Here is a 60,948-nt window from a genome sequence, read left to right on the forward strand (position 1 = left end):
GACCAGGTTTTGACTCCCAGGATCAGGAACTCTACCTCATATAATTGCGCAGTTGAGCTGTTGCACTCCACCTAAGGCTCCAGATCAGGCTTCTCTCAGCCATCCTTGAGTCAACTTAAGATGCAGACACCTTTTTCTAATTGGCATTGTCAGTGGAGGGCACTTTTTTCAAATCTGTCCCTTTGGGGAAAGCTATTTCTCTCATATGCATCAAAGCACTGTATATGCCTGTTGGCCCTACCTATATGCATCTCAGGAGTAAATTAATAAATAAATAAAAGCTAGTGCCTTGTTTTTCCAGGAATAGTTCTGTAGTTTTTGCAAAACAAGAAGTCTGCATTCAAAGTAACATCCAGTTCCATTGTTACTGCCCTGTTCAAGCTTGTGGTATAATTTCTCCTTCATTCATTCAATCTCACAAAAGGGATAATGAAATCAACTTTCATCCAACTTCAGGCAATCACAAAACTCCGAGATTTGCAGCTACCACTGCAAAGTCAGTGAGTGTTGTAAGAGCCTTGAATTAGAATGAGGAGTAAAGAATTCACGTACGAACAGGAAGCTCTGAGGTTGTATATACTAAGACCTTAGTGTTACATAAGACTCACCTCACAGCTTGTGGAAAATGCCGATTCGTGGTCCTACCATAGATAGTCTGATTTGGATCTGAGGAGGGCCAGCTTCATCTTGAGAATTCTATGTAGGGTAGGGCTTAGGGGAGGCCATCTGGTTGGAAGACGAAGCTGGGAGGTTTGCCATGAGGCTATGTTTGTAAAGAAAGCACACTCTTTTTAACTTAATGTGTATGTTACAGATCAATATCAATATAAAAGTTTCCTAAACTTTTATTCACACTTTATGTAAAAGTGATTACATTAGCCATATTAAAAGTAAGATTTTTATTTGGGAACGAAGGGAGCTGATGGAGACTGGGTTGGCTACTGCCCTTGGCACCACCACTGAGTACAACCCAGACGTCTGCCTTTTTAAACATCACCATAGAAAAGCCTAGTTTATTTATTCATCCACACAACAAAATATTTATTGAGATACCAGTATGTGCTGGACATTGTTAGAGGTATGTTCTTGGAACACAGTAATAAAAATAATGAATAATAATAACAACAAGCACTGGGTACAGTGGCTCATGCCTGTAATCCCAGCATTTTGGAAGGCTGAGGCGAGTGGATCGCTGGAGCTCAGTAGTTCCAGAACAGCCTGGGCAACATAGCAAAACTCTGTCTCTATAAAAAAAAAAAAAAAAAAATACAAAGATTAGCTGGAGTGGTGGCATGCACCTGTAATTCCAGCTACTCGTGAGGTGGAGGTGGAAGGATCGCTGGAGCCTGGGAGACAGTAGTTGCAGTGAACTGAGATAACTCCACTGCACTCCTGCCTAGGTGATAGAGCAAGACCCTGTCTCAAAAAATAAATAATAATAGTAATAGGCAATAAATTCTTCCCTGTGGATTATACTCTAGTTAGGGGAAGCAGGCAATTAAAAAAAACCATAATATATAAGAAATTATAAAGTATGTTAAAAGTTGTTCTTCATCTTTGAGAAACATGATCTTGAGAAACAACACATTGCTTAATGAGACGCCTCCCTGATACATATTTAGATTGTTACTAGGGCATTTCCCTAGGAGGCCAACTTACTAGAGCTAGAGATAAACTAGATGTGCCTTTCTAGACTTAAAAATGACAAATGCCAAGCTTGTGTGGGTTTGGAGAGGGAAATGTGTATGTATGCATATAGGTTTAAGTTTAAACACCTTATGGACTACTATCAAATCTCACATACATGTCTTAAGCTCTAAATCCTATATCCTTAGCACCATACAATGCTGCCTTTCCAAGGAATTAAGCAAGCTTGTTGGAATCTATGAAGGGACAATTGTGAATTGAAGCAGTGATATGACTAAATGTTTAGAAAGTCAACAAACACATATGCAAGTCAATATAAACATAGAAATAGGTCAGTAATTCCTTTTTACTACTTAGGAAGATGTACTATTCATTTAGAAAGCCAAGGAGAGATGAAATGTCTTTATACTAATTCCCTTAATTTAATCACACCAAATGTCAGGACAGTGTCATTTAAAATCCTTTAATGATTTTAAAACAAATGGTCCCTGTAGCAGAAAAATAGTTGAACTAACATTGCTAACATTAATTTAATTTCTTTGGAATTGAAATATTAAATGAACCCATTTTATCCCATTTACTTTTCAAATAGTGTTAGGAAATACCTGAGGACCTCTCAGCAAAAATCTAATAGGATCCTTCAATTTGTTCATCAGTTCAGGAGAACTATAATAGTGTGTGAATTTAGTCTTCAGTAAATTCTATTTAATACATAAAAGAGAGTCTATTATTGCTATGTATGTTTCTCTACAACCTTTCTTTGTGAAGATTCCAGGCCCAATTTATCAACATCAGAAACTTACTTAGCATGGTTGCGTATTCTATATATATTTTTTCCAACGTTAATGTGAGTCATCATAGCATATCTCCTTAACCATATGTGCTAGAGCTAAGGACAGACAGTTATTTTAATATTCCTGGCCTAGAATCCTTCCCACAACAAACACATTTGATGCTCATACATGGTCCCTTTCTTGCCGACACTCACGCCTGTCAAAATGGCATGGTGCCTACTCAACATATGGACTGCTAGCTTTTCTCACTGGGGCACAGTTGCCAAAGAAAGATGGGTTAAGCTGGGCACCCTGCGTAGCAAAGCAGGTGACAGCTCTCCCGTCCTCCATCATGTGGCTGTAAATCCTCTAGCCACATGCCACTTTCTACCCTATCTTTTACAGGAAAAGGAAAAGAAGAGGGATCTTTAACAGTATTCCTTTGACTTTCAGACTGTTTCTACTTAGTGCCTTTGCTCTCACTACCTTTTATTCATGGAAAGGAAATCTATCCTCTGCCAAAAACACATTGAAATTTAAAAATCATTTGGAAGCACACAGTTGTAAGAAAAGTTGATAGCCAGCAAAGGCATTAAGTATATGTGTGTGCATGCATGCAAATGCACACACATGCACATACACACACACACAGGAAATATGTGTTGTTTCCACCCTTGTTTTTCATTTTCCACCGAGAATAGACTAGAGCTGGGCGGCCACAGCAGCATTAAGTGTTGAAGATAGAACTTAATGATTGTTTAAGTCTTGTACAAATAGAGCTGTTTGATTACGTTAATCCAATGAATCATTTCCTCCCTAACCAGGCTACATCCTGTTTGGTTTGCAATTTTTATTTTAAAATTTCCAAATAAATTTTTATTTGTCCAAATGAGTTTGTTTTGGCAATAACAGAAAAGTATCAAGTTTCCCCAAACAAAGACTTTTCTTCATGTCTTTGTGTCTTCGTCACTCTACAGGAAACCCAAATAAGGTGTCAGTCTGAGTCTGACTTCTGAGTCCAGACACTACAGGGATTCCTCCTTCAGTCTTACCAAACAAACCCATCTGAATTAAAAGAGATTAAACTCAAATTGTGGTCTGGGGTTGAGGCCATGGATCAACTAATTAATTATTACCCGTGTCTGCTCTGTGCCAGGGACTTTTAGAGCAATTCTTTCATTTTATCATGACGTGTCTGCAATGTAGGAGTCGGCATTACTTCCATTTTAGAGATGGTATACAAATCTGATCGATAATCTCTGCATGATAGCTAGTTAGCACTGTTCTTTAATAATAAAAATAGCTAACATTTATTGAAATTTTACTGTGCACTGTTCTAAAAATCTTATGCATCTCAGCTCATTTACAAAGTCATGAGGGAATCCCTGTCAGTATCTATAATGTATAGCTGAGGAAAAGGAGGCACTGAGAAGTTAACTGATTTATCTAAGGTCACGACTAGTAAGTGGGGATACCAGAATTCATACCTGTATAGTCTGACTCTCAAGCTGTTGTTCTTAACCACTGCTTTAATTATTCTAGGTGATCCTTATACATATTCTCCAATAATTCTTTTTTTTCTTTTTTCTTTTTTTTTGAGACAGAGTCTTGCTCTGTCTCCCAGGCTGGAGGGCAGTGGCATAATCTCAGTTCACTCACTCCACCTCCTGGATTCAAGCAATTCTCCTGCCTCAGCCTCCCGAGTAGCTAGGATTACAAGCGTGTGTCACCATGCCTGGCTAATTTTTTTTGTATTTTTAATAAAGACGGGGTTTCACCATGTTGGTCCGGCTGGTCTCTAACCCCTGACCTCCAGTGATCCACCCGCCTCCACCTCCCAAAGTGCTGGGATTACAGGCCTGAGCCACTGTGCCTGACCTCCAACAATTCTTTAGTCTTGTTCCTTGTTTGTATCTTAAGGACCAAGAATCATGCTACTTTAAAGCACTGCTTTCATCATGCTGCGGCTCTGCTGGGAATCCTCTCCAGCTCTCCATTTCCAAACAAACAAACAAAAAATTAGATTGCCATCTTGGCATTGAAGACACCAAATATATTCTGGTTTATATCAATCTTTCAACCTGACTCTTCCAATTTGGTCTTGTATGTTCTACCCTTGACCATCTTTACACATTTACTTGTGTGTGGTTTTTTTGTTCCTAGTCCATGGTGTCCTTGCTGTTTCTCCTTATCCATGCAAAGCCTATTCTTCAAAAACATCTCAGGTTCTATATCCACTATGAGTATCCCCACTATCCACTTTATCTCACAGCAATTTCCCCAACCACTAAATGTCTGGAGCACATGCCAAGGTATCACTTGCTCAGAACGCTCAACAATACTGTCATTGCAATGCTATTCAGAATGTTGAGCATATACCATGCACCCTTCTCAGATGTGTAATCTCCCCATTAGCATGGTATATATAATCTCCCCAATCTCTTTGAAACAATAAATCATGCCTGTAGTTTTGTGGTATGTCATAATACCTACTATATTTCTTGAACGACCCATGTCTTGAACAGTCTCCAATAATTTTTGTCTACCATTATATTCATAGATTTGTACTCCTTGAGAGTGATTCTTCTTGAGAGTTTTGAGTTTCATAAGGCCCCAATTACAAACTTAGATGTAATCACTTTACAAAAGGTTACCTTCTAACCAGTACCAACAATTTGCATCACTCTGAAAGATCAGTATCAATATGAGGAAAAAAGAATTCTATTTCAATAATAGACCTCTCAAAGATGAATTCCTTCCAAACATCATGTTTTATAAAAGAGTGAAGGTTTTAATTTCTTAATAGTTTTAGTTACATATGCCAGGAAATGGAAGGCCACTATTATATTTATTTCATTTTTTAAACATCATACTATCTATCATTTGCATGAATAAATACATCACCCAAAATGAAAACTTTTATTAGTCTGAGAAAATAAGGTCTGTGCATTTGCTGCTTAAATTTTAAGTCAATTGTTATTTAGAATTAATTTAAAAGTTCATTTAGCAATATCTATGAACAAATATTAGTAGTATTCCTGGAAAACCTTTTCTGCAGTCCTGCCAAGCATCCAGAAAATTGTCTTGTTGACTTCTCAAGGCTGTTTCAACTCTTTGATTCTAGGAATCCAGGATTCTTTGCCTGTCTACCCCCTCTGGTTAAAGGCAACCACTTTGGTCTCATTCTCTCTCACGCATTTTGGAAGGTCTCCAAGTGTAAAATGGTACAACATATGTAGCCTGCAAGCAGGGCAGGCATAAGAAACACCATAAGGATACACTAAAGCAAACTTCAAGCTGTGGAACGCTGGGAAACAATCACAGGCAACACACCAACTTGGCATAAAACAATCAGAGAATGAGGTGGCTTTTTCCAAGCAAAAGCATCATACTGGCTGAGGCAGAGGACCACAAAGATAGAAATATTGTACCCAGCAGTTAATGCTGCTAGCCAAGAGTGATCTTCAGAGGTACAGTGCAGAAAGGGCTGACGGTCACACGTTCTTCCCATTTATATTCACATGCCTGAAAACACTGCCCCAGAAGCAGTCTCTTTCACTGTAACTGCATATCCATGCAAGCTAAATGAAACCTGTTCTCTCTTTCCAACCCTTCTTTCCCTAGTGAATTCCTACTCATTCTTAAGGATGCATTTCAAAGGTCAACCTCTCTGCAAAATCTTCCCTGACTACTCCAGGAAGAGTTAACAGCTCCCTCTTCTGCAGTCTCTCAGTATTTTATGGCATTTATATCATGTTATATTTATTTACTTATGGGCCTGTGTCCTGGATACACTGTAAGCTCCTTCAGAGAAGAGACTAGGTCCTTTTTATTCACTATCATATCTCAAGTGACCACTATGGTGATCTATACTCAGAAGGCACTGTTTGTTGGGTGAATAAATGAAAGTACTTATTTCCATTTTTCATTTATTTGTTTGCTAAGTATTTATCAAATGCCTGTTTATGTGCATTATTCCAGACACTTGAGAAACAGCAGCAAACCACAGACATACACTCTTCCATCATAGAATTATGTTATATTGGGGGGAGACAGAAAACAAACATGAAAAATAAAAAAGACATTGTTTTTGTTGCATCATGATAAATGATGAGAGAAATTACAATGTAAAGAAAGGGGACAGGGAATCTTAGAGGAAGGCTGTAACCTCAAATAGGGTGGTTACCTCACAGAGAACATATCATTTAGGTAAACACCTGAGGAGAATAGAGAGAGGGCCTCATAAATATCATAGAAAAGCAGAGTACAGAGAAAAGCGCAAGCACAGTCCTTGGGCAGGAAAGGATTTGAAAGCATTCAGTGTCTACAAATTGTTCCCAGAATGTGGCAGAATAATGTACAATGAATTGATCTAGGAGACTCAATAAAATAAGTAAAGCATTAAAGTAATTTACAATAGAGGTGCAAGGAATTTAGACATTGACTTTAGGTATTTAAGATAATGTAATTCCAAAGCATTCTCTATCAATTTAGTAAAATTCAAATTCAATATTGCCCTGTAAAGTCCACAATTCCTGTCAGGACTGATATTTTTAAGTGAGGAAAATTCCTTTCGGCTCAGTCAGACCAAGGAGGAAGGTTTTCCTTCTCAAACTGACCTACCCTTAGATCAATCTTTCACATGGTTTGGCAAATAAGTCTCTTTATAGTTCATGGGCTATTCCTAATTCTTGATTCATAAAGAATTTTCCTTCCTCTCTCTCAATTGTGCTAACTCTTTGACCTCCACTCTCACATGCTTTGTTTCTGACCCCCAGCTCCCAAACCTCGTGGACCATCTATTTCTTTATCACCATTGCAAATACTCTTGACAGACCACTAGAGATGTCTGAGCCTTAGAGTCCAGCTTTTATCCACCTGATTCTGAAATCAACCTCATGGTTTTGGAAATTCTCTCATCACTCTCACCGACATAACCATCCACAAAGATTGAAATAGTCAGCCGGGCGTGGTGACTCACACCTGTAATTCCAACACTTTAGGAGGCCGAGGTGGGTGGATCACCTGAGGTCAGGAGTTCAAGACCAGCCTGGCCAACATGGTGAAACCCCGCCTCTATTAAAAAAATACAAAAATTAGCCGGGTGTGGTGGCAGACTCCTGTAATCCCAGCTACTCAGGAGGCTGAGGCAGGAGAATTGCTTGAACCCAGGAAGCAGAGGTTGCAGTGAGCCGAGATTGTGCTACTACACTCCAGCCTGGGTGACAAGAGTGAGAGAGTGAGACTCCATTTCAAAAAAAAAAAAAATTGTCAGTCATAATAGGGGAAGACTGTCTGTTATTTAACTCCACTCCTCACTGTTTCCTTATTTGGCTGTTTTAAACTGCTACCTCTGAAGCACATCTACAATTCCATATATAAAGTTCACAGGAAAATAGTAAGTTTTACTTAGGCTTTAACCTAGTGTCATTTTGTAAATATGTGCATTTTCACAGGGAGAAAGTCCATGGATTTCAACAAATTCTCAAGAGAATCAACTATATTTGTAAAATAAGATGGTAAAAACCAAAAAACTATTTTTTAGGAACATGAATTAACAAGATAAATAGCCTTTTGCAAGAATATTTGGAAGGCAATGTATACCTGCTCAAGATATAGGTAATACTAAAAAAGTTTTAATACTATCAGTCAACATTAACTTACCAGATTGATTAAAATTCTGTGCCAATTAAGAAGTCTGAAAACTCCAACTAGAAAAACAAGTCTGTATTCTCATTATTAACTATATATTTTTTAACGAAAGATTATCCAAAAGAGAACAATTCTGGGCATATGAGAATTATATAGATGGCTACAACTAATGACTTTAACAGTGACATTATCATACTATTAAAAAATCACTTTACACATGCACAAGAAAAAAGTGTATCCTTTCATTGTAAAAATTACAAATTCTAAAGTATCAAGGTACCACCAAGGTGATTGTTTCAGAACACAGGCTGGGGGACCTATTTTCTGTTCCTGCTTTGGTCTTCGCCTCTCTCCATGCACCTTAAGGAGATGTGTTAGTCTTTATATCTTGTTTTATTCCCCAAAAAGTCACAGAACCACTTGTTTATTATTTACTTTTTAGTGTATTCAGAGAAAATTTTAAATCTCAGGCCAGTTTTTCATAACTACTCAAGATATTATGTTCACTACCATGCAAATATCCCTTCAGGAGATGCAAATTACTTTTATTATTATATTATCTTAAGAACTACTAAGTGAAGCCAAAGAATAATTCAGTGAGTTACATAATATGTGTTCTAAAGATGGATATAAAATAATTTTAAATTATATTTGTGTTGTGATAATAATTCCATTTATGGTCTCTGCTAGAATATGACAGCATTTGGCAAAGGTGATGCATGAACCCCAGGGTATTGTGCAAGACAGCCAATTAGGTTTGGAAAGAAAATAATTAGCCTTGTACTTATATTTACATTGGCTTTATTATATCATACTCTTTGTTTCCCATCTTGTGTATGTGTTACAAAGTAAATAAATGATAGTATTTTATAATATGTTAGATACTAGGTTTCTCTAGTCTACATAAACATACTAGTTTTGATATACTTTATTGTTTTTACTACTACTGTGCTATTACTAAATTGTTAATATACTATATAATTATAAAAGAAATACATAGTGTAGTCCTGTATGCATATAATCTAGTAAACAAATATTCACAGTTTGTAAGGCAAACACATGCTGAAAAGATTTACTGGCAATGGAGTTTATGATTAAAATCAGTTTGGAGACCACTGGTGCTGTACTGTGATGCTTAAGGATTCACTCGACAACACACGAGTAAAATATAAATGTAGAGAACACATTGAGTAAGAATAATGGTGTTGCCTTCACTATTGACACCTAAGAAATGGAATTTTAACATGGCATGTTGGAGGGTGGTCAACAGAGACAATTTTGCTGATTAATACGGATGGAGGATGTTACTTTAAGAAGGGTATGGAACACCTGAAAGTGTCTAGTTGAGAAAGAAGAAAGAGCAATGGTGTGTGCATGCCTCCCAAGTACCTCGTTGGCCTGTCTTTCTCAAGAAGTGTACAGTTAAGACATACAAGTTTCCAGTCATCAGTGTAAGCAGGATTTTGATTTGGTTTGGGAAATAAGCATAAAGAAATTATACATATCAAAAAGAGTACATAGGTCACAGTGTCTGTAGTTCTTACGGAAGACAGAAGTACAAAAAGCCCGCATTAGCACATCAGTGTGAACTCCATTTGCCATACACCTACTATGAAAATCAAGAACTGAAAGCCCTTGCACCTTGCCTCCTTTTCAGGTCTGTTCAGAAAATAAACCAGAAACATACTTTTTAAAAAAATGATGAAACTACAAATATGATATTAAATTATTCTTGAGTTGAAGCAGAATGAAAGTTTCAGCTTCTGCCTTAGTGGATGGGAAATGAGGTTAGTTCAGACAAGTCTTAGTTGCAGAAAGTAATCTTCTTGTAGGCATCTAAGATAATTAGGAAACAACCCAACAACTGTTTTGAGAGTCTTCCTAGTCTTGGGAGAGCATAGCAGAGGAAGAAAGCATTTGCAAAAGCCTTGGCGTTCCCTGGAAGACAGGCACTGCTTGAGTCCTTGTACTACATGACCATATTCGTTTTATCTTCGTAATGCTCAAAAATTATGATATTCCAAAGATGGAGGGGATAATAATGCCCATGAACTATCTGGAATAAAACAATGGATCAATTTTCAGAAAATATCAGATGTGGGATTTAAGAGTTCTTTCGCTTTCTTCAAATTCCTGGGATTTTTAAAACTGTATTGTTGCTGAGTGAGTCAGTCCACACACACTCCTTGTCACCTCCCCACCCCCACATTCCCGTGGATGCTTTGTGGAGCTGCTGATGCACACTGATGCCCCGGTAGAGGTTTCCTGCTCGCCTTCGTGTTTTTCCTCTCTCCTTCAGCTGTCATTTCTTCTCAGTTTATCATCATCATCGATAAAGCCTAGGGGTAGCTTGTCTGCCATAAATGCTTATCTGATAAAGAAGGGAAAAAGCCTTTTGGAACATGACTAGGTGGCCTGTCTTGTCCTATATTTGCCTGGGGAAATGTGAGAATTTGTAATCCCTATTGCTAGGGATTTCTGGTCATTTTGAAGCACCATTAAAATGATTATCAAAGCTTTAAATTCAGCAATGAAACACATGATTCTCCTAATGACAAGGTCAACTTAATTGGGTGTCTGTCCTAAGTGAAATATTGCTCATAACTGGCATCCTCTGATGTAGTTTAACATAAAATAATATAAGTTGGAATTTTTTTTAAAAAGCAGTGTATAGAAACTGAATAGTATAACTTCAGATCTGAGATTTCTAGCAGAGGTTACAAGAAAACATAACTAATCAACAATCTTTATCAATTAAACATATTTTAATTAGTCCTGTGCTAGTAGGCAAGTCTAATCTGTTCCAGTCCCATCTTTTAAGAAAGACTTGTTTAAAATGTTAACCTGAGCTCTCATTTATTTTCATTATTAGTCAGGTGTTATGACCTTCCACTTCATTTGCTTGATCCCTATGTCCTTGCCTCAGAAGAATCACGGATAAATTGTCTTGTGATTATGTTTACTGATTAAAAATATTAATATGTTACCAACTTCTCAGTCTAATGTACTTAACACTAATTTTCAGATTTGTAATACATTTCCACCTAGTCCTAAGTATTTTTTTCAATATTCACTGAGATAGAAATATTTAAAACTGTCTGAGGTAGACATTTTCACCTACTCTTTTTCCAAAAATTGTAAATACATGGCACAGCAGAAGTCCTCCCTCCTTGACCTCAGGGAAACTGAATTAAATAACACTTGGCACCAGGCTTTCAACCTGTATAATCATTATGGTAGGCCCTGTGCCAATCCCGTTTATGCACAACCCTCAGCATGCAGTATTAAGGAACAACAAGGATGGCAAGCATCCCATTGAAGAATTAATTAGCAGACCGCCTGGACTCATCAGAATGGTAAATAATTATCCTCTGACAAACTTAGTCAGATGTTAGAAGAAATTGCCATTGGAATTGATGTCAATGGCTGCAATTCATTATTTAAAAGCTACCAGTGGCTACATTTTGCATAGAACTTGAAAGATGCCCCAGTCAGGTGATGAGCCATCAGTATCGCATTTTCCTGCCTGTGGGAATATCCAGCTGTCCTCCCTGCATCCCACACTCAGACCCAGACTTCCAGGTCAGCTTTTTCTTTCCTTCATACTGAATCCTCATACTATACTCAGATGTGCCCAAGTGATGGATTGATTCAACATACTACCCTGCCTTGTTCAGCATGATTTTAATCCTGTCTATGGCATCAAAACACAAGGACAACTTCTTATCAGTTATCCCAATTCTTGGCAAGAGGAGAGATTTCTTAGGTGTTGGTTGTCCTCTTCCTTTGACACTATTACCTTTGGTCGTGTTAAAAATACTTGTGAACCAAGTGACTGATAATTGGTTAATCTACCTAAGTTAGCAATGGGTAAGAAACATTACCTGGAAATGCATTCTCCTCCATATTTTAAAATGGACAAGGAATGTAATTCAATACCTTCCTACATAGTAGGCATCCTTAAGTTATGCCAACCATGAAATGGGTCACTTTAAGTAATTTGAGGAAGAAAGAAAACAGGTAAGTAGAATCATGATGCAGACTTTCATTTTAAGAGAAGCATTAAAAGTTCAACTAGGTCAGATGCTTTCTAGCTCAGAGTTCCACTGGAGTCTCATAAAGCTTAAATATGTAGGTTTAGGTGGTACAGTCTTCAGAATTACTCTCTCACCCTTTTATCAAAATGCCTCATATGATCATGAGGAGTACAGTACACTTTCCCATAAAAATATATCATGATATCCATCAAACGTATTGTACAGCATGATAGATATTCCCTTCTCAATTTTGACAGGACAATGAGCATGGTAGACTTGGCAAAGTCACATGAATTGTTTTTACCTCAGAAATGTGTGCCAAGTAGTCCTGAGCAACAAGGCATGAAGGCATCCCTCCCATTGCCATGTAGCCCTAAGGAGTTTATGCACTGCAGGCATTGCTAACCAAGATAGACGCAGATCACATCAAAGTTTCCTCTCATAACTCCACCATAAATCACCCCATTGTCATAGATGCTTCAGTCCTAGTCCCAGAGTACACAGGAGAGCTCTTACTGTTAAATTCTTATCTTTGAGAGAAATGATACTCAAGATAGTGGCAGTCATACCAAGGTAACTTCATCCTTAGGTCAGGCAATATGGCTGTGTGTTCTCCTCTTCCATTTTTAGATTATCAAGTATTCCATGGTACTACGCAGAAACCACATGAGTAGACACAATTTTAATATACTGTGTAGTAAAACCTGACTCAACTTCCCACCCTTGGGAACAGAATAATCAGTTCCTTAGTAGAGGCGGTCTTTAACAAAAGGTCAAATAAAATTGTTCTGGAGACCTTGGGAAGCTTTAAGTAGTTGCTTTCAACAGGGAGCTGCTTAAAGAAGGTGAGACCGTTGTGAAGGTGTCGCCTTGCTGCCTCCATGGAAATTGGATAACCCCATATCCATCCCCTCTGCCTTCTGCTTCACTTCCCTTCAACCCACATCCCCATTCATACACAAAGGCAAGAAGTTATAAATGTTGTGAAAACTTTAGTTTCAGAATATACAATAATGATTCTACTTGAATGGAAAAAAAGACTATGCTTCATATAGACAGCATTCATTCTTGTGCACTATCACTGAGAGACACCAGGCAAAAGACTGGTCAGGTGCAATAAGAAACTTCTAAGGGGTCTGAGGTTGAAATTTCAAGTTAGATGAAAGCACAGATAGTTATTTGTGGGTAAAAACTCTGAATTGTTTCATAACAGTAGCTAGTTTCCTGAAAGCTTCTTAAAAAATGTTGGGATACGGTATCTCCAGAAACCCTATAAGGCAGGTAAATAATGATTCTTTTTTCAAATATAATTTGCTCCTAGCTTACATTTTGAAAGGCAAGATATAGTAAAACTGTAAGATATTTGATCCTCATGGAATGTTTTTAAGTCAATACAGTCTGAAAACAAGTTAGCAAATTAAAAACATAAATAAATAAGCTCTCCACTAGTTTTAATGACAGAGGCTTTGGCAAAAAGAAAGAAAAAAAAAGCCAGCACAGAAAGGCCCCTATTGATGGAACAACAGTTGGATGATCAAGAGATGGTATACAAAGAATGCCTTCTTTGGCTAAGAGGTTGAGTGAAAGATACATACAGACTCTTCAACTCCCAAAACTTAAGATTCCATGAAATCTCAATAGGGCACAAGCCAAGCAGTCTTTTTAGAATAAAGAGCAAAAGAATAAAACAACAGCATACGTGCAAAAGGAAATAAGTAATCTTAGGAATAAAGCACAGCATTTCAAATATATTTTTAGAGGACTCTCTTTACCTTCTCCTCACATTTGGACCCAACTGCATTAACAGAATTTGCTGTGACTAGCATTTCACAAGCTCCAGTTTTGGTGTCATAATAAATATGATAATATGTCAGAGATTATACAGATGTTGGTTACTTGGAGGAATTTTCCTCAGTTATGGATAGAAATAATACTGACAGCCACAACCCAGCCTAAAAACATATCAAATTGTCCCTATAGATTAAAAAAATTCTCTTCATTGTCACCTTCATATTAACATTTCTACTCAACAGTGTAGTGGGAGGGTTTTTTGGAAATGGTAAGCACTTTGAACTCTAACGATTCTTCTAAAATTCAAGTCTTTTGTCAACCATTTTAAAGACATTACTTTCTCCATGGATATACAGAGTGCAAAAGCACCATCTTGTGGCATAAACAAGAAAGTACTTCGGCGCAAGCTCTTCTGAGGCACATTTTTTTCACACATACTTTTTATGAAATGTTTGTCAAGATTAATTCTAAGCACTTGGTATATTTCTCTAAAACAGATGGCCAAGTGACTTAATACAATTTAGGGTTGAATATATATTTTAATACATTTGTATACAGATCTGATTCCAAACAAAAATCCCAGTACATAATAACTATATGAGATTCCTTAATCAAAGTTGAAATAAAAATAGAATTTAGTTTTAATAAACAGAAAATTTAGTCTTTGTGTTTTATTAGTGAAACATTGCCTGCTGATCATTTTAAATTGAAATGTCAGTTATTTGTCCAGTAAGAAGTAGCAGTTTTTCTCATAGAATTAATACAAATAAAGTTTTTAAGAAATTACTATTTGTATACGAGGTAAGAATTATTTAAGTATCAACAGATAGGCTTACAGAATTTGAAAAAAAAAGAAATATGTTATATATAACCATAGGATTTCTTTCTCAGTTTGACAGTACTGAATATCATCCATCTTCTTAAATATCACAACTTCATTACTATCGTATTATTGCTTCCACTTTAGAGATGGGATAACTAAAGTACAAAAAGGTCAGGTAACTTGCCCCAGTTCACAGAGCCAGGAAAAAGCAGAGCAGAATTTGAAGAAAAACTCTGGGTCCTCCTCTATTTTTCTAGTGGTTTCCAAATCCCAGTCCACAGGCATAGCTGTACTGACTGCACTGGGATTGCAAGGAATGCATTTCAAATGCCAAGAGATTCTGATTTAGTAGATATGTTATGACATCCAATAATTGGTATGTTTTTTAAAAAACTCCCTGTGATTCTAGTGAAGAAAACTAGCCTATGTAAGCTAAAGAAAATGGGCACAATAATTAAACAAAGATGTACAAAATTGAACATCAATAAACTATCTTCATTTTAGCTTTCAGCCTTAGATTATCTCAATTTACAACCCAACTTCAAAACCTATTACAAAACACACCTACTCTAAAACTTTTCTTCATAAATCAAACTCTACTCTTTAATTACTCCTGCACTACACACAAATACTTAAAAGTCACATTAACAATAACCATTCATGTAGCAGAAATTGTGTTGGATGCCCTAGGTGTTTTATCATGTTGAAACAGTGACAAATACGCAGGACCCTTTCTATAGCCAACTGATTTTCACAGAATGCTTTCACTGAATTTCATCCATGACTTGTATCTATAGCCAACCCATGGTCACAACTGAGAAGCAAGTATAATTTTAACACAAATGGAAGTTCACGTTTGCTTAAGGTTAATGAGTAAAGTGAAAGTGAAAAAAAAAGAAGACATATGGTGGGCTTCTTTCATTAATCAATGAATGAGTGATTATTTTGCTGAATCACATCATTATTTTCAAATAGAAAAATATTTTCTCAATTTTTGTGTTACAATGTAAGTTACAAACACATTAAACTTTTAGGTTTAATCTGCAATACTAATGTTCATCATCACATTCTTAAATATAAAAATCAACAATAGTATAAATTAAGCCCAATTTATACTGTTTGCCAATTGGTATGCAATACATTATTATTAATTATTTTCAACCTTTAGATATCACTGATGTAAATAATCTCAAAAGCATAGGTAGTAGTAGAATCTAGCAAAACAATTAGGAAGTGAGTTTTGAGCATATATTTCCTTTGGTTTTAACATAATTTACTTACTCAAAAGTTTATATAATTTAATTTTTAATAATTAGTTTTTAATAATTGGATTCCCAAATTCCTTAAAATTTAACAATTTGCTGTTGTAAGCCAGTGGGAGTAGGCTCCAACACACCTCTGATCATTCATATTATACAGCTAAGGAAGCTGAATAATCCAAGTAGTTGATTTTCCGTAAGTATTATAGAAAATTAAAAGCAGATCATGATTCAAATCCAGTTCTCTTCAATTCCAGTTGATACTCATGCCCAATTGCTATACTACCTGCTCCCCAGTTCGCTTCTGATATATTAATGTGTTCTTACTTACCTCTTGAGTTAAAATATTTGTGAACATATTTATGTGTGAAGCTTCATTCTTCTCTGGTAACCTGAATTTTGGGTCCTCTTTCCTCTAAAATCTCTCATAATATCTGACTTATTTTTAAGAATAAGTAAATTCTCAAAATTTTGTTACATAACAAAAAGAAATTAAAAAGTTAAAGGACTTCTCTTGGCACTGGAGGCTTAGTGTTGACAACTCAGAGAGTTAAAAATCCTAGAGAACCAAGTCATAGAAGGCTCCTACACTTCTGTAAATTTTACCTCCAGGAGCCCTACCAGGTCCTTACAGTAAATATTTAAGAAAAGTCCCCTGATGCTTCCCACAGGGAAAGGAGAAAACAAACCATTTTGAGATAAACAAGAATATTCTGTTCTTGACAAGGCCTGACATCAGAAGAAACTATTCTACCAGAGTCTAACTACAGGGGGTTTATTAGAGCCTAACCTACCTGGAGGAAGGGAAATAGCCAACTCCAAGTAACTCTAGCCATTCTGTTACATCAAAGGGGGGGTGGCGGGGTGGGAGGGGTGGGAGGGGTGGGAGGGGTGGGGCTGGATCCAAGAGCAGGGTCTAAGAAGCACTGGTGAAGTTTACAGTTCAGGGGCATAGGCTTACCAGAAGACAGAGACCTAACTATAGGACTACAGAATGCTTCCCTCTGCCTATACCTTACAGTACATTACTAAAGACCTATTTATCAATTTGTATTACTTAGTATATCAAATCCACCTTAAAATGAAATTTAACAAGAAATACTAAAAGGTTAAAAACACAATTTGAAGAGACTGAATAAACATCAGAATCAGTCAGCTATAGCAGGAATGTTGAAATTAGCAAACTAGGAATTTAAAAATATACATATATATGATTAATATGCTATGGGTTTTAAGGCAAAAAGTAGACAACATGCAAAAATAGATCATGTAAACAGAGATATGGAATTCTAAGAACTAATTTAAAAGAAGTGTTAGAGATAAAAAACATAATAGAAATAAAGAATGCTTTTGATAGGCTCATTAATAGACTGCACACAGCTAAGGAAAGAATCTCTGAGCTTGAGGATATGGCAATAGGAACTTTCTAAACTGAAAAGCAAAGAAAAAAAGACTGAAAGAAAAAATGAACAGAATATTCACAAACTGTGGGACAACTATGAAAGGTGTAACATATACATAATGGGAATACAAGAAGGAGAAGAAAGAGAGAAAGAAACAGAAGCAATATTTGAAGTAATAATGACAGAGAATTCCTACCAAAGTAATGGCACACATCAAATCATAGATCTGGAAAACTCACAGAACACTAAGAAAGATAAATGAAAAAACAAAAACAAAAACAAAAGCAAAACAAAATGACACACGTATTATATTCCAATCTTGGAAATTAAAGATGAAAAAAACACACCTAAGCACATTTAAAAGAATATAAATCATATTATGTCTGCTCTCAAACCACAATGGAATTAAACTAAAAATCAATATCAGATATATAGCTGGAAAATTCTAAAATAATCAGAGATTAAACAACACGCTTCTAAATAACACATGGATCAAAGAAGAAACCTCAATAGAAATTTTAAACATTTAGGAATAAATGCAAATGAAAATACATTTTCTTGGCTGAGTGCTGTGGCTCATGCTTATAATCCCAGTGCTTTGGAAGGCCAAAATGGGAGGACTGCTTAAAGCCAAGAGTTTGAGACCAGACTAGGCAACACAGCAAGACACCATCTCCACAAAAAAAAGAAAAGAAAAAATTAGCCAAGGATGATATTGTGTGCCTGTAGTCTCAGCTACTAAGGAGGCTGAGACAGGAGGATCACTTGAACTTGGGAGGTCGAGGATGCAGTAAGCTATGATCATACCACTGCACTCCAGTCTGGGTGACAGAGGGAGACTGTCTATAAACAGAAAGGAAGAACAGAGGAAGGAAGGAGGGAAAGAAGGTAGGGAGTAGGAAAGGAAAGAAATACAATTTATCAAAACTTCTGGGAAGCAGAGAAATCAGTGCTTAGAGGGAAATTTATAGCATCGAATACATACATTACAAAAGAAGAAAAATCTAAAAACAATCACATAAGCTTTAAAGAGAAAAGAAAATTAAAATTCAGCAAAAGTAAAGAAACAAAAATAAATAAATAAATAAAATTGAAACTAGGAAATCAGTTGAGAAAATCAACAAAACCTAAAGCAGTTTCTCTGAAAAGGTTAATAAAATTGATGAGCCTCTAGCTAGGCTAACTAAGAAAAACTTTCAAATTACTAATATCAGAATGAAAGAGGGTGCATCACTACAAATCTTAAGGACATTAAAAGGATAATAAATGTACAGACAACTATACAACTATATGTACACAGATTTGATAACCTAGATGAAATGGACCAATCCTTGAAATACACATTTTACCATAACACACAAAATAAAAGCTAGACTCTCTGAATAGGCCTATTTCTATTCAAGAAATTAAATCAATAATAAATAATCTTCCAACACAGAAAACACCAGGCCCAGATGAGTTCACTTGTGAATTATATTAAATATTCAAGGATGTAAGTATGTCCATTCTCTACAATCTCCTCCAGAAGATAGAAACAGGTAGGAATACTTCCTACTTCATTCTATGAGTCTAGTATTACCTAATATCAAGTCCAGACAAAGACATTACAAGAAAAGAAAACTGCACACAAATATCTCTCATGAATATAGATACAAAAATCCTCAAAAATATTAGCAATTGGATTTAACAATGTATAAAAAGAATTATACATCACAACCAAGTAGGAATTTGCTATACAAGGCTGGTTCAACATTTAAATCAAGTAATATAATCAATTACATCAATAGGCTAAATAAGAAAAAGCGCATGACCATATCAATAGATGCACAAAAATCATTTAATAAAATCCAATACCCATTCATGATAAAATCTCTCAGCAAATTAGAAATAGAAGGGAACTTTCTCAATTTGATAAAGAACACTTACAAAAATTAAAAAAAACTACAGATAACAACATACTTAGTAGTGAGAAACTCAAAGCTTTTCTTCTAAAATCAGTAAACAGGTAAAGATATCTCTCCTCATTGCAGTTTTCCAACATCATATTGGAGGTCCTTGCTAATGCAATAGAATAAAAAACTAATAAGAGATATAGAGACTTTAAGAAAAAAACTGTTTTTGACATAATCATCTATGCAGAAAATCTGAAATGATTCTAAAAATTTCTGGAACTAGCATGCAATTAAAGCAAAGCTGTGGGACACAAATTTAAACATATAAAAGTCAATTATTTCTCTACGTATCAGCAATAAAAAATGGAATTTGAAATTAAAAACATATTACCATTTATATAAGCACTCAAAAAACTAAAATACTGAGGTATAAATCTCACAAAATAGTACAAAATTTATATGAGGAAAATGATAAAACTCTAATGAAAGAAATAAATGTGGAGGCATTCCATGTTCATAGATAGGAAAACTCAATATTGTAAAGTGGTCAATTCTTCCTAACTTGATCTATAGATTCAACATAATCCCAATCAAATCCCTAGCAAGTGATTTTATGGATATTGGCAAACTGATTCTAAACTTTATATGCGGAGGTAAAAGACCCAGAATAGCCAACTCAGTATTAAAGGAAAATATTAAAATTGGAAGACTGACACTACTTGACTTCAAGATTTACTATAAAGCTATAGTAATCAAGACAGTGTGGCATTGGTGAAATTAATTCAAATATGGATCATCATAGGCCTAAATGTAAAATGCAAAACTATAAAACTCCTAGAAGATAACATAGGAGAAAACTTAGATGACTTTGGCTATGGCAATGACTTTTTAGATACACCACCAAAGGCACAATTTATGAAAGAAATAATGGATAAACTAGATTTCATAAAAATTAAATACTTCTGCTTTGTGAAAGACAATGTCAAGAGAATGAGAAGCCAAGTCACAAACCAAGAGAAACTATTTACAAAAGACACATCTGACAAAGGGCTGTTATTCAAAATATACGAACTCTTAAAATTCAACGAGGAAAGAAACAACCCAATTAACAAATGGACAAAAGACCTGAACAGACACGTTACGAAAGGAGAGACATACAGACGGCAAATAAGCATCTGAAATGTTGTCCATCATCACATGTTGTCTGAGTCCATTTTGTGATGCTATAACAATACCTCAAGCTGGGTAATTTATAAACAACAGAAATGTATTTTCCCACAGTTGTGAAGGCTAGAAGTCCAAGAAGAAGGCACTAGTATTTGGTGTCTGGTGAAGGCCTCTTACTGGATCTTCACATAGCAGAGGTAGAAGGTCAAGATAGCAACCTATCCAAATGCCCTGTGAAGTCTGTTTTATACAGGCCTTAATCTCCTGAATCCCATTAGAAAGGAAGAAACCCTCACAGCCTAATCATCTCTTAAAGGTCACATTTCTTAGTATTATCACATTGGCAACACCTGAATTTTGAAGGGGACACAATCAAACCATAGCACACGTGATTAGAAAATTGCACATTAAAACAAGATACAAATATACACCTATTAGAATGGCCAAAACTCAAAATACTGACACTAACAAATACTGGCATGGATGTGAAGTAACAGGAGTTCTCATTCATTGCTGATGGGAATGCAAAATGGTGCAACCACTTTGGAAGACTGTTTGGAAGTTTCCTCAAAACTAAACATACTCTTACCATACAATCCAACAATCATACTCCTTGGTATTTACCCAAGTGAATTGAAATGTATTTCTACCTAAAAGTCTACACATGGATATTTATAGCAGCTTGATTCATAATTGCCAAAACATGGAAGCATCCAAGATATCCTAAGTGAATGGGTAAATAAATTGTGATACATATAGACAATAGGATATTATTTATTACTAAAAATAGTTATGAAGCCATGAAAAGACATTGAGGAAATTTAAGTGCATATTACTAAGAGAAAGAAGCCAATCTTTTTTTTTTTTTTTTTTTTTTTTTGAGACGGAGTCTCGCTCTGCCGCCCAGGCTGGAGTGAGAAGCCAATCTTAAAAGGTTACATAGTATATGACTACAACTATATGACTTTCTGGAAAGAGCAAGATTATGGAGACAGTTAATGATCAATGATTTCCAGGGTTTTGGAGGAAGGCAGGCATAAATAGGTATGGCACAGAGGATTTTTAGGACAGTAAAACTATTCTGTATCATACTGAAATGGTGGATACATGTCAATATACAGTTGTTCAAAACCATAGAATGTACCACACCAAAAGTGAACGGTAATTTAAACTGTGGACTTTGGGTGATACTGATGTGTCAATGTAGGTTCATCAATTGTAACAAATGTACCCTTCTGGTGTGGGATGGTGATAGTGGGGGATGCTGTGGGTGTGTGGTGACAGGGGCATAAGGAAACTCTGTATTTTCAGTTAATTTTGCTGTGCACCTAACACCGCTCTAAAAATAAAGTTTACTGATTTTCTTTAAAAGATACATACAAAAAAAGAAATGAGAAAAATCTCTCTCTTCATCAATAATTTGGTTATCCTGAGATAGAATTCACACAACAAAGTCAAGATAAACAAGATAAACAGGTTTTCTTTCCTGTTACTCAAAAATTGTCAGAATAATGAGATGTTCTGTTGTGTCCCTCAAAAGTTAACTGATCTTATTTAAATATTAATATAAAGATAAGGGTAGTAATATAGAAAAAATCCATGCCCTTCCTTTGTAAACCAGGCACATAAAAATTTTAAAACTCATTATTTTGTATTATTACATTTTTGGAATAGTTTGTCCTGAGTATGCAAAGTACCTGATGGAAGGATACAGCAGGAATTGAACATTGCCATAATACCTATATTCAAAATGCTGGTAGCACTAGTTGGTCAGCTAACCTTGAGATTGTATCTTAACCTCTCTTCATTTTACTTTCTCTATCTGTTAAATGGGCCTAATAATACTTTTTTATGAATAGTAGACATCATAGATCTCAAACATTTGGTGGTTGGCCAAAAAATATATATTGCCAAAGGAGACTTTAATTTATGATACAAAACCATGGTACAATCTATTTCATTTTCCCTGCCTCTGGGAGTAAAATTTTTGAAACAGCCAAAAGAGGGAAATGTCTATCAAATGTTTACAGGTAAACGTTTAGGTAACTACAAGTTAAGTAGCTCTTAATTGGTAGGAAATACTCTATTTTTATAGGCCAAATCTCAGACACTTTTGTTTTAAAGACAAGTAAATAATCAGAGACTATAGATAAATGTTTTTCAGTGTTGGCATTATTGGCATTTGGGGATCAATACTTCCTTTTTGTGGGGGACTGTCCTGTACATTATACGATGTTTTGCAGCATCTCTGGCCTCTCTATAGACTATATATTGGTAGCAAATCTCCCAGCCACACAGTTGTGACAACAAAAATTGTTCTCCAGACACTGTCAAATGTCCCTGGGATGGAGAGAGTGGGCAAAATCACTTCCAGCTGTAGAACAATGGTGACCTTCAAAAGGAAAGGGTGAAAGCACCTCAACCTTCATTTTTAAGAATAATTGTTCTCAATACTTCTTTTTCTGACAGGATTTTTTGACCAGAACTGACTTTGTGGCCCTTCTTTGAAACTTTTCCTGGTTTTCAATTATCTGGAAATGCAAGTGACAAAAAACTAGGTTTAAGTTATTTTGAAACATTATATTCACATCTAGTTTTCCATTCTTCTACTACTGGTGATTCATTACAGTGATAATGACACTATGTAGAATAAATATGCTCTAATTTGATTGTTTCACTAAACATGAATATAATCATGAAAATTGGTGCAAGGATATTTCAAATAATCATTTTAAATAGCAAATTATAAAGCGTTCATGTTGTGTTTTGACAAATTTTCAAGGAATAGTTTGAGGATCACAAAATTGATCAGTTCCCCTTAATTTCTCCATCAGTTCTACATAAATTGCAGAGTTCTCAAAGAACCTTTGAGGAGCCCTAAGAATAAACTCTCCTTTTGATCTAGCCTCTCCTCCAAGACCCCATGAAGGTCACTGCCTACTGTCACCCCGTGTGCCAAAGTGACAAGCTTGGTCTAAATCAAAACTTGTTTTGATTAAACTTGCAGCAAGCTGTTCACCAGAATTTCTAACAAATAAGTCCTTCTGTTCACTTGCTAGAGTCGTGATCAACGAGGAGCCAAAATAAAAATGTTGTTAGTCCATGAGATTCTTTAGTCAGTGAAGAGAAAGATTGGGTCACTGCTCTGGCAATGTGCTTACCAATAGCTTAAGGTGCGCATAGGACAGAAAAAAAAAAACAAAACAGTTTTTCTCTAAAAACCAACTTTTCATACCATGTTTTAGTATGTGGTTATACATTTTAATGTCCATGTCAAATATATATATTATATATATATGCTGTTATTCAGGACTTTATCATAACAAATTATCATGTTCTCCCAGAAATGACTGTAAGTAAAAAGGAAGAACAAGTTTAGTACTAACTTCTAGTATAATTTTTTTTTTTTTTTTTTTGAGACGGAGTCTCGCTCTCTCTCCCGAGCTGGAGTGCAGTGGCTGGATCTCAGCTCACTGCAAGCTCTGCCTCCCGGGTTCACGCCATTCTCCTGCCTCAGCCTCCCGAGTAGCTGGGACTACAGGCACCCGCCACCTTGCCCGGCTAGTTTTTTGTATTTTTTTTTTTTAGTAGAGACGGGGTTTCACCATATTCGCCAGGATGGTCTCGATCTCCTGACCTCGTGATCCGCCCGTCTCGGCCTCCCAAAGTGCTGGGATTACAGGCTTGAGCCACCGCGCCCGGCCAACTTCTAGTATAATTTTCTAAAGACTGGAGATAAGATCGGAGAGGGGAGGAAGAAGATGCCAGGTTACTTCTCCTGTCTGTCTCTCTCACTCATGGAGAATATCCACCAGAGGCTTCAGCTCTTCCTTGGCTCCGCTGCTATTAGAATGACGCTCCATCCTTGCTCCCAGGTTCTAGGTTTTCACAACACACTCTCTCCTGCTGTCTCTCCAATCCTCGGGGCAATAGCAGCTTCTTAATGTTGCTAACCTCTAGGTCACCTCTTTAGCTTCTTAGCTTTAATATCACTTGCATACCAATTTTCTGAATTAAATCCTATGTGTTGAAAGATTTTGTGTGATTTTGTTTCCCTGACTGCACCCCAACTGATAAAAATAACTGCTGTGTCTTCTAAGTTCTACAAGAGTAGAAGCACCTGGTATGTCCCGGCTGCTTAGTGGGCATGCAATAAGTGTTTCTGTTGGATGAATGAAAAGAGCCTTATAATTTACTGACAAAATGGAGGCTCCCTGCTTGCCAAAAATAATTCTCTCTTCATATTTAATCTTCTACCTTAGCCAGTAATTTTTTAAAAATCATTGTCCTTCTCTTCTACACTATTTTTTCAACCTTCTTGCTGTAAAATAAAACATAGACATACCAACTCAAACAAAGCAAGTGAATTATTACAGGCAAATTCCCTTGAACCACCACCCAGGACAAGAAATAGAATTTTTCCAGCCACTCCAAAAACCCTTCCATGTGTCCTACCTCAATCATAGCCACCTCTCTGCTTTCATAGGTAACAAGTATTCTGATTTTTATAGTGCTTGCTTTGTTTCTTTTTTTATGGTTTTATTCATGAATGTATGTACACTACCATTTCATCTTGCCTAGTAAAAAATAAGAAAAATGTCTTTCCGGTCTCTTCTTTTTTTCTTTTCCTTTTTTTTTTTTTTTTTTTTTTGAGACAGAGTCTCGCTCTGTCGCCCAGGCTGGAGTGCAGTGGCGCGATCTCCGCTCACTGCAAGCTCCGCCTCCCGGGTTCACGCCATTCTCCTGCCTCAGCCTCCTGAGCAACTGGGACTACAGGTGCCCGCCACCACGCCCGGCTAGTTTTTTTGTATTTTTAATAGAGACGAGGTTTCACTGTGTTAGCCAGGAAGTCTCGATTTTCCGACCTCGTGATCCACCCGCCTCGGCCTGCCATAGTGCTGGGAATACAGGCCTGAGCAACCACACCCGGCCTCCAGTCTCTTCTCATCTACAGGTTACTCCTCCATCACTTTCTTTTCCTTATAACATAACTTTTGAATAACCTGGGTCATTGAGAGGTTTCCACAGTTTGGACCTTGATGATACTATACTAACGATGTAGTTTAACACATTCTTTTGCACTCTGAATTTCCTTCAAATTAACTCCTTGGATCCAGAGGTTCCATCAGACTCAAGCTATGTCTTTGGCAAGGCCATATGTGGCGGTGTGTTCTTTAATCAAGAAGTATATCATGCCTGGTCTTTGCTCTTTCTGTAATGTTAGCAGCTGTTAATGCTCAATGCCCAGATCCATTAATTCACTCTGGTTACAACATGTAGATATTCTAATTTCATCACAGAGTTTTCATTGAGTAGCTGGAATAATTTTGTACAGACATTTTCCCATTCATCTACCGTTTGGCTATCTTGTGTTGCAATTCTTACAGGGAAGGCAAAATAAAGGTGACTGTTAGCAAAAAATCTGATAAAAATCACATTTTCCTTCCCTTAAAAAATATATGCATTTTTGGTCCAAATACCAAAAATATTGATTTTTTTCTTTCTTTTTTTTTAGAGTCCAGTAGTTTTACTAGAATTGTTGTTGGCCATTTGAGGTTGATATTTTCCACTACATGCTGTGCTTTCCAGTGAATAATGACTGACTCTTTGGATCTCCTTTCTCAAATCCATCAGACTCCCAGTTATTGCTGCCTTTCTCCTGCACATTCAATAGCCTGATGAATTTATGGCCCTTGATGGTCTGTGCTTACCCTCACGTATGTTTTGATACTTTGTCAGCTAGTTTTGTGGTAAATACTGTTCATGGGTTTGGAGTTTTGATATTTAGTTGCTCTGTTAATTTAAATGCAGATTCAGAAAGATTCAAAACCTTAGACTGCCACTGTTGGCTTTATGTTCCCCGAATTCTCTGCATTTCTATTTTTATAAACAAATACATTTTTCGTTAAGCACACATCAATGTAAGTACAATTTAAATACAATAAAATTCACCCTTTTTAGTGTATAGTTTTATGATTAATGTATGCATTCATATAATCAACATAACAATCAGCATATGGAACATTTCTATTTACTCACAAAAGTTTCCCAGTGGTTCTTTGCAGTTAATCCTCTCTTACCACCATCTGTCCCTGGCAACCCCTTTCTGGAATGTCATACACATGGAATCATATAATACATATTATTTAGTGTCTTGTTTATTTCACTGAATATAATGCTTTTAGATTTATTTATGGTTTTGCATGTGTCAACAATTTGTTGATTTTGTTGCTGAATCGTATTCCTTTGTGTGGTTGTACTACGTTTGTTAATCTGTTCATCAATTGATGAACATTGGTATATTTCCAGGTTTTAGCTATTACAGATGAAATTGCTAGGTTCGCATACATATATTTGCAGAGATATATGTTCTTATTTCTCTTAGTTCTTAATTTTATTTTTCTAGGCACAGGATTTCTGGTTTATATGACAGATATATATTTAACTTTACGAGACACTACCAAACTGTTTTTCAAAATGGCCATACCGTTTTGCATTAGCTCTGGACTCCCATTAGTTCTACAATCTTGCCAATACTTATTTTCATGTTAATTTCAGCCAAGTTAATAGGTACATAGCTGTATCTTACTGTGGTTTTAATTTGCATTTTCACAATGAATAATAATGTTCAGTCCCTTTTCATGAGCTTATTTGACAGTTGTATATTTTCTTTGATGAAATATCAAGTCTTTTTGCTTTTTTATGGGATGTTTGTCTCATTATTGAGTTGTAAGATTGTATTATGTATTCTGGATACAAGTCTTTCAAAAGATGTGTTTTGCAAATATTTTTCCCAATCTATAGCATGAATTTTCACTGTTTAAATAGTGTCATTCAAAAAACAAATGTTTTCATTATGTAAAGTCCAACTTATTAATTTTCCTTTTGTAATTTACGGTTTTTTGTGTGTGTGTGTGTGTGTCTGTGTGTGTCTGTGTGTGGGTGTGTCCTATCTAGGAAATCTCTGATGAACTTAAGGCAGAAAAGATTTTCTCTTATGTTTTCTTATGTAGAGTTTTTTTTAAGTTTTAGAATTTTCATTAAGGCTTATAATCTATTTCAATCTCATTTTCTTAATATGGTGTGAGATAGGTGTTGAATTTCGTTATGTAACATCTAGATTCCAGTTATTTCAATCCTACGTGTTTAAAAAAAACTACTCATTTTCCAATAAATTACTTTGGCACCTTTATAAAGAATCAGTTAACCATATATGTGTGGATCTACTTCTGGCTTCAATTCTATTCCATTGCTCAATACCTTTATCCTTAAATAAATACTACCCTGTTTCGTTTAGGTTAACTTTACAGCAAGTTTTGAAATCAGATAGTGTGCGACCTCTAAATTTTTGTATATTTAAAATTATTTGGGGTAATCTAGGTCCTTTAATTTTCATATTAATTTTGGAATCATCTTGTCAATTTCTACCAAGAAAATGCCCAATTGAAATTTGATGGATTAGGAGATAATTGGGATTATATCAATATTGAATCTTCTGATCCATAAAAACAATATTTCTCTCCAGTGATTTATGTCTTTATTTTGCTGCATAATGTTTTGTGATTTTTAATATAATACCCTTGCATTTATCTCTTTCTATATATACATACATATGTGTGTATATATATATACACACACATATATGTATATGAATATATCTATAATTTTACTCTTAATTATGTGATGGGTTTTTATGTTATTTTGAATGGCATTTTTCTTATTTCAATTTTCAATTGTTAGTTGCTATTATATAGAAATATAGCTAATTTTTATAGATTGACTTTGTATCCTTTTCTACATCCATTAATATAATACTATCTCTATTTCCACCAGCATAATGTTATTACTATTTTTAGTTTTTTAATATAGTAAATTATACCATCTGCTATTTAAAAGTTCAACCAACCTTGCATTCTTGGGATACACCTAGATTGATAATTATGTACTACTCTTTTTTATATCACAAGATTTGACTAATACTTTATTAAGCATTTTTTTCTATATTTATGAGAGATATTGTTCTGTGGTCTTCTTATCCTATAATGTCTTTGTATAATTTTTGTATCAGGATATCAGATGGTATTAACTTGATAAAATGAATTGGGAAGTTTATTTGCTCTTGTTTTTCTGGAAGAGTTTGCATAAATTTTGTGTTATTTCTTCCTTAAATGTTTAGTAGAATTTACCTGTCAAGTCGTGTGGGCCCAGAACTTTGTTGAAAGGTTTTTTAAGTTCTATGTCTTTTATAGACATAGAAGTATTAAGGTTATCTATTTCTTCTTGAGTGATATTTGGAAGCTTCTAACTTTTAAGAACTTTTTTCTCTTTTATCTAACATTGAATTTATGACCATAAGGTTTATATATCCTCTTTACCTTTTTAATGTCCATAGGTTCTGTAGTAATGTAACCTCTTTTATTTCTGATATTGGCCATTTCTATCTTTTCTCTTTTTTACTTAGTCTGTCTAAAAGCTTACCAATTTTAATAATCTTTTCAGACAAGCAGCTTGTAGTTTTATTATTTTTTCCTATTGGTTTTCTTCCTTCTGTTTGTTTAGTTTTAATTTACCCTTGTTTTTGCAAAGTCTTAAATGGAGGTTAGATTATTAGTTTTAGCCCTTTTAAAATATTTTCTAATATAAGCATTTGATTCTACACATTTGCAATTAAACAGCTCTTTGGTTATGTTACCCCAAATTTAATATGCTTTATTTTCATTCCATTCAAAATATTTTTTAATTTTTCTGTGATTTTTTTGACCTATGCAATGTTTAATATTTTGTTTAATTTCCAAATATTTAGGGATTTTCCAGGTATCTTTCTGATATCAAATTCTAGTTTGATTTTATTTTGGTCTGAATATGTATTTTGTATGATTTTAATTTTGTGCTGCTGTTGTTGAGACAGAGTCTCACTCTGTTGCCCAGGCTGGAGTGCAGTGGCCGGATCTGGGCTCACAGCAACTTCCGCCTCCCAGGTTCAAGCGATTCTCCTGCCTCAGCCTCCCAAGTAGCTGAGACTACAGGTGCTCACCACCACGCCTGAGTAACTTTTGTATTTTTAGTAGAGATGGGGTTTCATCATGTTGGCCAGGCTGGTTTTGAATGCCCGACCTCATGATCTGCCTGCCTTAGCCTCCCAAAGTGCTGGGATTACAGGCATGAGCCACTGCACTTGGCGATTTCAATTTTTAACATTTGAAGCATTATTAATGGCACAGAAAATACTCTATCTTAATGTTAACTACACTAAGTAGTTCCGTGTAAACTTTAAAGAATTTTTCCTCTTGTCTGTTGGAAAATAGTCTATGGAAAATATTCTAATATTTTACCAATGAAGTAAATGAAGTAAAAATGGTTGACAGTACATTCTAAGTCTTCTAACTGATTTTTTGTCTGCATGTATTGTTTATAAAAACAGGAATTTTGAGTTCTCCAACTATAATTGTGGATTTGTCCCTTTATCTTGTCAGTTCTTTTTTTTTTTTTTTTTTTTTGAGACGGAGTCTTGCTCTGCCGCCCAGGCTGGAGTGCAATGGCCGGATCTCAGCTCACTGCAAGCTCCGCCTCCCGGGTTCCCGCCATTCTCCTGCCTCAGCCTCCCAAGTAGCTGGGACTACAGGCACCCGCCAGCACGCCCGGCTATTTTTTTGTATTTTTTAGTAGAGACGGGGTTTCACCGTTTTAACCAGGATGGTCTCGATCTCCTGACCTCGTGATCCACCCGTCTCGGCCTCCCAAAGTGCTGGGATTACAGGCTTGAGCCACCGCGCCCGGCCTATCTTGTCAGTTCTATCAGTTATTTATATATTTTGGAACTCTAACATTAGAAGAATATACATATAGAATTGCTATTTTTCCTAGATTAAATTATCCCTTTATTACTATGTAATATCCCTTTATGTCTCTTGTAATCTTTCCTGTTCTCAAGTCTACTTTATGTAATGCTAATATACCTACTTCAGCTTCTTTTAACAAGTGTTTACATGGTATACCTTTCTCCATCCTTTAATTTTGAATGTATCTATAGCCATATATTTAAAGTGAGATTCTTGTAGATAGAATATACTTGTCTTGCTCTTGTTAATTCAATTTGGCAATACCTAGCTCTTAACTGACAAATTTACACAATTTACATTTAATATAGTTACCAACATGATTGGCTTTAAATTTACCAATTTGTTTTTATAAATGTGTGCTATATATTCTTCTTATTTTAAAATACATTTAATAAAAATAACCCATAGTTTTATATATTTTACATGTGTAGAATATTTACAAATCCACTTCTACAGCATTTACTCAATGTTTACTATTTTTCCATTATTTGCCTTTTTGACTATTTCCTTCAGTAGTAAAATGTCCTGTGTTCTCTTTAAAAAATTAGTTTCTTGGGCAATCCTGCCTGTTCCAAGGCCTCTGTTCTTTTCCTTTTTGATGCCAAAGCCGGATTTGATTGCTCCTTTAAGGTTTCCACTGGACAGTTGGGTCTTGGCAGCTGACATCCAGGTATTGGCCCTGGCCGATTACTGAAATACTTCATTTTCAGTGCCTGCGTGGCCGTAATTCGAGCACATGGATCAAATAAGAATAAGCCTTGTATGAGATCTAGTAAGTCGTCTCCTGCTGCACTGAAGATGTGATGCAATGGGATTCCAGGGAAACTCTTAAATGTCACATAATCTGGAAGACTACACATGTCCGGCCACTGTTCCTCAGTTGGTGTACCCAAATATTCTTGTTAGCTGATCAAGTTCTGAATCTCCTGACAAAAAAAGGAACCCTTAGAAGTAACTCTGCTAATATACAGCCAACAGCCCACATGTCCACACTCACACCATACATCCTAGCTCCAAATAGTAACTCAGGGGCCCGATACCACATGGTTACAACCTGATGTGTATAAGCTCTACTGGGGCTCCCATATGATTTGGCCAGGCCAAAATGTGCCAGTTTTAGAACTCCATTTTCATCTAGCAACAAGTTGTTTGGTTTTAGATCCCTATGTAGGATCCAATGTTGATGTAAATATTCTAATCCTTGAAGAGTCATCAACATACAGGCTTTGATGTGTGATGGTGTCAGCACAAGACGATTATCCTTTATTATAACCTCTAGATCAGTTTCCATAAAACCAAAGACAAGGCTAACATTAGATTTATGTCCAAAAGCATCAAGGAGACCAATTATATTTGGATGACTTAGCTCCTGTAATAATTGTATGTCTCTTAAGGCTGTTCTGCTTATATCATCTTTAGCTTCTGATCTATGTCCAAGTCTGATTTTATTAATGGTGACAATTTGGTTGGTATTCTTATCTCTGGCCTTGTAAACTGTGGCAAACTTAAAGCCTCCAACAGCCACTTCCATCCACCAGGCTCCATCGCATTAGTATCTATATATTCTTTTTCTCTTCCTTTTTCTACTGTCCTTTTGTGTTAAGTGAGCATTTTAATTATTCAATTCTATCATCACTATTGGCCTATAAGACAGAGCTTTCTGAATTGTTTTTACTATTTTTTCTAGGATTTACCATATACATGTTTAAGTTCTTACAGTCTAAATTTTAGGAATATATCATTTCAATATGTTTTAACAGCCACACATCACTTCCTTCCACTAATTCTTTGTGCTATTATTTTGTTATGTTTTACTCCTAATTATGTTACAGTCTCCCCACTGTACTGTTACTATTTTTCTTCACTCAATTATCTTTCAGAAGTATTTTTAAATGAATTTTTATATTCTCACATCTTTACTATTTAGAACATTTTATCAATATTTTGTATAGATCCAGATATTTATCATGTATCACAATCCTTCTACCTGTAAAACTTTATCATTTCTTATAGTACAAAACTTCACTGCCAATGAATTTTCTCATCTTTTGTTTACTTAAAAAGTATTCTATTTTATTTTCATTGTTAAAAGATAGTTTTGTAGGGTATAAAATTTCGAGCGAGTTAACAGGTTTTTTTCTTGTACTTTAAAGATATTGATTTATTGCTTTCTGCCTTATTTAGTCTCTTACAAGAAGATTGCTGACATTCTTATCTTTGGTTTTCTATATGTAATCGTGTTTTATTTTTTCCTTTGGATGCTTTTAAGATTTTATCTTCATATTTGGTTTTCAGAAGTTTAGCTTTGATGTGCCCAAGTATTTTTTTTTATTATTTCTTCTGCTTTAAACCCTGGCTTTTTAAATCTGCTGTTTGCTCTCTTTCATTCATTTTGGAATATTATTTGCTATTATCTTTTTGAATATATTCTGTGCCATAGTATCTTTCTTCTCCTCATAAAACTTCAATTATATATATATTAGATTATTTGATATTATTCTATGGCTACTGAATATTCTATTCTCTTGCTATTATTGTTTCTTCATTTTTTTTTCTTTTTTAGTATGGATAATTTGCATTGGTCTAACTTAAAGTTCAACAATCCTTTCACTGCTATATCCAGACTGTTGATAAGTCATTCAGCAGAAAATTTATCAAATAAATTCTTCTTCTCTGTTTAGCATGTTTTTAAAAAATTTCTAGCATTCTCACTTGATTTCTTTTTGAATTTCTATATACCTCCTGAAATTTCTCATTTGTTCATACATGTGTTAACCTTTTTAACATATTAACACTCTTTAACATATTTAACATAGTTGTTTTGAAATACTTCATCTAAAGTACCATGATCTCATCACATCTTGGTTTGATTCTGTTGACTCCTTTATCTCTTGATCATGGGTAATTTGTCATAGTCATTGTTATTGTTTGTGTGTATCGTATAATAACACATTGAATGTAGACATCGTGGCTAAAGAAAAATTGAGAATGAGGTAAATTTACAACAGGAAATGGGCACACTTCTTATAGCAGTTCGTTAATATGGAGGTTAGATCAGTCTAAATAGTAGCTGAACTCAGTTGATTGTGGTTGTTGTTCTAATTACCTTTGATTAACCATAGACTTCAAATTCCTCCAGTCATAGACTACTACTAGCTTGTGCTTAGGCTGAGGCACCTAGGGTGCTGGAGGGTTTTAACAGTATTTTGCTCCATCCTCACCTTTTAGCAGACCTTGCATCCCCATGCCACAGAGTGGGTCCCCGTTCAGTATCTTTCCCCTTTCCCAGATAAAATACTGCCTGCATTAGCTTGTTTCTATGTACAAGGCTTTTGCAGGTGCCAGGGGATTTCTAGTTTCTTATTTTAGCCTTCTCATCCTTCCTTCCTCTCTCATCATGATAGCCATGATCTACCTTGCTTTTTCATCAGTGCAAGATCATGTACTTAACTTTTCTATTCTATTCTTAGTGAAATACAGCATTTCTCATCTCCTGCTACTCCAATGGCAGCCAAACTGGTATCAGGGGTGTATGGATGTTACCTGCTTCTCTCTTAGTGGCAACACCTTTATTTTCATATGAGGAAAGGATTCAGAACAGGGCTAGACATTACACCTTTCCCTCAACAGCAACATCATATCTACATTCCTGCATCACCAAAGAATTTGTCATGCTTCCAGTCCTACTCAAGAGTACCTGGTTAGGGCCCATGAATGAGCATTGGTGAGTGCTTGCAGATTCTCCTTTGTATGGGGTTTCCATGGGTTCTCAACTATCATGCTGGCCTATTGGGCCTTTAAGTATTTTTTAAATGTTCAATTTGCATTAGTCAGGATTCTCCAAAAAAAGAAGACCAAGAGGATGTATATAAAATGATTTATTATAAGGAATTGGCTTATGTGATTATGGGCACTGAGAAGTCCACACCGAGGGGAATCAATGGTATAGATCCAGTCTGAGTCTGAAAGCCTGAGATGCAGGAGAGCCAATCATATCAGTTCCAGTTTCAGTCTGCATCTGAAGGCAAGAAAAGTCTGCTGTTCCAGTTTGGAGGCATTTAGACAGATAGAAATAATTCCTTCTTAGCACTTTACTCTATTTAGGCCTTCACAGATTATTTTTTGTGGTTTGTTGTTGTTGTTGTTTTAGTAGAGACAAGGTTTCACCATGTTGGCCAGGCTGGTCTCAAATGCCTGACCTCAAGTAATCCACCTGCCTCTGCCTCCCAAAGTGCTGTGATTACAGGTGTGAGCCACCACACTGGCCAGGTCTTCACAGATTGCATGAGACCCACCTTCATTGAGAAGAGCAATATGTTTTACTCAGTATACTGATTCAAACATTAATATCATCCAGAAACACTCTCACAGACAGACTCAGAATAATGTTTAACCAAATATCTGGGCACTCATTGGCCTTGTTAATTTGGCACATAAAATTAACCATCACACAGTTGTTTTCTTTTTATCTGATTTTATAGCTGCCATTTCTTTCTGCTTTGTTCTGCCAAAGGCAAATTTAATGTGGTCCACCTCTCCTGGAGGGTCTTGACATCCTCTGAAATTCAGTGATCTTAGTTGCTTTGAAACCTCAACTATCTGATGAATACAAACAAGACATACTTTTGTAGATTAATTATTTTTATTGTTAGAGTAGGAGCTTTTTATATCCAAAGTAGAAGCAGCTTTCCCAAATAGTCTTAACATTCAGGGTAAAAAAATTTTGAATCAAGTCATTTTTATATTAATGTTTCCCTCATAGTAAACATAAAAACAGACCCTCTTCCCACAATAAATATTACTTATGTATTACTATATAAGAGTTTACTAAAATAACAATTTACTATTTTTGAAAATTATGTTACGGAGATCTAAATGTTTCTTAATTTCAATTTTTCATTTTTTAATTTCATATTAACAAATAACTTTTTTTAAGTTTAGAACACAAATACATCTGTGGGACCTTGAAATGTTCAAACCCTCTTGACACAGTGCCTATAAATGTATTATCAACAAAATGATCTTACTCCCACCTTTTTAATCAAAGCCAAGATTGATGGTAAAGACAGAAAAAGTGACAAAGGCCAAACCACTAGTAGCCACAGCTCCATAGTTTCTGGATGAAATAATTTATATACTAACGCTAGCAGAAAGAACCCCATTATACACCTCAAAGGGGAAAGGGTAGCTGTGTCAATAACGGATCATGCATATTTATAGTTATTTAGATTCATGTAGTTAAACATGATCATCTAAACCTCACTTGTAATATGTTTGAAAAAATAGATGAAGACAGTATCATTGGAAACTTTCCATACTGATAGCTAAGTTCTGTACTTCTGCTACAAAGTTGAAAAATGTGTTCTCAAAGGCAAATATATAAAAACATTCCTGTGAGAAGGGAGAGCAAATTGTTCCAAGCCTATACAAACCTCGGCAGGTATAAATCATGTAATAGCTGAGCATTCCATTAACAATTTAGAGCATTCCATTAAACAATTCCAAATGTCATCAGAGTTTCTCCAACATATAAACCATATTTCTATCAAAATCTCCCCCATTTTTGACTATTTGTTGTTCATGCTATTGCTGTGGATGCCAAACTGAAATCTATAGGAATTAACCAAGACAAGTACCTTAAAAATTGAGTTCCCACCCCCGCTATACACAGCAATATGGCCAAAAATGCCTTAGCCTGAAAACTATTACAATTTTGATTTCTTGAAATTTTCTGGAACCTTGCTGAAAAAGAAACTGTTGTATGAAAAGATCCATTTCGACTCCTCTGAAAATTATTAACTAAGAAGTAACAGCATCAAGTTAATTTTGTGGGCAGTGGCCAATTTCCACTTGCTCTTCTCCCTCTGTTTTCCCTGCTACAAACGGTAGAAAGAAGTCAGCGCAGTTGGCTATTCCCTAAAAGTAAAATTCCCCTTCCATTCTAAACAGCTCAGCAGACTCTCAGTACAGAATAAACTAATGGCCATGGGTCAGAGCCCACAGTTCTTTGCTCTTTGTCGTGTTAATTTTAAAAAATATATGTGATGATCATCTCCTGAATTTCAATTTCCTGAAGACAATATGACAAATTTATTTTAACTATTCTGATGCAGAAAGCTAATTAAGTAAACTGGTTCAGCAACTGATCATGTTTCACTAATTTCAACCATCTGCCTCAACATTTGTTCCTATGTGCACCAGCTTTCATAGCTTCTTTCCTCTAATAGCAATTAATGAAACTGTTAATAAGCTACATATATCATACACTGTTATAACAATTTACCAAAGGGTAGCATTATGAGACAAATTATATTTAACAATTGTAGAAGAATGACTCTGATTATCACATGTACAACATCAATTAGATTTTTTAAATTTCTGCTTCTCAATTAATTATCTAACTAATTTGGTGCACATTCTATGTATAATTTGTAATTTTAAACTCCTGGTCAGATTTTGCCATCATTTTTACATGCTGACTGCTTATATGAGGCACATATTAATGAAACATAACCTCTCTGCAAATTACTGAGCCTTGCTTTTATTTTCATTCATTGTGCTTTTTCATAAGAACTTTTTCGGCCAGGCGCGGTGGCTCAAGCCTGTAATCCCAGCACTTTGGGAGGCCGAGACGGGCGGATCACGAGGTCAGGAGATCAAGACCATCCTGGCTAACACGGTGAAACCCCGTCTCTACTAAAAAATATAAAAATCTAGCCGGGCGAGGTGGTGGGCGCCTGTAGTCCCAGCTACTTGGGAGGCTGAGGCAGGAGAATGGCGTAAACCCGGGAGGCGGAGCTTGCAGTGAGCTGAGATCCCAGCCTGGGCGACAGAGCGAGACTCCATTTCAAAAAAAAAAAAAAAGGAACTTTTTCAATTACTGTGCAATGCATAAAAAGGCAAATTGTACTATTATCCAGTTTTTGCACTATATTCAAAGAATGACATGATATATGCACACACATATATAATAATTTTAATTTTAAATGAGGTTAATTTATAAATATATTTTACAAATATCCTTTAAAAAAACAGTACACCAAAAACCAAAAAATAAATGGCTTTTACAAAGTAAGTCCTATCTAATTTAAACTTCTACAATAGCATTATGGATCTGGTAACTCCTGTATAAATGAAAAATACAAAATATGATTTGACTTTGCCAAAGATTTGGTATTTATTTTCCTGGTAATTAAAAAAAATAAAAAAGAACGTTTCTTGAAAATATGTTTTATAAATACACAGTATTGATGAGTAAGTGCTAAAAGCTCAACTCATCAATACTCTGTAGTTCTCCGTTTAGCCACTACTCTGTCCAAGGGTATGTGAATGCACACACATTCACACATACTCAAACTCATAGTCTTCTCTGTTATAACCACTACCTTTGCTTCCATAACCACATTTACAATATTATTATAGAGGAAGAAATCCTGTATATCATGACATCCAGGACATTTTTACAAAGCTCCAAGATGTGGACGATCCTACACATTCCTCCCCCTAATAAGCTGTGTGGACAGCATAGACCTAATCTAAGGATTTTCAGCCTGGGCATGGTGGCTCATGCCTGTAATCCCAGCACTTTGAGAGTCTGAGGCAGATGGATCACTTGAGGTTAGGAGTTCAAAACCAGCCGGTCCAACATGATGAAACCCATCACTAACAAAAATACAAAAATTAGCCAGGTGTGATGGCGCATGACTGTGGTCTCAGCTACTTGGGAGGCTGAGATGAGAGGGTCACTTGAACTGAGAGGCAGAGGTTGCAGTGAGCCTATTGCACACCTGCACTCCAGCCTGGGTGACAAAACAAGACTGTCTCAAAGAAAAATCCTAAGGATCTTCAAAATGCTTTTTACCAATATTTAGCGGATGATATGTACAAGAAAAATACATCTGAAATATTAACAGTAAAAACATATACCAAGTTTCCAAAGCAATTTAGCAAAAAGGCAATTCAGAGTTTTAATGAATCAGAGAGGAGATACATTTATAGCTTAATTCCCATCTGACACAGTTTGGATATCTGTCATCACTCAAATCTCATGTTAAATTGTAATCCCAAAAGCTGGAGGTGGAGCCTGATAGGAGGTGTTTGGATCATGGGGGCATGGATCCTTCGCAGCCTGGTGCAATCTTCATGATAGTGAGTTCTCGTGAGATCTGGTCCTTTAAAAGTGTGTGGTACCTTCCTCACCTCTATCTTTTACTTGCTCCTGCTTTCAACATGTGATGTTCCTGGTCCCCTTTGCCTTCTACCATGATTGCAAGTTTCCTGAGGCCTCATCAGAAGCCGAACAGATGCCCAGGACCATGCTTCTTACACAGCCTGCAGAATTGTGAGCCAATGAAACCTCTTTTGTTTATAAATTACCCAATCTCAGATACTTCTTTATACCAAAGCAAGAACAGCCTAATACATCATTCTATACTACACTATGTTCACTCTATGACTCAGGTTTATCAAGACTGGAGATGACTCAAGGACTGATAAACTCTTTTTTTTGGTACACTTAACAAAAGTCTCTTTACAAGAAAGACATAAGAGCCTTTTGAGAAGCAGCTCATTCTAAAGCAGGAAAGAGGAAGAGCACTAATTTGGCTCAAATACAAAAGCTCGACACCTGTGAGGTTGAATACAGAGGAGGAATCACCACTCAGGCTATCTCTAGTTCATTTCCACGAATGTGTGTTTTATCTCATTTAATCTTGCGTATATGAGGTTTAAAGAATTTTGGCAAACATCAAAGCATGACCATTAAGTTATGCAACTTCTTGACTGGAGACATAGCTAGTACTGCCTGTACCCAGTGAACAAATGACTATCAATTCTTCCCTGCTCCTCGCCCAAATTGCAGATTATAATTGTCCTTCTCTGCTTCTTAAATTTAAAGCTAAGTCATTGAAAATACCTATAAATACATCTCATGAGAAAAATTACTTCTTAGATTATTTGATATTATCATTTCTAGTGATAAACAAGTACATATTGGTATGGTTTAGTTAGGAGCAAGGGTTGAAGGGGTACAATGAGATGCCAAGCGGTCTTGGTTCCCTTGTGTTTTGCATATTTTTAAACAGCAAAGAAATTTCTATTGAAACTATTACTACTTTACTATTGTCATAAAAAGAGAATTGAGATACCCAAAGAAAAATAATCAAAATAATGCAAATGACAAGAATTCTTGGAAGAATGAGGAAAAAGGAATTGCTAAAAGCATTAAGCAAAAATGATAGAATAGTTTGTCCTCCTTTAAACCTGCCCCAATTTTATTGTATAAATAACTTACATTTTCCAATGGATACTCTGTATCTTAATTAAAATAATCAGTTTGAAAATCCCCTAAACCAAAGAAGCAATAAAAATACTGAGAAACACTGCCTTCTTCAAATCATAGGAGAATAATTCCACCCAGCTATCTTAGTCTGATTTATTGTCACTAAACAGAATGCCACAGACTGGGTAATTTATAAACAGTAGAAGTTTATTTGGCTCATGGTTCTGGAAGTTGGGAAATCCATGATCAAGGGGTCATCTGGTGAGGATCTTCTTGCTGCATTATTCCATGGTGGAAGGGCAGAAGGGCTGTGAATTCCCTTGCAGTCACGGCAAAAAGAAGACAATGAAAATAATGGTTTCTACTACTCTTTCTTTTCAGAATCCTGAGACGAGAACCTCTTGTGGTGAGAAGCACCAACAATCACCACAGAGGGTCCCCAGATTAGCTACTCCTCTAGGGAGAACTAACTCCTGAGGTAATCTCAATTCTGGCTCCGTTCCCCTTATCTAAAATAATCTCTCAACTTTGACCTTGATAACATTGGCAGCAAATAAAGATGAAGACACACACCACAAATCCAACAAGTACCACTCATTGACTGGTAATGGGAAATTTGGTCCTAAAGTTTCTGTAGACCAGAGATATTTAACTCTGCAGGCTTCCTGTGAATAAACACCCATATCCTACCCTCTCTTTGTCTACCACTCTAGACGTGGCCACTCAGCAGCCATCTTCCTTTGTAAAGGTGAAGCAGAAAAGTTCTAATGAGAAAAGTCATTGACAACTTTGCTCGTTGGTAGTACACTAGTCATTTTTCAACCAAGCCTTCAAAGACTCAAATGTATTATCTTGAATACAAAGAGCAAAATCTAATATCTCTAACATTATCAGGATAATCAACTGTTTAGTATAGGTTTTTTTTTTCTCTCTCTTTTAACAATGTCAATTTTTTTGTTTTTGTTTTGCTTTTTTGGTACAGGGTCTCATGCCCCTCTCCCAGGCATGAGTAGAGCGGCATGATCGTGGCTCACTGCAACCTCAATTTTGCAGGCTCAGGTGATTCTCCCACCTCAGCCTCCCAAGTAGCTGGGACTACAGATGTGTGCAACCACGCTCAGCCAATTTCTTTGTACTTTTTGTAGAGGAGGGGTTTTGCCATATTATTCAGGCCAGTCTCAGACTCCTGGGCTCAAACGACCCACCTGCCTCAGCTTCCCAAAGTGCTAGGATTACAGACATGAGCCACCATGCCTAGGCAACAATGTCACTTTTGAAAACCATATTTTTAAGAAAATTATTTGACTGTTAATTATTTTTAGGCTGTAATGACAACCTGAGTTTTTTTTATTATTAATTAGCGAACTGTTTATAATGAAATAATTCCCTAATAACTCAGAAGACATATAGAGCCCTTTCCTCTAATAAATTGCCCCTAATATGCTTCTCTTTTGCATAAAGAGTCTTTTGTCCTTCCTCTAAATTGGCTGTTATTTCTCACCATTGTCATTATATTACTGTTTCTCATCTGCTCCCTTACTCTATGTACAATTGTCTGGGTAAGGTTTTGAAAGTGTGCCAACCTCTTCTCTGGAGTAAGCTCCGGACTGTCATTTATCATTTAGAGGGCTTTTTCATTTACTCCCTGGTTCACAATTTGGTTTCACACCACAGACTAAAATCTGCCTTCTGGACCCATTGAGGTTCGCCATATTGTATATGTTATTGTTGTTTTCCCAGAGAGCATCATATGTTTAAAATAGATTGACTTGTGTTACCATAAATAAGAAATAAGAACTTGCCAGGAGTTTAATATATAGTCTAATGGCCTTAGAGAAATGCAAGCAGTTTTGAAGTTTCATTCTCATAGGCATTCTTGGTTTCCACCAAAAAATGACTTTTAAATAAGAAAAATATAGCTATTTTCATCGTGGCTAGCTCTGGCTCTTTAAATTAGGCCAACTCAAGTACATACATATACCATAAATCCTTAAAGCAAGACTTAGGTATCCACCAGGGTTTATAGCTTTTATTGTGAACCTCCTCTTACTTATTCCCAATCTATTCCCTCATTTTATTTCTACTAAGGCTCAGTCTTCTGGATCTGTGACTCCTGACTTTATTTCTGCTTATGGTATTTGAGCTTCAGTTTTGCCAGTGAATCTGGTTTGGCTACTATTCCCATTTTTTACTCCATGGGTTACATCTGGTAGAAATCTCTTGCTACAGCTCCAGGAAACACACACACACACACACACACACATACACACATCTAGTCACAGGAACCCATATATCTACCCTTCACCCTGTATTGAGAGAATATTTAGACTCCCAATCTCAAGGTCGTTGTGCATTAGAGCAAGTTCAACACTTATTGATAGTTTGCATCAATAGGAGGCAAGTTATCCTATATCTTCTGTCAAAGTGAAAGGCATGTGAAATGGGAAAATGGAAAACATTATTTCATGACTTTTTTCCTTTTCACATGTATTTAACCACCTCAGGATTAAATGTGCACAAATGCAATCAGAAACATGAATAGAAAGTTAGTGATTACTTAATAAGATTGTTTAACTTTTTCAAAATCATGAAAATTGCCAGCCACAGTTTTTAACAATCTGCTAACTACTCCATAAGATAAAGCAACAGGATGTTGAAGGAGTCTTTACCTATTGTCTTGGAAATTTTGCTGAAGTTTCAATAATGAAAACAGTAGGTAGTAAGTATATTCACTTTCTGAAAACAAACAAACAAGAACAACTAGATACACCTATGCTAGACTTAATTAAGATTATAGAAACTATCTAGTGATTTCATCAATCACACTGAACCATTTCCTGCCTATAGGAGAATTGATAATAAATTAGAAAGGGAGATTGAAATAGATCATCAAGATAGAGAGTGCTGTGTCAATTCATTTCCTTTCCCCAGCCTGTAAAGAAGAGAAAGGAACTGCTCCCCACTCACAAGCAAAGAAAGATTGGCATGCTTGCCAGTCAGACAAGCATTTAACTTTCCACATGAATATTTGCTAAGCTCTGACAATCTTGGAGAACCAGAAGTGAGTGAGGTGATTAGGTGTTTGGACAGTTGTAATGTGTCTTAGGGAGATTGGGAGCATATGAACAAAGAGATTGACTTCTACTTCCTGCTTGCAAAATTTTGAGGGCAGCAATATGAGTGGAATGTGAGAGATGGGCAGGGTAAGGAGACCATTCAGTTGTGAGGTCAGCTTGTCCTTACAGCAGCTGGTGTGGTTAGAAAGCATTAAGTCCCCTTAAGCCAAATGATCACTACTTACAATAGCTGGGCTCAGAGCAAGTTGATGCAATTTTGCCCAAGATGGCTGCCTTCTGCCTTGAGAAGCTCCAATGTAAGTGTCTAAGTGGGTTGTTCCCCCAGTGTCAGAAAGTAAAAGGGATCAGGCAGAGCTCAGAGCTCATTGCTCTGTCTTAGAATGTGAGCAGGCTCTAAACAGAGTTTGTCATGTATGAGTATAATCTCCTGGAGAAATCGTCATATGTTCTGGGCAAGAAGCAGATGACTGTTTGCCAAAGGGCTTTAAAAATTCTGAACATTCAGCATGAATTCATAGTGGATCATGAATGATTCTAAAATTTGTCTTGAAAAAAAAAAAATCCATGATAGGCTATGCTGCAAAAACAGATGTATTATTAAAATATCACCAAAAACCCTATGTTTGAGCATTCTAACACATTGTACTATCAATATTCTATGCCTGCGCAGTGGAAACAAAGAAGGAAATGTGAGTAAGAAAGCCCTAAGTAATTTTTAACAATGATAAAGGAGCTTGATTTAATGTTAACAAATGCAGATGTTTCAAGTAATGACTTGGCCTTTTGAAAAGACATTAAGGGGGCTCCTATGGTAATGCTGGCAATACTTATGCATTGTTAGACCACTACCACAAAAAGACAAGGACCTATCAGAAGTGACCACCCTCACTTATCCACTGACAGTATGAAGCTTGGGATTTACACCATCATCAATCAAAATATTACAATGGATTGCTAAATGTGAATTTTTCCTCTCCTTTCTAAAAATAGCCCTCCTTATTTATTACAACGAATCCAGTGAATAAATGAAAGACAACCAAAATCTATTTTTGAACAAAAATTACAAATAATACTCCTGAAGCTAAAGTGATTTTCAGTTTCAAATGCAAAAACAGAAAGATAGAAATAAACATGTACATTGTTTAGAAGAGGTGGAAAGATTTTGAATAAACAAGTGATTTAATAAACCACATAGCTTCTAATCCTTTCAAAATCCACTGTTCCTTTTCTACACACAACTATGCCAAGTTTAGATCCTTCTCAAATGTCACAGTTTTGATTTCTGAAATGATCTCGTTTACAGATAGCAAGTCATATCTTCGTATTTTCAAAATCTTTTAAGTTTATTAGAACTACTATCAGTGACAGTTTAAAAACAATTCCTGGGGCCAGGCGTGGTGCCTCTCGCCTGTAAAGCCAGCACTTTGGGAGGCCGAGGCAGGTGGATCATTTGAGGTCAGGAGTTTGAGACCAGCCTGGCAACATGGTGAAACCCCGTCTCTACTAAAAATACAAAAATTTACCACGCCTGGTGGCGGGCACCTGTAATCCCAGCTACTTGGGCGGCTGAGGCAGGAAAATCACTTGAACCTGGGAAATGGACATTGCAGTGAGCCAAGATCACGCCATTGCACTCTTGCAGTGCAACTTGCCTGGGCGACAAGAGCAAAACTCCATCTCAAAAAATCAAAAACAAACAAACAAACAAATTCCTGGGATATCCAACCGGAAAGCCAACAAGTGACCTTGAAATTAACTTTAGATCCAACAACTTAGAAAAATCAAGAGGGAATAAAATAAGTTACATATTTTGGGGTTTTGTTTTTATCTCAGGATTTAACTGAATTCAGGATCTTTTAAAAACTCACATGTAGGGAGTTTCCTGCTTTTCTTCCTGGTTAAAAAAAAGAGATTAAAAAATGAAATTTAGTGCTAGAACCATATTCTCGTTATCTTCTCATATTTTCATGTCTACTAAACCTATAGAGGGTTGCTAGGTGATTAAAACACACTTACATTTTCTGAATCCTAGAATTCAGTTTTAAAACATTTCAATGTTAGAGGAACATGATATCAACCACATTTTAAATACAGGAGTCAAAGCAAGTGCTATGTTTTTAAGTCTAGATTCCATTTAGGCATCTTCTTTTTAAGCTAGTTAGGTATGTATGATAAGAAAGCATGGCCCAGCTATAGAAACACAACAAGGCATGATTGGACTAAAATAAGCTGCAGAGTGGTTTTGTTTCTCTCCCATGAGCTGGCAGGTCACACTGGGGAAGAGTAGGTTGGGGGCGGCCATGACAGCTGACTCTCAGTCCGAATCCTTTGTAATGGAGGGATGATTGTTTTTCTGCCATCGTGTCCAAATGACAAAGGAAACAGCCAGAAAAATAAAACGTTTGCATCTGTTAAGTACCACCTACACCTGCCTACAGATCTTCATGACGCAGATTGAGAACAAAGTGCATATGTTACTAGGCAGAGGGGGCTGGGGTTCATAGCACGAATCCTATTGGCAGGGATGTATTTTAGTGAGTTGAATTATGCCTGTCTGATAAACAACATTTGGGTTCACCACAGGGAGGACTTGGAAAGAGAGGCTGTTCACAAGGAGATGCTGACACTTGGGGAAAAAAAAGCATTGAGGAAATATAATAGAACAAAATCCCATTTAACTATTGATGATGACTTCTCCAGCATGAGGTTTTGCTGGTTGTTACTATCATGGAAAAAGTTACACAGATACTGATATTCCATTAAAAAAATAGACTCATTTCTTCAAATAACTATCACTATACCAATAGAATTCCCCTGAAAAAAGACTTAAAACTTTCAGAGAATTTTAAAGAAATTTGGGGTAAATTCCTCCCACAGATTCAAGATTGTCACCTCTGAGTTTGTCTGAAATTTTGGATTTAGCTAGATGAGTTAGCTAACACTTACCTCTGAAGCTTATTTCAGACTCTTCAGTGTAGTAGATATGTGATTTATATGTTTTTATGTTTTTAATTGGCCTTATTCAGTAATCTTGCTAAATTAACTTTTAAATTGTAATAATTTATTTATAGATGACTGAGAATTTCTTAGTTATGCAGTTATATCTTCTGAAATGCAATGACAATTGTATTTTTTCCTTCCCAATTCTTGTAGTTCCTTTGTCTTGGTTGACTGTATCAGTTAGGCTCTTCAAGACAACATTGAAGAATATGTAGTAAATTTGCAGCCATATTGTTCCATTCTTCAAATCCAGATGAACGTTTTTGTCATTCCCCATTAGGTATTATATTTCTGGATGTTTTTGTAGATACTCCTTATTAAATCAAGAGCTTCCTTCTACTCACAGTTTGCTAAGATGTTTGATCATGAATGAGAATTGAATTCTAGTCTAAGCTTTTTCTATGTATATTGAGATGACTGTATGTTTTTTTTTTTTTGTTAATTTGTGAAGTCCACTGATTTTTAAAACGATAAACCAATTTTGCATTCCTAGAATAAACCTAACTTAATCATGATGTATCATCTTTTTTGTGTATTGCCATTCTGGGTTTACTAATACTTTTTTTAGGGATTTTTATCTATGTTCATGAGTAAGATTGGCTTGTCAATTTTCTTACTCAAAATATTCTTAAGAAGTTTTCATTTCAAAGTTATGCTTGCCTCATGAAACAAGTTGAGGAATGTTTTCTTTTATTTTCTATTAGAATTGCTCTAAATTGATGCCTTTGTTCTTAAAATGTTTGACAGAATTCAACAAAGATAATAAGTATATTGGAAGTATTATTTGTGGAAAGGTGAGATATTGTTTGGTCAGTTTGGTTTGATTTGGGTTAATTTGTTTACCTTTTGAATTCAGAATTTAGCATTTTAATAGCAAATGATATTGACAGTTTATACTCTTATTTCGTATTAAAACTTTGTATTAATACTCATTTCTTATTTCCATTCTTGCATCAGTTTTGGTAAGTTTTGATTTTTTAGAAATTTCTCAATATCATCTAAATTTTCAAACTTATTACTGTATAGTCGTTCATGATATTCTCCTTTGATATTTTTTGTTTCTGAAGGGTCTATAATAATGTCATTTTTTTCCCCATTTATTACATTTGTTATCTGTCCTCTTTTTTCTCTTGATCATTTTACCAAACATTTACCCATTTTATTAGCCTTTTCAAGTTAATCTATTTTATTTGCCTATTAGACTTCTGGCTTTGTCAATTTCTATATTTTTAAGAGAAGCATGGTTAGATTTAGCTTTTTATTGATACATAATATTTGTATATTTTGTTACATGCATAGAATATGGAATGATCAAGTCAGGGTATTTGGGCTATCCATCACCTCAAGTATTTATCATTGCTATGTATTGGGAATATGTCAAGTTCTCTCTTCCAGCTATTTTGAAATCTACAATACATTGTTGTTAGCTATAGTAAATCTACTGTGCTATCAAACATTATTTCTTCTATTTAATTGTATGTTTGTATGTATGTTTTACCCATTAAACAATTTTTATTCATTCCCCCAATGCCCCCCACCCCCTACCCCCAACACACATCCTTCCCAGCCTCTGATAAGTATCTTTCTACTGACTACCTCCATGAGATCAATCTTTTTAACTTTCACATTTGAGTGAGAACACATGATATTTGTTTTTCTATGCCTTGCTTATTTCAGTTCACATAATAACCTCCAGTTTCATCCATGTTGCTGTAAATAACAGGATTTTATTTTATTTTTTTTATGGCCAGGTAGTATTCCACTGTGTTTATTTACTACATTTTCTTTATCTATTCATCTGCTGATGGACACTTAGTTTCATTCCATATCTTGGCTATTGTGAGTAGTGCTGCCATAAACATGGGGTACAGGTATCTCTTCAATACACTGATTTCCTTTCCTTTGGATAAATACTCAGTAGTGCTATTGTTCGATCTTGTGCTGGCTCTACTTTTAAGTTTTTTGAGAAACCTCCATACAGTTTTCCATAATGGCTGTACTAATTTACATTCCCACCAACACTGTATAAGGGTTCCCTTTTCTCCACATCATCACCAGCATAGGTTATTTTTTTTGCCTTTTTAAAAGTAGCCATTCTAACTGGGAGAAGATAATATCTCATCGTGATTTTCATTTGTGTCTCCCTGATCATTAGTGATGTTGAGCAGTTTTTCATACCTGTTTGCCATTTCTGTCTTCTTTTGAGATATGTCTGTTCATATCTTTTGCCCACTTTTTAGTGGGACCATTTGTTGTTGCTGTTGTTGTTGTTTTGGCTGTTGCATTGTTTGACTTTCTTATATATTCTGGATACTAGTCTCTTGTCAGATGAATCATTGTTAGGTATTTTCTCCCTATCACCAAGTTGTTTTTACTCTCTTGATTGTTTCCTTTGCTGTGCAAAAGCATTTTAGTTTAATATAGTCCCATTTATCTATTTTTGTTTTCATTGTCTGTGCTTTTGAGGTCTTAGCCATAAAATCTTTGCCTAGACAAATGGCCTATAGTGTTTTGTCTATGTTTTATTCTAGTAGTTTTACAGTTTGGCATCTTATTTTTAGATATTTGATCATTTTGACTTGATTTATATATATGGCAAGAGATATGGGTCTAGTTTCATTCTTCTTCACATGAATGTCATTTTCCCAGAACCATTTATTGAAAAGGGTGTCCTTTCTCCATTGTATATTCTTAGCAACTATGTCAAAAATAAGTTAGCTGTAAATTTGTCGATTGCTTTCTGGATTATCTATTCTGTTCCATTGGTGTTTGTGTCCATTTTATACCCAAACAATACAAACAATACTGTTTGGGTTATCATACCTTGTAATGTATTTTGAAGTCAGGTAGAGTGATGCCTCCAGCTTTGTTCTTTTTGCTCAGGATTGCTTTGGTTATTCAGGCTCTTTGTTGGTTCCATACAAACTTTGGGTTTGTTTTTACTATTTCTGTGAAAAATGACATTGGTATTTTGATAGTGATTACATCAAATCTTTAGATTGCTTAGTATGGTCATTTTAATAATGTTAATTCCTTTGATTCCTGAGCATGAGAAGCTTTTCCATTTATTTGTGTCCTCTTTAATTTCTTTCATCAGTGTTTTCTAGTTTTCCTTGTAGAGGTCTTTCATCTCCTTGGTTAAAGGTATTCCTAGATATTTCTTTTTGCAGCTGTTATAAATGGGATTGTCTTCTTGATTTATTTTTCAGCATTTCATTACTGATGTATAGAAATGCTACTGCTTTTTGTATGTTGATTTTGTATCTTTCAATTTTTCTGAATTTATTTATTTAATCTAAGTGGTTTTCTGGTGGAGTCTTAAGGTTTTTCAAAATATAAGTTCATGTAATCTGTAAGGAGAGACAACTTGACTTCCTCTTTTCCAATTTGGATGCCTTTTCTTTTTTTCTTCTGCCTGATTGCCCTGGCTTGGACTTCTAGTATTATGTTGAATAGAAGTGATGAAAGCGGGCATCACTGCCTTGTTCCAGTTCTTTGAGGAAAGGCTTTCATATCGTCCCCATTCAGTGTGATATTAGCTGTGGGTCTGTCATATATCACTTTTATTTTATTGAGTTATGCTTCTTTGATGCCTAGTTTGTTTCAAGTTTTAATCATGAAGGATGTTGTGTCCTTGTCTGGTTTTGGTATCAGGGTAATGCTGGCCTCAGAGAATGAGTTTGGCAAACCTCCTTCTTCTTCAAGTTTTTGAAGTAGTTTGAAGAAAATGTGTGTTAATTCTTATTTATAAGTTTGGTAGAATTCGGCCATGAATCCATCCAATCCTAGGCTTTCCTTTGTTGGGAAACTTTTAAAATCAATCTTGTTACTTGTTTTTGGTTTACTAAGGTTTTCTTTTTCTTCACTGGTAAGCTGTGCTAAAAGAAAAAGCTTAGTTGAATTAAATTAAACAGTTTAACTGAGCAAAGAGTGATTCATGAATTGGGCTGCCTCCCGAGCCAGAGTAAGCTCAGGATTTCAACATAGCCACGTGGTGAAAGAAGATTTATGAACAGAAAAAGGAAAGTGATGTACAGAAAATGGAAGTGATGTACAGAAATAGCTGGATTCATTACAGCTCAGCCTTGGCCTTATTTGAACACAGTTTGAAAAATTGGCCATCTTTAATTAACCAAAACTCTGATTGTCACAAGAGTATGCTACTGTCTGTTTACAACTCCATCTAGGTTAGTTCATGATGTACAGAGAAACCTTTAGGCCAAACTGCAAGGAGGCAGCTTTCAACTAAACTTGATTTAGAAGTTGTATGTGTCAAGGAATTTATTTTCTCCAAGTTTTCCAATGTATTCGCATACAGTTGTTTATAACACTCTCTGATGATCTTTTGTATGTTATCAGTGATATCAGTGATAATGTTGCCTTTTTTGTTTCTGGTTTTATTTAGGTCTTCTCTTTTTTCTTGGTTAGTTGAGCTAGCAGTTTATTGAGTTTCATTGATACACTTTACATTATTTTTTGGTCTCCATTTAGTTCTTCTACTAATTTTGATATTGGTTTGTTCTTGCTTTTCTAGTTCCTTGTGGCATATCATTAGATATAGTTGGGTCATTTTTTAATCCATTCAGCCAATCTATATATTTTAAGTGGAAAATTTAACTTGTTTACATTTAAGGTTATTATTGATATGTGAGAACTCTACTCATCTAACCAATATTGAATCACTGCAGCCTTTCAGGTAGACATGGAGATAGGTCAATGTGGCTCTAGGTATGTGGATGTATAGGGACGATTGGGCCTCAGGGCAGGATGCAGTCTGGTGAGGAGTGGGCTCTGAAAATGGCATTGTGCTACAGCTGCTTAGGACTCAGGGGGTAGTGAGGGTGGGACCCGGTGTGAGCTCCCTCTCTTAGCAATGCCATCACAAAATCTCCAGCTAGCTCCCTATGCTAGTTTCAGAGCCCATTAAGATTGAGGTGCTCTCCAGAGGGGCTAGGATTACAGGAGTCCACAGTGGGAATGTGGACTGCTAGGGGTCTCTCATTTACATTTTCCTTACACTGGGGAACCTCTCCCGGTTCCCAACCAATCCTGGCCAGGCTGGCTGCCTGCTTCCTTCTCCTTGCACACCTCAGGTGTTTCTTGTCACTTCTGTGTTAAAGTCCAGTGTTCTCTATTAGATGCTCTATTTTACGTAATTTTGGTTATTCTTTGTGGAGGAGGCAAGTGCTGGATACTTCTGGTTATCTTGAAGCCCCTTGTCAATCTCTCTCTCTTTTTTTTTTGACACAGAGTGTTGCTATCACCCAGGCTGGAGCGTAGTGGCATGATCTCAGCTCACTGCAACCTCCACCTCCTGGATACAAGCAATTCTCCTGCCTCAGCCTCTCTAGTAGCTGGGACTATAGGCACATGCCACCATGCCCAGCTTACGTTTGCATTTTTAGTAGAGATGTGGTTTCACCATGTTGGTCAGGCTGGTCTCGAAGTTCTGACCTCAGGTGATCCACCCACCTCGGCCTCCCAAAGTTCTAGGATTACAGATGTGAGTCACTCCACCCAGCCAATCTTTATTTTTATGAATGTTTTCTGTTATATTATTTTCAGATTTGTTTTAGTTTTTACTGTTTTCTATTTTTATTAGGACTAATATGTCATCTTTATCTTTTATTGTTTAAGTTAGATGTTTACTTCACTGATTATTAGCTTTTTTACTTTTTCAATATATCTATTTCAAACTGTAAATTTCTCTCCAAACACAGCTTTAGCTACATCTCACAAGTTTTGATGTGCAGTACTTTTATCATTTATGTATACATTTTCTATTTTTCATTGTGATTTTTTTTTTAACTCATGAGTTACTTGGAAGTATGCTACTTAATTTCCAAATATATGGGAATTTTCTGGTTATTTTTCTGTGGCTGATTTCTTGCTCAACTGTATTGTAGTTCAGTAGCATACTGTATGTTTACATTCCTTTGAAATATCTGAATCATAGTCTATAATAGTGTGTCTCTTGTAAACAGCATATCATCTGAAAATATTTTTAATTGATATATTAATCTCTTTATATTTAATGCAAGTACTGATATTCATGGTTCAAGTATATTATTTTACTAATTGTTTTTCTGTTTGTTTTGCCCATTCTATTATTCTTTTTCTTACACTTTACTTTCAAGTGCATTGATTTATTCATTTCTTTAAATTTTTGTTATCATGGTAAATACATGTATCATAACATTTACCATCATAACCATTTTAAGTGTACAGTTAATGATTATAAGTACATTCATATAGTTGTGCAAGCATCATCACTATCCATCTCCAGAACTCTTATCTTGCAGAACTAAAACTCTATGCCCATTAAATAATAACTTTTCTGCTCTCCTCCCCCATGCCCTTACAACCACCATTCTACTTTCAGTATCTATGATTTTCACTATTCTAGGTACCTAATATAAGTGGAATCATGCAAAATTTGTCTTTTTTGTGATTGGTTTATTTCACTTAGTATAATGTCCTTGAGGTTCATTCTTATTATAGCATGTGTCAGAATTTCCTTTCTTTTTAAGACTGAATAGTATTCCATTGTACATATATACCACAGTTTTCTTATCCTTTCATCTGTCAATGGACTCTTAGATTGCTTCCATGTTTCAGTTAATGTGAATAGGTGCTATGAATATTGATGTACAAATATCATTTGTAGATCCTGTATTAAATCCTCTTGGAGTATATATCCATAGATAGAATTGCTGAGTCTTATGGCAATTCTGGTTTTTTGAGGAACAGGCATACTGTTTTCCATAACAACTTCACCACTATACATTCCCATCAACAGTGTGCAAGTGTTTTAATTTCTCCTAAAGGATTGACAATTTTTTTATTCTTGCTTTCCCATTCATCAATATGAAATTTTTACGTATGTTTACTTTTTTGTGCTTACTCTAGAAATTGCAATGTACATTCTTGACAAATTTAAGTCCAACTTGATACATTCACCATCTTCCAAACAAAGTAAAAAACTTGCAACATTTTAATTCAAGTGCCTAACCCCCACATTATATGCCATTTTTATTTAATATGTTGATTATTTGTATTTTAAACTTTGTAAGACATCATTATTATTACTATTGTATTATGCAGTCAGTTTCCATTTAGATTTACACACATTTTAGAATTTTACTATTTTTATGGTTCCTTGTTCTTTTCTGAATCTCAAAGCTTCAATTTAGATTTTTCTTCTATTTTCCCTGAAGAATGCTCTTGACTTTTTTTTTTTTTACTGTGAATGTGAGTCTACTGGTCATAATTTTCTTGGCCTATTTTTGTTTTCTGAAGATGCTCTTCTGAAAGATATTTTCATCAACTATGGAATTTTTTGTCAGCAGTTGTTTTCATTTTAATACTTTAAAGAATTAATTCCATTGCTTTCTGGTTTGTTTTTTATTTTGTTTTGTTGTTGTTGTTTTTGGAGAATTCAGCTGTCAGTCTAATTATTGCTTCTTTGAAGATACCAGCATTTCTTCTTCAGCTACATTTAAAACAATTTTTTTTTCATCTTTTTCTGGATATTTTTTCGTTTTTAAAAATTTCTTAAGTGTTCTTTTCTTTTTCCTTGTATTGCTTGGGGTTTGTAGGGCTTCTCAAATCTTTGGCTTACTGTCTTTTATCAGTTGCTTCTGCCCCATTTTTTTCTTCTCTCCTCTTAGACTTTGATTAAATGTATGTTAGCCCTTCTCACTGTATTCCTTGTGTCTCTTACCTTCCCTTCTATATATTCTAATCTTCCACCTCTTTGAGCGCAGATGTCTAAAGTTCTTCTCAGCTGGTTAGCCTCACTGTGGCCTCTTTCTAAATTTAGCAATTCCGGGGGAAAATAATCTCTAACCACTGCCTCACTGAACTCAGCCTCACCTCTGTTTTCATCCACTTTGCTCGGCTTTCTCTCTATCTTGTTTCAATTCAAAAGAATTCAAGTAAATGTTTCTTTTTAATATATTATCCAATTTTTTTTTCTCAGCAAAATGATGGATTGGATATATCTCAACCATCATCACTTTGTGCCTATAGTATGTAAAAGAAAAATTAATGCATTCTTAAGCAATACATTCCCACAGGCTGCATCATCTTCCTCAACTTTGAGAAGACATACACATCAGGAAACTGGAAAACCATCTAAATTGTATTTTTTGGTTGATGCCCTTGGTTTTTTGCATTAGACCTAATGACTACAATGTGAAATAGTAGAGGCAAATATATCCAACTTTTCATAAAGTTGTAAAATAGGTGAAGTTGTTTTTAGTGCCCTTTAGGATTATCTCCTCCAATGTCCACAGTTGTCAATTATGTCAAAGAAGGTTGGAGGAGATACCTTGAGTCAAGCCAATTTTCTTTTTTCTCTGCATGTAAGGACATAAATGTATTAGAATACCAAATGTGGGGAAAACTTCAGAATTAATAATTTATTGAATAACAGTCATTAGGACTTCAAGATATTGTAGACTTGTGAAATAATATGTTTGATGTTTCTTTCCAGTGTTCCTTCAAATCACATCACTTAAGTAAATACTTCAGTCCATTCCTAAGAAAAAGTACTATCTTTTAACAGCAGGAGCAAGATTAGGATGATGCCAATTAGGAAGTAATAGTAGCCAATGATTATTGAACATTTACTATATGACCAGTAATGTGCTGTATCCTTTATGCACTGTCTTATTTCTTTTTCACAAAAACCCAATAACAGCTTGCCCAAAGTCACTCAATTCCAACATGTCATAGCCAAGATTCAAACCCAACCATTGACATTTGAGTTCATGCTTTATGTGCAGACATAAAGAGTGGGAGCATGACTTCTTAGAATTATACATTTTTTCAAAAGCTTTAACTCTTCAGTAGTATTCTATATTTTTTGGTAATTCAATTAATAAGTTCAGTCTACTCAATCTACTCAATATTTGTTTTAAGTGTCTCAGTTAAGCAAGTAATAGCTAGACCTCTGCATTCTGTGTGCTAATTTCTAAACTTCAGACAGTAAACAGATGATAGAGGATGACGTATTGGAAGCCAGAATTTATAAAGCCAGAGAAGAAGTCTTGGAAAAAGTAAAGTTAAGCCCTGTGGCCAATTCACAATCAAGGATGATAAAGGAGTTCTTGGTCACAGAGTAAGCAGAAAGGCAAAGTCAACCATTGAGACACAGTTCACCTCTCCTGCCTCAGCAGTTCCCCTGAGCCCTTTCATGCTCACTTTTCTTGGTATTTATTTAACTGTATTTATATGTCTGCTTTCCCCACTATTAAAGAACTTCTGTATAGCCAGGACACTAACTTATTCCATTTTGATATTCCCAGCATTTGCCATGGTACCAGGTACATAGTACTGTGAATGGATGAATGGAAAAAGAGAAAAAGGAAGAAAAATACTTCAGATACTTAGGGAATCATGAAATAATCTACTGTTAAATTATTCTCTTCTTTAGTGGTAGAATACATAGAGACTAGAGGCTTAAAACTGGCTTAGAACAACCTGGAACATCCTGACATCAAATAAGGTAGCTATTATATATTAAAATGAAACAAGAAGATCTTTTAAGAGGAAAAAAATATGCGTACTCATTTTTGCCAATATAAAGATCTCTAAATTAAATTTCCAATAGGAATTAGTTATTATGTCACTGTCTTTTCATTTAAAAAAAAAAAAAGCTACTTTTGGAAGAGATGGAAGAAGCTTTTAGAAATCATGAAGTCCTTACAGGGAGGGGAACATTACACACCGGGGCCTGTTAGCGGGTGGGCTGCTAGGGAAGGATAGCATTGGGAGAAATAGCTAATGTAAATGATGAGTTGATGGGTGCAGCAAACCAACATGGCAAATGTATATCTATACAACAAATCTGCACGTTGTGCACATGTACTCTAGAACTTAAAGTACAATTTTAAAAAAAAAAGAAAAAGAAAAGAAATAATGAAGTCCACTCTTTGTCACAGCTCATCTGGATAGCTGATCATCCATAGCTTCTCACAAGGAGTTCCCAAGACAATATTCTATACTTTTAAACTTTGTGCTCTTGACCTGAACCTGAAAATTATTTCTATTAGCCTGGCTAAACATTCCTACTCCAAGCACTATAAACTAGACTGAGTTTCTCTACAAATACACATGTTCCTATTTGAACAGAACTTCCTCCCTTGAGAAGATAGTGACTTTTGTGTGGACAAGTTGACTAGTTAAGTCTGTACCACTCTAACTTCTTTAAAATAGCATAAAGTGCTATACTTTCAACATTCGAAAATGAGGAGTTTCTGATTTAAGTGTTGAGATACTCCTCAAAGTAGTGACAATACAGAACAAGACAAATTATTCTGGGTTGCCAGAAAACTCCTATAGCTGATGATTGAGGGGAAATCAAAATGGTGACCCAGTATTTTATGTAACACAAAGAGAACAAGAGACCATGTATCTTAACTTAAAGTGTTTATGATCATCAGTGGTAATGCTGATATCCTAGTGTATAAATTCTCTGACTGCAAGCAGGATCATGCTCCCCAAAACATTTTAAAACTAATATAAACAGCTTTTACTCTACAGGTAAAATTTACTTTTGCTATAAATAAGAGCATGTAATCAGGGCAAAATTATCAAAGCACAAATGGTCATAGTATTCTCCACCCACCCAGTCCCATTCTCTAAGATTCAATGCTAAGACAGACTTTAAATCAAGAAGAAAATCTCGTTTTATTCTAGTTAATTTGGACAATGTTACTGTGGTTTGTCAATATGAACATTGAGATGAACATCACTATAAGGAGATGGTGAAAATCACAGGTTAAGGAAGCACAGAGTAACCACCAAGCTAAGTCAGAAAAAGATTGTGTGCTTACACATGTGCAAAGCTGCAGTATTGCACAACTCCGAAGGTATAAGAATACCTTTGGAAATATAATGACGAAAACATTAAGTATGATAATACTTCTCAAAGAATAATGGTGCCTGCTGGAATTATGCAATGCATTTCACCTAAGAGCTATGCCTGGTGAGGACATATGAAATTAATATGGACAGGAGGCAGGGAAATACTAGGCAGAGAAGGGCAGGGTCCCTAGTGAAGCCCCAGCATCAAGCCTGGACCTGCAGCCCAAAGTAAGAACATGTATTCTTGTTTTTCCACCTGAATGTTGTCTTTTCCAAAACCACCCTGGCCTGGCCTGCCCCCCATCTGGCATCCATAAAAACCCCCTGCTCCACTGGCAGTGGAGTAGCAGAGGAGGAGAGAAGAGAAGTAGCAGGACGTCAGAGAGGAGCAGCTTGACTTCAGAGGGACAGCTTGATGGGGGGACTTTGGAGAAGAGTTTGGCTGGGGATGGCCAAACTCCAGGGGAAGACCAACTTCCTACTCCTTCCCCTTTCCAGCTCCCCATCACACTGGGAGCCATTTTCATCAGCAATAAATCCTCCATATTTATCATCTTCAATTCATTCGTGTCACCTGATTCTTCTTGGATGCCAAACAAGAGTTTGGGATATAGAGGGCTGTCACTCTGAGCTATTAAACACGTAAGCCATCCATGGGTGGCAAATCTAAAAGAGCACACTGTAACATGCGCCCTCTGTTGCTCCAGGGTTCAATGATACTCCCCAGATGCTGCTGTCGGGTAGCACAAAATTCTACTCCTGCCAGTGACCAGAAGCACTCATCTTGGCGCCTGCACTCACTCACCTGCATGCTCCCACTCCCATGAGGGGCTAAGAACAGTGGGCTGAGTAAATGAGCCACCCCCTTCACAAGTCCCGTGAAGGATCAAGGGAACTATCCCTTTCAAACTCATGGTCAAGACAGTAAATGTTACATCTAAAAGGAAAAAGGGTAAGAAGAGTGACAAAATCAAGAATTCAATAATTGCAGTTAATATTGTAGACATACTGGAACATTGCTACACTGAAGTAGAGATTGCTGGTTTGTCCAGTGTTATGGTGTCCCTGATAACTCTTTTAAGCAAACTGTTAAAATTTAAAAGGGTGAGAACAATTGAATTTTAGCAAAGAACTTCCTTGGTGTATCAAAATTAGTAACCTCCTTGGGCTATGTAACTTGAGAGACCAAAGACTCCTCTGCTCAAAATGTCACCTAAGTCAGCCTACTTTCGTACCATTTCACCAAGAAGGCCCATCTTCAGCTTCAACATTAAAGCACCCTTCAATAGTAATGGTATTGCATTTTGCCCATTCTTTATTTCAGTAGCTTTGTTTCAAAAAATAAAAAAAGGAAAACATTGAAAAGGATTTACAAATACACATATAATACTGCAAAGAACATAAATTGGGTATGGCAAGAAAAGTGAGGCAATGGAAATATAATGATGAAAACATGAAGTACGATCATCTTCCTCTTGGAAAAGGTCAATCAATTGAGCCATGGTAAGCCATTAGTATCTGAGGGTAAATTAACTGGTCAGATAATCTAACTCATCATTAAGGTATACAGGATAATTTCAGCTAGGGGTTGTCATGAAAGGTTGAGAAAGATTGGGGAAACCCAGTATGGGGAACCCAATCATGCAAGAACAGTCATCTCAGGTCAGAAATCACAGTGGGGAGAGACTTGAGACACAGGAAGACATCATAAGGGTTCTTAATTCCTGAAATAAATGTAAGAAATGGGAAAATCAAGTTAGATATCAAAGTAAAGTTGTTATTTGGTGGGTGAGTGAGCTCCAGGATCATTTTGCAGAACAAGCTGTAACTATTGTCTGCTCACCAATAGATCTTCCACTACATTACGCAAATACAAGTTCTGTTCTCCCACCAAAAATTTCACTTCTAAGGAGTCTGTGCCCTACATGGAGCACACAAATACACAGTCAGTGTGGTCACAATGTGTGGACTCCCTCGGGGAGGAGGGTTAGGACAGGGAAAGAAGAACTTGTAAAAGAGAACCTGTAATAAAAACCCAAATGATACAGAACCCTTGAAATGTTTAGTTCACTAACTTGTAGGGGCAACTGATAAATTTCTTCCTGCTACTGCTGATTGTTGGGCCTCTTCTTTTGCTTTGTAATATTCTATACAAACAATGTGATGATCTGGTCCGTTTTTACCCCTTTAGGCTTATTTCTTGCATTTCCCTGCCCTATCACATACCCACATTTTCTTAAGTCTCTGCCTTTGCACACACAATTCCTTCTGACTAGAATACCCAAACTTTTTGTCTTCCTGGATAGCTATTATTTAATCTTTATTATTCATTCCTAGAGTCATTTCCATTTCCCCTGATGTTTTCAAGCAAAGCAGATGTCCTTTGTACATTATTAGTTGTGGCATAAAATTCTCTATAGCATTTATCATGTATCTGTGTTGTAAGTGCTGGTTTATTGGCCTAAAAAAACTTGATTTTAAGGACTATGTCTTACAAATTTCCACACCTCTACTTGTAGCATATACCGCAGTGTCTGTCACATAACATGTGCCATTAATAGTTGTTAAATAAATTCATAATGTCCTGGTTTGTAATTTATTTGTATTACACTTTAGCCTAGCTCCTTCTAATTATAAATTAAGGAGCATTCACACATACATATACACACACCTAACACTCATTTGTTACCTATATCCAAATCACAAACCTATGTTGGTTACTTTGGGGAAACTTTCAAACACACACTAATTCCATGCATGCTGAGCAGTTTTGTGTACATTTCAGTCACACAGGGCATTCTTGTATCTTGTCCCTAAAGTCTGTAGCCTATTGTTGAAGACTGTAGGTTAGGTTTCTATCTGCTAACTGTATAGCAAATCATTGGGCCTAGTCCTCAATCTTTTCATTGCCATTATTGCTGTAGGCACTACTTCATAATATTGTAATTGAAAACAAATGACAATGCTTTAATAGTATTCATTTATCAAAAATTTCAACATATAATGGGTATAAAAATTAATTAGAAAGGATGAATAAGACCTAGTATTCAATAGCACAACAGTGTGACTGTAGTCAATAACTCAACAGTATATTTAAAAATAACTAAAAAAGTGTAATCGTGATGTTTGTAACACAAAGGATAAATGCCTGAGGGCATGGATACTCCATTCTCCGTAATGTGATGATTTCACAGTGCATGCCTATATCAAAATATCTCATGTACTTCACAAATATATATACCTGCTGTGTACCTACCTACAAAAATTAAAAATCAAAAAATTAAAAATAATGTCAGCATAAAGATAGTAATAGCCATGGCTGTTAGTTGCTACCTAACATTTTATAAGCATCTACGATATACCCGAAACCGAGTTAAGTGATTTTACTGTCTTCATCTCCTGTTTTCACAACTCTAACAAAATAGGCTTAAAGTCCATAACTTGCATGTGAGGAAACTAAAGCTGAGTGAAGATACCGGGGTGCCTTAGACACATCACAAGAATATAATGGGGTTGAGATTTGAGTTTAAGATTTGGTTGTCTCAAACTCTACTTTTTATTACCCTAGGGAATTAGAATTAGTACTCAAAAGTCCCATGGAGAAGAAGGAGATGTCTTACAATTTATTAACCCTTTTCCCGTTTGCCCCAAGAATACTTGCTGGCAGAGCTTGTGGCTGCAGCGTTTACCCTAAGACAGCTTTGCCGTGAAATATTTCAGTTTACTTATTGTTTTTGCATCATTTTAATGTATCAACTTTGGACACAAAAGACATCATTCTATTTACAGCATGCCTTCCTGGACAGAACTTTTTACAAACGTGGTTCTCTATTCAATGCTTTTGTGTCTTTGATAACAAGGAATGAATGGGTGGTAGTACTCCTATTTTTTATGTGATAAATCTTTAATACACAAAACACAAAAGAATTAAGACAAGAGAAAATAATGCAGATCGGAAGAAAATAACCCAGATCATTACTGTATAAACTAATGTAATAGGAGCACTTTAGGCAAGTCAGTAGTATCCTGAGTAGGCCAATCACACCGCCACAAAGGACTGTCAGCTTTGTTTTCCAGGCTGAGCTACCTCAAAGGCAGACAAACACAAATCGATAAATGAAATTCCTCATAAAGTCAAATTCTGGTAACCCACCTATTGGTGTTGTGGGTAGGGCTATAAATGAGAGAAAGGCTGTAATTTAAAGTTTGTTTTTATGGACCCTGACTTTCTCAGATATTATTATGATTATTATTTTATAATGCCAATAGTATTTTTCTGAGTCTTTAATAAACTTTACTTTTTAGAGAATTTTTAGGTTCACAGCAAAATTGAATAGAAAATACAGAGTACCAATGTATTCCCTGTCACCAAATATGCATAGCCTCCCCCAGTATCAATATCCTGCAGCAAGGTGGTAAGTTGAGCACTCATATTT

The 60,948-nt window shown here is 35.8% G+C and overlaps 1 pseudogene across 1 annotated transcript; it reads right to left on the reverse strand.

Annotated features, from left to right (window-relative positions):
- Positions 1-30,188: 30,188 nt before the first annotated feature.
- LOC101004021 lies at positions 30,189-36,932 on the reverse strand (annotated as a pseudogene). The gene has a single exon (XR_002516097.2). The product of XR_002516097.2 is annotated as a cyclin-dependent kinase 7 pseudogene (transcript).
- Between the last annotated feature and the right edge of the window lie 24,016 nt (positions 36,933-60,948).

The sequence above is a fragment of the Papio anubis genome, chromosome 10 (genome assembly GCF_008728515.1).
Source record: "Papio anubis isolate 15944 chromosome 10, Panubis1.0, whole genome shotgun sequence".
Lineage (NCBI taxonomy): Eukaryota > Metazoa > Chordata > Mammalia > Primates > Cercopithecidae > Papio > Papio anubis.